Below are 71171 nucleotides of genomic sequence, written 5' to 3' on the forward strand. Positions count from 1 at the left end.
CAGTAAAATTGAATAGACATTATGAACAATCAAAAGATCGTAATACATAGAAACTTCTTCAAGAATGTCTTTTTTGTATGTATAATTATTTTGGTTGTGTTATATACTTGAACAGTATAAAAACTACTAAATTAATCCAATATTGAGCTAATCTTAAATCTAAAATCTAGTACCGTAAAAACGAGTTGTAACCGTGAGTTAATTCGGTTCACCACAGGTTTGAGTCAGGTTAAGTTTGAAAAAAATGTAATTTTTGTATGTAGACTAGTTTCCAACCTGATTTACTTAAAACCCGGTTCACCTGGGTTGAACCCATGGTGAGGCGGATTGGTTTACCAACCCACCTAATTTAATTTAATTATTTATTATTTTATGTTTCAATATTATTAGTTAACATTTTTTTATTATATTGTAGATGGGATAAAAAAGATTTTTCAAGAGAGAAAAATATTATAGATTTATCTATTCAAAACTCTAATATTATATATGGATATATGATACAAAAATTATCAATCTTAAAAACTGATTTGTTCACCTTTTGTGCTTGTTTTTAGATTACGCTTAGATTGTATGATATATTTTTTTATTTTAAAGTTTAGAGTGAAATTTATTTAGATTTGAATTAAAAAATTGTAATTTTTTTATTTTAAAAACAACTTATAATTAAGTGAGTCAATAAGTCAACCCGTTTATACTATATACATGTATTAGTTTAATTTATGTTAGGAAAATAAAATTAAGCAGAGGTGATGAAAGCCACAATTGGTCACAAAAAATGGTGTTTAATTACAGTGAACTAGTCAATACAAGTATTTCAAATAGCCTAAACTTTGATTTGTTTGATTCAAAATAAGTATTTGACCAATCTGATTGCCAACCTTCAACCTACAAAATAGATTCTGACACGAATTTTGTCAACCCTTTTCAATATTAATCAAATATTTTTTATAAATATTTGGAATATTCATCTCTTCCGGTAATTGTCTGGTCGAAAGTTTATAGGGAATTCTAAACTGGAAGATTCAATATCAGATCCTGGATAATAATATCTCCAAACTCTTTCTATGTATTTTTGAACAATGAAAAAAATAATTCTATCATTTTTCATTAATCCAACGAGTTAGATTTGTGGAACAATGAGTCGTGCCTATAAAACATATTTTATTTTAGAATAATGATGTTTTAACAACATCTTTTTTATAACATTTTAACACAATTTACGTGTCATTCTGTTATTAGTTCAGTTAGTGTTTATGATTATTATTATTGATAGTAGAGTAATTTTAAACCAATCACGTAAATGATATTAAAATATTGTTAAAAAAATATTGTCAAATATCATTCTCCTTAAATTATTACCGGCTTCATAATCTTACCATTAATTTATTCTTTTAAAGTATATTAGACGCCTAAAACGACTAATCTTCCTCCTAATGTTTTTCATTCCTATTTTTATGAATAATTGATTTTTTTTCTATTAAAAGCGGTTGAATATTTTTTTTCCTCTTGAATTATTGCAATATTACCAGACATGAACCAGATATTTACTGGTATAACATTATCATTTTTAATTTACCAGTGAAAATAGATATATTATGCACACGTGTATTTATCTTTTTCATAGCAAAAAATAATGAAATTATAGTTGTAAAAATAAATATAAATAATTTTTATTTATTTTGAAATGATTTTTATTTATTTAATATATGATTTTTATTTATTTAATTTTAAAAAGTACTTAATTTAAAAAATTAGTTAAATTTAAATAAAACGGTAACTTTTGAAAGGTAAAAATGAAAAAAAAAATTAACATAAAAAAATTCCCTTTATATATAAATAGAGATTCTATTACTTTCTAATTCATTTTTTTACTTCCTAACTCATATTTCTGGTTCAAACTTTTACTTATAATCAAATATTAATGGTTCATATTCCTAATACGAAATATTCATTTACTTCCTCAGAATTTATTCACTTTTGGATCCATTTCTTGGTTGTCTTGTCCATTATTTTGGATACTTTTTATTTACATAAGTATTTAAAAATTAAGGAATACAGTGTTACACTAAACAGTTAGAAAACATTTTAATATATTGTTTAGGACTGTCATGAGTAAAAAAAATCCAAAGTCAACAATGAAACAATATAGAGATGAAAATTGTGTATGTATTATCAAGTATGAATTTCTTACAATGGTAAAGAAGGCTACCACAGTAGCATACACAGAAAAGAAAGAAAAATCATTCAGCTTGAGGTTGTTATAAACCTCCTATATAATATTCCAAAAAGTCCTAAAAAAACCTCTCAGCTGCTTGAGGTTAGTAGGAATTGACCATTGTGTAACTACTTGAACGTTACCTTGATTCATGGACACTCCTCTACCTAAGACAATGTGACCCAGATAGTTTACCTCTTGCAATAAAAGTAAAATATTGAGAGCTTAACAAACAGTTGATGTTGTTGAAGAAGTACTTGTAAATGATCCAATTTAAATGTATAGATCAATAAGGGCTACAAGGATATAAAAAAAAAAACAAGGAAAATTTTCCTTCGAGCCCTTTAACATTTCATTCATTAAATTTTGGAATGTTGCAAAGACATTTGTAAGCTCAAAGACATAACAAGTTACTCATAATTAGTTATGGCAAAAATAATATAGGTTTAATACCCAATTTTGTCCCCACTTTGGTTCGAAAATCTCAAGTTAGTCCCTTTTTAGAAATGTAAGTGCAATGGATCCTTACTTGTAATTATTTGAGTCTAATGAGTCCCTTCCGTTAAATAGAAGGAAACAGAGTTAGTGGGCTGATGATGTGGCAATTGTCTTTGGTGAGGTGTCAAGACGCAATTGTTTGCGTGCTTACGTGGTGTTAGGGTTCCCCAATTTGAAATTGGGTTTTATTAAAAATTGGGGATAAAAGGATTTGGGGGTGATTTGTTGGAGACTAGGGCATGTCCGTGTGCGAGAAAGAAATTAGTCAATGATTTGTTGTCCAACCTTTCCTTGAGGTTTTTTGGGCAGTGAAGATGAATCTTTGTGTGCAGAGGATCCAATAAAGCTGGTGATACCACTGCAGACCCTGAAGAAGTTAATGTGGCAGGAGAAGACCTACCAGAAGGAGGAAGCTGAACCCCAGACTTGGATAGATGCTTCCTTGGATCCAGATTACTGGTAATTGATTTCTTGGGAATGATTCCACTCTTCACAGCTGCAGCTGACAAATTATTTTTGGTCGACTGTTCTGAAACTCCTTTGGTTAAAGAAACTTTAGACTGGGGCAGCTTAGTTTTAGCAAAAACTTCAGTCTGAGCAGAGTCGGGCTGCAGTGGCTGAAGCTTTGGTTGAAACGTGCCCTGCATGTCCTTTTCCTGTGTTCTTCGCATGTTACCAACCTGAACGACGGGTTGAAGGGTAGGTGAGCGATCTCTAATGTGCTGACCAGTTGAATGAGGGTGGTATACTGTTCCTGGTAGTGATGGAGACTGTCGTTGTGAAGGTGACTGCCCAGAAGGGGATTCGGTCTCCCCAGAATCAAATTGTTGCTCTACAATTTTGGACATTCCTACTATTGCCTTTGACGTAAGAGATTGGTTCCCCTTCTTGACAGGTAAAGAACTTGCGTTGGCTGGTAAGCCACTAATAGTGGACACAAATCCTTCTGAGTAACCTGGCTTCAGAGTCAACTTATCAATTGTGTGATGCTTCTGCAATTGCCATGATGAAGGTGGATCCCCAATTTTTAATAAAACCCAATTTCAAATTGGGGAACCCTAACACCACGTAAGCACGCAAACAATTGCGTCTTGACACCTCACCAAAGACAACTGCCACATCATCAGCCCACTAACTCCGTTTCCTTCTATTTAACGGAAGGGACTCATTAGACTCAAATAATTACAAGTAAGGATCCATTGCACTTACATTTCTAAAAAGGGACTAACTTGAGATTTCCAAACCAAAGTGGGGACAAAATTGGGTATTAAACCAATAATATATCCATGGATATTTAGGAATAAAATATGTAACAAATAGTTGGTATCTGGAAATATTTATTATCCTTGAATAACATGTACTTTAATATATGCTCATAAATATGTTGGGTGTAGATATTATATTACTCATACCTATAAGTATCTATTACCGGCAAAAAATAGAAATAAAAATTTAATTTATATTTTATTAAGTTAAATTTTATTAAAATTAAAATTAATTTATATTTTATTATGTTAAATTTAATTAAAATTAAAATTTAATTTATATTTAATTTAATTTATATTATATTTTATATTTTATATTTTTTTGAAATATTATTTAGATTTTATTTTAAAAATTTATAATATTTTTTTAAAATATCTACATATATCCATAGGTATCCGTGAGTTTTAAAATACCCGCAGATAATTTTTAAACAGGTGGAGAGTAATGGGACAAATAATGAAAGAGGTAACGAGTAGATTTTTTTATTGCAGGTCATGTAACGGGTAGGTATTATCCGTGTCTGACCATATCCATTGTCATCCCTACTCGTAACGATTTGATGTGTTCTAAAGGTGATTTTTTTACCTGTGTTCCAGATTCACCATTATTTAATGATTAATCTAACCTTATTAAGTTCAACTTGGAGAATAATTGAGCTTCAAATAATTTATTTATAAGTTCATAAACTATTGGACAATAAATATTATCCTTAATTATAATAGCATTAAGGACTTGATAATTTTTACAAAATCTTCATATCCTGTTTTTTTTACAAGAATGATTTGAGAAGAGAGGGCTTGTGTTGGAGATGATGATCCCCTCATCTAACATGTTTTGCTCCATTGTCTATTGCACCATCATTGTGTTGTTGTCAAGCCATTATCGCACTGCGTCGTGCATCGTTACGTGGCCTCCATTGTCATTAACTTTGACTTTTTCTCCTCTCTTCTTTCTCATTCTCCTTCTCTTTTCTTCTTCTTTTCTCCCATCACCACTTAATGGATAAAAAATATCACCAAATTTGAAGATAAACTTGTCACTCCTTCTGTCAACAGATTTATTGATGAAAAAACTTAATTGTTAATAAATACTATAATTTATCAACAAATTTTAAGACATATGACTACTGATAAATATTACGGACAAAATTTACATAAATTAGTCAAGATCCAAAATGTCAAGTGTAACACTACTTTACCAACATAATTTACCGACAAACAAACTCGTTTGCAATAAGAATTATAGATTAGCAACAAAATTTACCTATAGATACATTATTGAAAAAAATATTAGTCAGTAATACAAATTAAATTTACCAAAGAATGTTACAAACAAATTTACAATCGACATTTATTTTTGTCAAGAATTCAAATTTCTATGTTCATTTTTTTATGTGTTCAATGATGTTTTAGATTAACATTTGAGTTGTAACTTGTCAAATGGTATCAATAATTACGAAAACTATATTAACTTTTTAAAGTTTAGGAAACAAGTTATATCAAAATTTGAATTATGATTGTGCGGTCAATATTTAAGGATTAATTTCATATTTAAGCATTATAAAATATAATGCATTTACAATAATATAAGCATTAATTATATAATCTATATTAAAGACATTTGTTTATTTAGTGTTATTTTATATTAATACTGATTTATAAATTGAGGTTTGTCTCCACTTTACACTCACTTATATATTATAAACTGAGGTTTGTCTCCATTTTACACCCCGTTATATATTATAAATTTGTTTTATCTTTAATCGAGGTAAGACTTTCAACCCAGTTTCATCGTCACACTGAGCTAAAGATCACGTTGTTTTTACTTAAAAAAAAAAGTCAAGAATTAAAGATTGTGTTGTCGTGTTTGCTCATTCATCCACGACAGTTCCCGCCGTCCGACATGAAGCTGATTTTGTAGCGAGTTGTCTGAGCTGCGACACATTTCTCCCAAACACCAAAGCACTCTTCATTTCCAAGACTTCTCCGTCTTGTCTTCTCTCCAACGCTTCCTCTTCCATCTCACCTTCTATTCTAGTTGCAACACTATGCGGCAATTTCTCTACTTCTCATCCACCACACCCACTTCCAGCTGCAAGTGAGCCATTCTCCACAAATGAAGATCCTAGTGTTGCAATGCCAAACTCCTGTTCATCTTCACCACTATGTATCCCAACCTCTCATTATCCTCAACGTCTTTTCTCCTCACTAAGTCAACAACTGAATAAACTTAAATGTCATAGAATAAAAAGGGTCATTTATTTGTTTAGGTTCATGAATAGTTTGAAATTGAATTCCTTATGCACATACTGCCATCTAATTGAGTTATAAGACAGAGAAATGTGAGAATTAAATTTCGATTGTTGAGAGTCAATTAATTGAAAGTACTTACAAATATATCTGTACATATTTTCAATGAATACTCCGTAAAGTTATGTGAGAGGACTATACAAAATAATAAAGAATCAAAGAATAAATGTATCGTTTGAGATGAAATGTTATCCTAATCAGAAGACCTTGTTGGCGAATTCATCTATGACAATTCCTTCCATAGCAAAGGAAGCAGATTTTGAGGCAAGGCGTCTCAGCCCCGAAACGCTTCTTCCCAACTTCATTGCCACCTTCATTTCAAAAACTTCACCGTTTTCTCTTTTCTCAGTGTCTGTCTCTTCAAGAGTGTCCCTAATGGTCTCTTCCAAAAGCGTGAAGAACCCACCACAGTTTCTGTACATTTCGAACACCATGCCCACTTGGCCACCGTGCTCAAATGCATTAACTGCTGAAGCCAATGAGCCAGCCATGAGAGGCACTAATGCCGCCAATGAGCCATTCCCCACAAAAGAAGACCCCACTGCTGCAATCCCACTCAGTAAAGGCCCCGCAATTGCAAGACTCTTGCTCACCTTCAACGCTATGTTTCCGAGCCTCTCATAGTCCTCACTGTCTTTCTTCCTTATCACTTCGATCACTTCCCTCAACTCCTTTTCGAGGTCTTCACTCCATCCATTCTTAGACCTTTTCCTCTCCTGTGTTCTACTTTTTCTCTGGGACTGAGACGAAGGCCACCAGACCGCTGGTTCATATTTTTGGGGAAACTTGTCAAGCATGGCTCCCAACAAGGGAAGTGGGTAAGCTTTGTCGAGTGCCAACACCTTCTCTATTGAACTCTTCACATCTTTCTCTGTGGGATTTCCAATAGTGATTAGGGTTTGGATTTGGGTATGAAGCTCTTTAAACAACCTTGTAGCATTGCGTTCTCGGCGAGTTGTGAGGGCTGAATTTTGTTCATGATGAGTGACATCCCTGTGGCGGCAGAAAACAAGAGCGTGGATGATAATTTCAAGGCCAAAAGCGGTGCCCCGGTGTCACCAGTGGTGGCTGCAGCAACACCGGCCATGGCCGTGGCAGAGAGAGTGATCATGTTGACGGAGTTAAGAAGAAGAGTATTCCAGTTGTTTCTCTGTTCGCCAATGTTTTTGTGCATTTCAATTCTGTCAGAAACTTGCTCCAAAATTGCGTAGAGTTGAAGAGTGAGGTTATGAGATGATTTGTCGGTGGGAGAGAATAAATCTTGATATATGTGTGTGGTAACGACATTGTTCTCCAATGGAATTGTGTGTGTGGAGCCGTTAAGTTGATCAATGCGCAGGGTTTTTGATGGTAGCTTTGGGAGAGAACGAGAGAGTGGTGGAGGGTTAGGGATACGAATAGAAGCGTTGATTTTTGTTAGAGAAGAAGAGAGGAGAGGTGTGGTATGTAAAGAAGCCATGGGATGTGTGTGTTGATGAGATTGAGTTTGGAGATGTTGGAGATGAGAATGAGAGATAGGGTTGGCGTGTCTATATATATATATATATATATATATATATATATATATATATATATATATATAGTGAGAGAGAGAGAGAGAGAGAGAGAGACATATTCAAAGGAAGAAGTCACGTATAATGAAAACTTTGACTAATACTAAGAGACAAAAAGGCAGAAGATTAGACTTGGCCTTGGCCTTGGTGTGATGGCGGACTCTTTCAGCTTTCAGATTTTGGTGAGTTCTGAAATTTCAACCCTTTCATGTGAGACGCAGTAAAGCCACCAACAACGCCATCAATATCAGAATGTCAAATCCAACTGTTATATTCAACTAAAACATAAAGTCAGTTATTTGTTATTTAATGATTTTTAATAGTTAGTTTCTGGTGTATTTAATTAGATGTTTGTTGTCTTAATCAAGAGCTATAGAAAAAACACACTGACTTGAGTAACTCAATTATCTGTAAGGACATTTTGTTGCTAAATTAAATTATTCAAGAGATCATTTTATATTTTTCTTCTACCTCTTTTATGCTGGATTTCCTAACAATAATATTGGTATATATGGTGCGTAGATTCAAGTATATAGCTAATTAATTATAAAATAACTTTAATATCTTAATTTATATAAGAGAAATTTACATACAATAAAATTATCTATGGATTTTTGTTTTAAGAAACAAAATAGTAATAATGTTATTAAATTAGCAAGTTAATAATATATATTAAAAGTTACGAAATAAATTCTTAAACAGAGGCCAGTATAAAACGTTCAATTAAAAATAAACTTTCACCATAACCTAATATATTTATATACATGTTGATTTAAAGATAACATAAATTTTTAGTCTCTTCCATGTGATTCAAGAACTTGCATATCTAAATTTACTCATGTATATATTATGGCAATAAGTAAAATAATAAATTATCTCAAAACAAATTTTCATAATATAACAACTTTATTTAAATTAATCTCAATAATAAAATTCATAATTAAACTCAATCCATCTTTATTTTATCAAACATATATGTATACAAACACTATGCACCCATATAACAAAACTTATTTATTAAAAAAATATCTTCTAATAACTTTTGAAAGACACTTATTAAGGATTAACACATTTTTTACACTTTTTTTTCATATAAGCATTACACACTTTAACTATGTGGGTACAAGATGAGTATAAGACATTCAAAATTCGAGACCCATAGTAGATGTATAATAAACTTTCATTTAACTTCTCATTGATGTATGACTCAAATCATTATAATAAAGTGAGGAGAATGTCAAATTCTTTAACACATATTATTCCATATTAGTGACATGTAAGGATGAAAAAAGATCCGCACCCGCGGATAAAATCCGCGACGGATAATTGGTATCTGCAGATATTTACTATCCGTGGGTTGCGGGTAGCGGGTAGCGGGTTTTTTAATACCCGCTTATAAACGGGTCGAATGCGAGTATTATACTATCCGTATCCGCGGATATTCGTTACCCGCAAAAAATAAAAAATAAAAATTTAATTTATATTTTATTAAATTAAATTTAATTAAAATTAACATTAATTTATATTTTATAAAGTTAAATATAATTAAAATTAAATTTTAATTTATATTTAATTTAATATATATTATATTTTATATATTTTTTGTAATTTTATTAAGTTTTATTATAATATTTTATAAAAATATACTTTTTAAATATTTGCGAGTATCCACGGGTATCCACGGATATATGCGGGTTTTAAAATATCCGCGGGTATCTTTTAAGCAAATATCCGTGCGGATAGTGGGTGAATTTTTTTGTCGGATCGAGTTACAGGTAGACACTATCCGTGCCCGATCCGACCCGTTGTCATGACATGAATTTTACATATAAATACCATTCTCATTTATTTATATATATATATTTGTGTTATACATTTACACATGTAGCTTCCTTTTAATCATTTTTTAAATTTATTATTTTATTCTTCATTAATATACTTTTATAAAAAGTTCAACACTAAAAGATAAATTATCTTTATCCGGCAGACGTAATTACTAAATGGAAAAATTAAAATATTTAAGTCACACTTGAAAAAGTTATGAAAAAATATAAAATAGTTAAAATTTTCTTTTATGTTCATTAAAAAAACTAGTATACAAAAAAATAATGTATAAAAAATATATAAAACTAATATTTCACTATCAAATATGGTAATAAAAAACTATATTTTTTTTAAAGAATGGAACAAATGAAAAATAAGAGCAAAATTAATGAGTTTGGATTAATTTAAAAAAAAGAAAACAAAAAGAACATATGAAATGGGAGAGAGTGAGAGATGAACATAAACCATAAATAACTTAAAGAGAATATTTTATTAAGTTTTTTTATTCTTTATTGTATTTAAGTTTATATTTTACTATTTATTAATATTAACGTACTTTATAAAAAAATAAAAAATCTACCTAATTTAATTCTCATAAATTTTCGTTATACATACATAAAATTTCGAAAGGTTGGGAGGGTCACAAACACCCCCAAGAAGATTCAAAAAGATTCGTTGTTGTTCTTATTCCTCAATTATATACAGATAGACATGTTTTATTATTTGGAGTATGGTGACATATTTTTTGTGTGTAAAACCTTTTATTATAATACAGTTGTTTTTCTTTATTCTTGTTTTTGTGTCTTTTTTTTTCCTATGAATCCAACACAAGCAGAGGTTGTTCAAACAAAAAAAAGCAAAGACGTGTAAGCAGAGGAACTTACTCAAGTAATGTGTGAATGACGATAACATGCATGTGTGATGTAAAATATATGTATTATGATGATGATGGATTGACCACATAAACTTATCAAGAAAATACTGTATCATATGCTTAATGAGTAATCAAATTAGACAGATTAATGAGAAATTGAATAAGGTTTGTGCACTCAACTATTTAAAAGTATATATATAAATTATTCTAATAAAGGAAGACGAGGATTGTAACACTTCTTTTTAAATGTCATGTGTAACTAAAATACAATTATGAATAAATTATAATATAGTGAAATATTTAAAAACTTAAAATTAATTAAAATTTGTAAAAATAATAAACAATCTCAATACAGCTTGAAATATCGTATTAAAAATTTTCAACATAATTTATTAAAAAGAAATAAAGTTTGAAAATTCTAAAAATAGTTGGAAACCATCATCACACATGCAAGGGTGAGTCAACAACATCAACACCCAAAAACACATATAATTATATAATTAATATAATATTGTTATCTAATAATAACATCAATCCATTTTACAATACAAAACATATTGTTAATTCAAACTCTTATCTAGATAAACCATATCACCACCATCAATCACTATCGCTATATGTCGTCTTTCGTACTCCAACACATGACCAATTCTTTTAAAAAAAAAATGCGGTTTATTGAAAAATTAAATAAATCATTAAAAGATTTAAACTAATAGACAATGTTTTTTTAGACAAGTGTTGTCTATTGAAAAATTAAATAAATCATTAAAAAAATTGAATAAATAGATCATGCTTATTTAAAAAAAAAAATACTATCTATATTGATAGAGAATATTTTTTCAAATAAGTGCGGTGGATTGATGAACATTAGATAACACTTTTCTTTTAAACGTTATAGCCTTCCAATAGAGAATGCTAAAAAACGTTATCTGTTAAAAGATTTGATAATTTTGTAGTAGGAGATTTATCATTAAATTACATTATTGATGCTTCAATTACTTATTGTGACCTTTAATTTAAAATCAAAACATTTAATGAGTTTAAAATTGAAACTGGTGGTAATAAATTGAAGACTTTAATAGTGTCACCTTTAATTATTAATTAAATGTTTTGTTTCTACGTGAAATATTGAATAGGTTGAGTTTTAAACATGAATGGTTTTTGCAATGTATTGAAGTGTGTATAAATAGGGTCGGTATACTGCATGATCTCCTATAGAACTTTTATCTTAGATAAATCATAATTATTTATGAAATTTTATTTGTTACTTGCAGATTTTGACTGCAGGTAACTAATTTTTTTTTTAATATAAGTTGAAATTATATATCAATTAATTAAACAGCTTTTTCTTTTTTATACGCAATATAGACAACCTTCACGGATGTGTTTAATATAAATATAGAAACAGATGTGTTTTAAAACATAAAAGGAAATACCAGAGACAAAACGACCTTACAGATAATTGAGTTGCTCGAGTGTGTTTTTCCATAGCCCCTCATTAAGACAATAAACATGTAATTAAATACACCAGAAACTAATTATTGAAAATCATTAAATAACAAATAACTGACTATATGTTGTAGTTGAATATAACAGTTAGATTTGACATTATGATATTGATGGCGTTGTTGGTGGCTTTACTGCGTCTCACATGAAAGGGTTGAAATTTCAGAACTCACCAAAATCTGAAAGCTGAAAGAGTCCGCCATCACACCAAGGCCAAGGCCAAGTCTAATCTTCTGCCTTTTTGTCTCTTAGTATTAGTCAAAGTTTTCATTATACGTGACTTCTTCCTTTGAATATGTCTCTCTCTCTCTCTCTCTCTCTCACTATATATATATATATATATATATATATATATATATATATATATATATATAGACACGCCAACCCTATCTCTCATTCTCATCTCCAACATCTCCAAACTCAATCTCATCAACACACACATCCCATGGCTTCTTTACAGACCACACCTCTCCTCTCTTCTTCTCTAACAAAAATCAACGCTTCTATTCGTATCCCTAACCCTCCACCACTCTCTCGTTCTCTCCCAAAGCTACCATCAAAAACCCTGCGCATTGATCAACTTAACGGCTCCACACACACAATTCCATTGGAGAACAATGTCGTTACCACACACATATATCAAGATTTATTCTCTCCCACCGACAAATCATCTCATAACCTCACTCTTCAACTCTACGCAATTTTGGAGCAAGTTTCTGACAGAATTGAAATGCACAAAAACATCGGCGAACAGAGAAACAACTGGAATACTCTTCTTCTTAACTCCGTCAACATGATCACTCTCTCTGCCACGGCCATGGCCGGTGTTGCTGCAGCCACCACTGGTGACACCGGGGCACCGCTTTTGGCCTTGAAACTATCATCCACGCTCTTGTTTTCTGCCGCCACAGGAATGTCACTCATCATGAACAAAATTCAGCCCTCACAACTCGCCGAGGAGCAACGCAATGCTACAAGGTTGTTTAAAGAGCTTCATACCCAAATCCAAACCCTAATCACTATTGGAAATCCCACAGAGAAAGATGTGAAGAGTTCAATAGAGAAGGTGTTGGCACTCGACAAAGCTTACCCACTTCCCTTGTTGGGAGCCATGCTTGACAAGTTTCCCCAAAAATATGAACCAGCGGTCTGGTGGCCTTCGTCTCAGTCCCAGAGAAAAAGTAGAACACAGGAGAGGAAAAGGTCTAAGAATGGATGGAGTGAAGACCTCGAAAAGGAGTTGAGGGAAGTGATCGAAGTGATAAGGAAGAAAGACAGTGAGGACTATGAGAGGCTCGGAAACATAGCGTTGAAGGTGAGCAAGAGTCTTGCAATTGCGGGGCCTTTACTGAGTGGGATTGCAGCAGTGGGGTCTTCTTTTGTGGGGAATGGCTCATTGGCGGCATTAGTGCCTCTCATGGCTGGCTCATTGGCTTCAGCAGTTAATGCATTTGAGCACGGTGGCCAAGTGGGCATGGTGTTCGAAATGTACAGAAACTGTGGTGGGTTCTTCACGCTTTTGGAAGAGACCATTAGGGACACTCTTGAAGAGACAGACACTGAGAAAAGAGAAAACGGTGAAGTTTTTGAAATGAAGGTGGCAATGAAGTTGGGAAGAAGCGTTTCGGGGCTGAGACGCCTTGCATCAAAATCTGCTTCCTGTGCTATGGAAGGAATAGTCGTAGATGAATTCGCCAGCAAGCTCTTCTGATTAGGATAACATTTCATCTCAAACGATACATTTATTCTTTGATTCTTTATTGTATTGTATAGTCCTCTGACATAACTTTACGGAGTATTCGTTGAAAATATGTATAGATATATTTGTAAGTACTTTCAATTAATTGACACTCAGCGATCGAAATTTAATTCTCACATTTCTCTGTCTTATATAACTCAATTAGATGGCAGATATATTTGTCTGCATGTGCATAAGGAATTCAATTTCAAACTATAGATGGAACGCATATATATATATGGATACCACGTATACAAAACAATACATACATCAATCCCACACCAGATTTGAGATGAGATCTTCATCCATTTTCCTTATCATGGTAAAGTATTTTCAATTGACAATAGGTCTTATGTTATATTCCTGGAAAGACATGAATTGTAGGAACATGGAAAAGAAAATAATTACAATAATGAATTGTCAGTGTTGAAGGCATCTGTTCACCTTCCACCACAATTTCAAAAGACATTTGTGTTTGTTTGAAAAGAAAATTGAGGACCTTTTGGATAGTCATGGCCATTGTATTGAAAATTGAATAAGTAAAAGGTAATGCCTGAAATAAAAGGCAAGAGTATAATTATCAAGAAAATCATAACAGCTGCTTTAAATTTAGTGTATGACATAATTACCTAATTCTTTTATTTGGTTTTGTGTGTGATAAAATAATGGTTTTACTAGTCCCATGTTGATAACCCAAGTGGGCATGCGAGTGGGTGGAAGTGTTGAACAGACCAAGTCAATGAAATGAATTGGTGAGTCATCAATGTCCTTCTTCTCTTCATTTCATTTTACTCCTCCCGATCGTCTTTTTGATTAGCTATTATGAATAAATACTCCAATCCTAAATCCTAATAAATTAGCTATTTGTCTTGTAAATGAAGATAGGTTTAAGCCCCTAAACCCTAATAAATTAACATTAATACAAACATATTGTCTTCTAAAAACAATAAGATTAATTCTTATTAGTTTGATGTTGGGGGAGAAATGTGTCGCAGCTGAGAGAACTCGCCCCAAAATCAGCTTGGTGTCGAATCTGTGGTGGATCCTAACTTGAGTAGTCCATAATTTATTTTGTTTAGAGGGTGTTCCAGTGTATAAGGTTGACTTCCCTTGCTCTTTTATATGTATTTGGTTTTTCTATGCTTTGCCAAAATTTACAGAATGCAAAGTAAGAATCTCGGCCTTTTCTACGGCCACGTTACGTCAAGCTTTGTCTAAAATTCTTGATCAAGTGGTTCATAGTTATTTCTTCTCTGCTGCTCATGCATTTCTAGGATCCAACAAGCTCTTCAGCTAAGAAATGTTTGGATTTTTCACAACTTAACTGACAGACAACTCTTTTCCATTTCAGTCGAGTTGATTTGCTATCGCATTTACCAAAGTTATGTACTCGCACCATTGTTCTATCTTCTGTTGGCTCTTCGTATCCATTGTTAACTACATCTCTCACATCTTGGAATCCAAAAAAAGCTTTCATATATACACTTCAATTATCAAAGTTGATTTTCTTTCTCAACTAAGGTAAGGATACATTGTTTGCAAGACTAGTCATCTCTCACTCTTTCTTTCTTAAACATTTTCTTTTTCACTTGGACACTCAGACTCTTAGTTCTAATACTGATTTGTTAGGAAAATGATACTCACTTAGAATTATCTGAATTTGCTTATGTGTCTTGCATTGTGTGATGCTTAAAATTTATATACTTACATCTTAGTTTTTCATCTCCAAAGCCATAAACTCTACCATTAAGATACCATTATTACCTATTATTATCTAATAACCATTACTTTAAACCCATTTAATCCTACCACATTTAAGTTTATCCTAACAAGTTGTTGACTTAGCAAGGAGAAAAGACTTTAAGGATAATGAGAGGTTGGAACACGTAGTGGTGAAGATGAACAGGAGTTTGGCATTGCAACCCTGGGATCTTCATTGAATGGCTCACTTGCAGCTGCAAGTGGATGTGGTGGATGAGAAGTAGAGAAATTGCTGTATAATGTTGCAACTTGTGGAAGATAGATAGAAGGTGAGGTGGAAGAGGAAGAGTTGGAGAGAAGACAAAACGGAGAAGTCTTGGAAATGAAGAGTGCTTTGGTGTTTGGGAGAAATGTGTCGCAGCTCAGACAACTCGCCACAAAATCAGCTTCATGTCGGACGGAGGGAATTGTCGTGGATGAATGAGCAAGCACGACAACATAATCTTTAATTCTTGTCTCTCTCTTTTCTTTTTCTTTTTTTTTTAAGTAAAAACAACATAATCTTTAATTCTTTGGTTCAGATCATTGCTTGTTTTTGTCAGAAATTAGCCTGAGACATCTTTTCCTTTAACTTTTTTTTTTCTTCTGTAAGAAACTAATATCATTGTTATTATATTTAAATAAATAAGTTTATATATATAATATATAGATATGATATGGAAATAAAATGTTAAATAATTATATTATTATATTATAATATATATTAAAATATATTTATACGTAGATTCTTAAATATTAAATTATATAATAATAGTTAAATTGGTGTACGATTATGTGGTTGAAGAATTGTTTTAAGTAGTGTTTAGATATAATTGAAATGAATTTTTATGATTAGAAATTAAATGTTGATGAATTGTTATGATTAGAAATTAAATGTTGCTGAAATGTAATAGTTACTGTTTTAGTAGGTATGGTTGATCGTCTTTTAATTGATGATCTTTCACATCTTATCTTTATATTTTTGTTTGTTAATATAGATTACAGGTGTCAAAAGTAAATAAAATAATAAATATATAATTTATGTTTAACCTATCACTTTATCTTGAATTTCTTTATAGCTTTTTATAATGAGTTTGAATTAATCTTTTTTACCTTTTTTACATATGACCCCCTTTGGTCATTATGGCATCAATGCACGTCAGATCTGATATAAAGAATTTCACTTATTTAACTAAAGAATCGATCGACTAACAATTAATAGAACGAGCTATACTATATGGTTACCATAACTTGTTTATAATGAATAATATAATTGTTATAACAAAAAGTAAAAGAATGATAAAATGGATTATAAGTTTGAAGTTAAAATTTGGTTGTGAATATTATACTAGAGAAAGATCATGTTTGTTAGAAAAGTATATATATACACTATTCTAAATATATTAGAAAATAAAGAATTTTTTTTAAGAAAATATATGGAGGTACCGGACCTTGAACGAAAATTATAATGCGGCTTATAAGATGAGGTTTGCATTCACTTATATATATTCTTCATACCGAGATATATATATATCGAGCGTGAGATTAGACATTAATAGGTGGTTGACAGTGATTTGATAGCGGGTGAAACAATATATCCACACAAATCTCGTTAGGATAGACTCTAACCTAACTCTGATACCATGTCAAGAAATGGACTATAAACCTAACTCAACCCCACATAACTGACTTATAAGGTGAGGTTTGTACTCCTATGTATATTATAAATTGGTGTTATAGTATAAAGTATAAAGTACACCCTATTGCAAAAATTATAATTATAATTTTTAGTTAAAGCACGGACATATTTTGTCTATAGAGAATTCTTTTTTTCTTGCTTACTTTTCTTTGAATTGTATCAGATAACTTTGAATTTTATTGATATGTTTTTGTTTTCCTTTTACACACATTCTTTATTTTTAACCAAACAAAAGAGAGAGCAGTGCCTATAGTGAAACATCTCATTTTCAACCTTTCAACTAATAAAGGGGGCATTTTTGTTGAGTAGCGTCTCAATTCTGAGTACAGTGACGATCATCAAAGCAATGAAAACCAGCACGGAGAGCATGCATATAACCAGCATTAACCAAGGGGCCATGCCACTTTTCACATCTTCTGCATATTCCCCACAAGCTAGACCAAGGAAGGTTAAAGGGAATGAGTACAGCCACCATGTAACGTTCAACCTCTTCATCGATTTCTTGAACAGGGCTGGTCTGCAAGCCTGCATTCAAGAACAAAGTTTGACTCCTTGATTAGAATCAAACAGGTTAAAACGATAAAAACTGACAAGTTAAACTGGTAGAATATTGGAATCAGACAAGTACCTGAGACATAAAAAGGAATAAGGACAGAAAGAGGAGCATCTTTGATGGGGTGACAAAACCACCTAGGATGGATTTCCAGGCTAAACTTGCCATGCTTGGTGCAGCAAAAAACAAGAAGTAAGCTGGCCTTAGCACTTTGGGAAACTGGTTTCCATTTTTCTGACGCTGATATAGAGTTATGAATATAACCAAATAGAATACCGATCCAATCGAGAACATTACCGCTGCACTCTCTTTCCAACCGATTTCTGCAATAACTCGAGCAGACACCAAGTTCCCTATAACCGAAACCTGGCTGGTAGGGTTTGCCACAATCGACAGAAACCTCCTTTTAGTTGTGAACCATTGTCCATAAAGTTTAATATCAATGAACAATATCACACAGGAAAAAGCCAGGCAAAGAGCTCGGTAATAGCAATTTGTATGAAGAATCATGGGTGCTGATTGAAGCATGAGAAGCCAAGAAATCCAAGGAGCGTACATGCAGTTCACTCCAATATAGTGTGAGAACTCCTCTTTCACAACATCAAAGTGAAAGATGCACTTGAGGACGTAAAGTAAAGATAAAGTAGTGGCAACGAACAGTGCAACGCACCAAAGTAGTAGAAATGCAAAGGAAGGCATGAAATTGAATCCGTGCCAAAGAGAGTTTGAGTCCTTGTTGTGTTTACTCAAACTTTTCCACAGCAAAGCTTGTGCACCAAAAGAAAGGCATATGAAAAAGTAACCAACATGGATCTTGGTCAAGATTGGTAACCGTGAATGTGATGGCTTCGTGATCTCGCTTGGGAGGGCGCAGTTGTTTGTATTGTTCATGGAACCACCTTCGATTTCATCAACTGCTGCCTTCATGTTTCTATGTCACTGATTTTGGAATGTAACATGTCTCACTCACTTCCAGGTCCAGGGATTATATAGTGCAAGGATCACAAATAAACTCTCATCAATGCATGCTGTCTGAACATTTTATAAATTAATCAGTATGGATAAGTAGTGTTACCTTTCATTTCCTCATACTTTTTCTAATTATTAATGTATTTATCTTTTATTTAATCTTTTTTTCAAAATTTATATTTTTATAATATTTTTACCATTTGAGATTAAAGAAATGAAAAAATATATATATATATATATATCGTTTCAATATCATAATCTTGATAATATCTTGTTTTATAGATTTTAGGTAGAAGAAAAAGATTTTTTTTCTCAAAACCCACTTTACATCCATTAGTGCTAAGTTGAAGTGTTTCCAATTTTGGAGTGGTAAGATAATTAATATTTTAATGAGACAAAAACAAAACTCAGGAAGGTCATGATACGTATGCATTCAAATTAAGTAGGTCTTAAGTCATACTTTACCTAAAAATGTTCACTTGCTTTTAAAGGGTCTTACTTTTACAACAGCCGAAATCTTACTGTAGTTATTTTGTCAGAAAATAAAAAGTAATGTGGTCATGAATTTATAAAAGCTTTCATTTTGTAACTCGTTTTCAGCATAAAATGTCAACGGTAACATAAAATGGCTGAAGGAAAAACAAAAGAAGGAAGAGAGTAAATCTTAAGTTAGATTTTTCTTTTTCTTAATACATATAACTTTGATGGAAATACTGGGGCTAGTGGAGAAAGCTAGGTTCTTATCCTAACCATACAGCATATAACATTTCAAATTCCTAATCACATGTCACTACATTGTGCATATTATCACGCATTTTAGCCTTCTATATTTGCATAACCCTTTTCATTGTAACAATAGTGCTTCATAATATTAGTAGCCATTTTTTCATGTTCAAATCTACTAATAATTCCCAACACACTTTTAGGTGCATTACTTTAGTGGCAAAGAGTACGAAAGACATAAGAAATTAGACCAATTTGGTGTTTAAATACTATTTAATATGATTCATGAGGTAGTGTGTTAAAGAGGATCTTTACAGATTATAACGAATAGATAGCAAGATGGATAGTGGGAACCAACTAGCCATCTTGCAAGGGATAAATTATGTACCCAACCATTAGTGGGGATTTGACTAAAATTATAAAACAAATGTGCCTTTTTATCTGTTTCACTTTCAATAAGTTGTCAAAAAAATTATATACAAAATCTTTTGCTACTTTACCTCACCAGTGGATTCCAATAGTTGTCTTTCAAAAATGAATATGAGCCTTTCATGCTCCCAAGAGGGTACTTGAAAAGCTTAATTACAACGGAAAGAAATAATTAAAATTAAAATTCACTGGCTTAATTATAATAGATCTGTTTATTCCTGAGTAATTTAATAATAATTAAAGTTTAAAAGCAATAATTTTGCTTTAAATTTAATGAAAGAGGATGGACGGTAAAAGAAAGCAGACATATCAAAAGCATCCAAATGCATGTGCTTTGAAAAGGTTTGATTTGTTAGACTGAGCATGAACGTATATAGATAAAAAAAATACTTTTTTAACGTACACGAACTTGCCCGTTGAGTGATATTGAAGCACATGAATAATACATAACAATTAGTCCAGTTACATTAAAATTTTGTGCTGTATTTTGCTATGTATGTAACACAAGTAATTTGATATACTTACACACGCTACTTCGATTTTCAGGTATTTTCTTACCATTAACATATTATTAAATATGTATAATTTGCATACAAAATAGTATTTGTATTAAAAATTATAATTTATAATAACTCATAAACTTTTATTTATAATAATACTAATATATAATAGATGTAATCTATATTTATAATATTATTAAATGAGAACTTAAGCATAGAACACAATCATTATGCCTTATCTAAATTATTGTTAATGTTGTTGTTGATGATTATATGAATATATATGCATTGTCCCAGTGTAATGAATATATAAAATTAGTAAAAATTTATAATTAACTAAAAAAAACTAAGAAAGTTTTTGTTCATCAACTCACAATCAATTTGACATAATCTGAACCAACCTAACCTAGATTTAGTCAACTTGAACCCATCTCAATCAATTTGACATAGTTTTGACATGAGGTACTCATCTTAATCTAAGTTGGACACAACATAATCTAAATTAAACTCAATTTAACTTTGTCTAACCTAAATTTATCTCAGTTAGCTTAACATACTCTATCTAATTGTAGTCTAACTTAATCTATATCTGAGCAATTTTATTCATATGGTCTTGATTTGAATTTAGGTTAAGTAAATATTTTTTTAAGTATAAAGATTTCTTCGAGTAATTATTGTTTCTTTTTATTGCTAAATAATTATTTTCAAATGGAAATCAAAAGAAGCAAAGGAAGTAAAAGATAAAGACAATGATGGACGACTATGAATGCAGTGTCGATCACGTTAATGCAAGAGTCGGAGATGTGACACGAAGGCCATTAGCGGTGGGTGAAGATGGTGAAACTAGCGTCAGCGACAATTACCTACCTCAGTGCTGCCATGGCTGCTGACAAATTTTGCTTATATTCTCTTTATTTCCCTTGTTCTTGTCAGATAACCACCTTTAAAATCCTTATGTATCGCTACCTTTAAAATCAAATGTACAGCTAATTTTCCAAATCCTTATTTAATATCAAACCAAACAAAACCTGAAAATTAATTTTTATCTACGACGTAAAAAACCTAAAACTAGAAAATATAATGAAGAAGCTCAAGTCGACTGTAGAAATATTCCCACTAAAAACAGGATATTAGAGAAAGTTATAAGAAAAAATTAGCATAAAAAAAGTGGAATTTTAAACTTAAATTTCAAATTAGATATTCGTAAACTTAAAATATGATGAGATTTAGAGGTGAATTTTGATCTTGTATAGCATCTAATGATATCTTTAGTTGTTGGCTGTCAAAAGGTTTGACACGGTTTCTCAACAGGGTCCTCAAAAGATTATACGTCTTTATAATCTATACATTTGGAAAATCATCTTTTAAGTTAAGATGATTAATATCTAATAAGACATTAGTCATGATTAAATTTTACATGAATTGATCGTTTGCAATTAAAGTTCCGGTATTCTAAAGATACGTGGATTGAATTACATAGGTAATTTTAAAGCTGACCGGTCCGCCTTTTGTTTTATCTACATAACATTCTCATTTTATCAAAGTTTTAGAGAGAACTAACGAGGGATCATGAGAACTAAAATCTTTCCACTAAACAATGCATACTAATCACAGTACGGAGCCTGCTATGGGCTTCTGCCACAGATACATCTGTTAAGCTACATTATGAAACACCCGAAGTATTTAACATCGATATAAACACGTACAAGCCATAACTTTAGGTCCATTTGATTGCAATAAACAGAGCAAGGATAGCCATATTCTGATAATCACTTTACGCTGCATCAGCAAATCCCACTCTTTGATTACCAAAATCAAATACTGTATGATAAGGCCCCATGAAGACGTCCCCAAGTATCCTGCATTAACAAAGATCCCATTTTGTGAGAATCAAATCAAACGAATTACAATCCAAAAAGACAACAGAGAATAAAAAAAAAAAAGTAAATGTCATGAGGCTAGTTGAAGAAATTTTGCGTACCAGAGAGGGCCACGAGGAGGTGGAATATCTATAGCAGTAAAGCCACTAATGCACTGAGCCACAGGGCCTTCACCCACTTTGAGTATGTACTGAATAAACCAAATAGAAACTAAATGCGGACACGAGAATATTCTTGCAAAAAACTTATGCAACTCCCCCCACATAAAATTATGAGCGCTTTAGAGACCGATCTCCCATCCTTGTGTAAGTTTTATTCCTGTTAACCTTTTTATCTTTTTCCAAATCGTCCCCCCGATGACAGGAGGTTAGAAACAACTTCATATATCGACAAATCCAAGGGTACAACTTTTTTCTTTTTGCTCTGATGTAAATCTTATACTTGTCGATGTGACATTATTAGTCATTCAATCAACAATTTGAAAAAAGAACAAAAGATTTAGTCAATGAGTTTACGTGTGGGCGCCACATAATATCTTCCTTCTACAGGAAGATTATGGGAATAACATCAATGGAGATTCGAATTTAGGGATTAAATTACCGTAAAATTTTATTATAAAAGGGCTATAAATTAACGCTGTTAACAATTAATGGAACTCCCCTAACTTCCTACCTGATGTTGGTTTGTATTTAGTGGGAGACTAAAGTTGATGTCAAATCTTTGGAGCACCAGATTGATTTCACATATATATTGGTGGATCAAATTAGTGTTTACTCGTAATAAATGTCAATTCGTTCGAGGAAGAAATTGATGGCAAATGTACATCGAGGGACTAATTTAGGTGTGTACTTATTTCTTTGTACTAACTACTTTACTACCCATATGTTGGTATTAGATAACAGAAGAATAATCACATAATCCCATTCCGATAAACCGCTTGACTAGTAAATAATTAGTTAATCTTACCCTATGGAAAACAAGGCATCAATAGGATATGGGTTTTGTAGCCCATGGTTTCTTTACGTACAGTTATGAAATTGCAATTCAGCTGATGTAACCAGGTTTATCTTCAATTCTGTTATTGATTTTATTTTTCTATAAAATGGTGCCTTGTTCTCCTATTACTCTTAACTCCTACCGCTCTAAATTTATCTTGTTTTCATTAAAATAAAATTCGGTTAAGTGATCAATCATAACAAAAGCATTAAAGCAACAAATCAGGTTTTAGCCTGAGGAAATCTTACCTCCTCTGGGCGAAGGTCAAAAGTTCTTCCACCAATAGTAAAGGACACTACAGGTAATGAAGAGATATCCCCGCAGCCAACAGAAGATTCTCCCATCGGGCTTGGCATTTTATCGCAAAGCTGCAACATCATCATGAAACTATGAATCAAGAGGTGCGGAAAGATGCTTGAATAGCAAAATTAAGAGAACTGGCTCACCTGATTGACGTAGTTTAGTATCTGATCCTGTGTCTGATTTCGGCTGAGCTGGTTCTGCATCCAAACAACCGCCATCTCACACGCAGAACAAGCAGCATCATGAAGACCACCAGATGATTTTCTTGCATTCTCATCCACAACGCTCTCTATGCCCATACTGGAGTGAGGGGGGTGAACAAATAATAAAATGGAAATCATGTGTTAAAATATTAAAGTATTTAAATAAATTGCCAAAGACTCAAAGGAGAAAAAATATTTTCAGGACTTACTCAACACCACGAGTCCCATCAAAGGTGCACAATCCAATTTGAGAACAGATCTTCTTCGGCTGTGCCTAAAGTATGTAAAGCAAAAAACATAAGAAAACTTAATTTTAAAAGAATATAAGATCTTTCAAACAGCCATTCGTAACAAAGGGCAAGTTATTAAAAAAAATATGGCAAGAACAAATTACAAATGGTACTCACTTCAGCCAAAAGCAAATTCAATATCGTTTGTCCATAATCTGCAACAACGGTCTTGCATTCTTGGCTCATAACTCCAGCTGCTCCAATTGCATGGTTTATCATAGTTATTACAGCCTACAAGAACAAAAGCAATAAGTGTTCACAGAAAAAAGCTATTGCGAAGCCTTTGTTAGACCTTTTCGCGTATGACAACATAAACAGTGCAATGAGAATTGTGAATGTCTAAAATCTCCATAACTGTTGAAATAGATCATGAACCGACAGAGGAATATCTTATGAGAGAGTGCTGCATATAGTATAAGAATTTTAAATTGAAACTATACAAATGTTAATCAATCTATATCTAGCATTTGTCCATACCGTTGGACCAGCCAATAGCGAAGTCCCTGAGTCTGCAATGGCTGAACAACCACCAGCACAATATCCTGAATGACAATTACATCAGCTTAGTCAAAATAAATTGAAACTATAACCAATGCAAAGCATACACCATACGAAGAACACATTATCTACACGTACCAGTGGGTTTACCACCAATTAGTACATCTCCCATATCAAACTGAAAAAGAAAAGAAAATTAACATAGAGAAAGGTAAAGAAAACATTAAGTACAAAGAAAATAATAACCTGCCAATATCCTTTTCTGGTCACAGGCACATAAGTATGCTCTCCCTTATAGTGAGCAGGGTCAACACCTCCAAAAACAATCTCACCCCCTTCCTCTTCCTCTGGTTTGCGGTTTAACCAAAATGAAAATACTGGTTCCTTAATAAGACCTTGTTCAACCATGTTGTACCTGACAGATAATAAGATAAGATAAACACGGGGATTCACTAAACTTTGAAGAAAAGTAAAATGGGACCCACTAGGTCTGTGTTAAGCAGCCTTAACTTGCCTTTGCAAGAGGCTGATTCAATCAACTTCTAACAAAATAATGAATAAAATTGAAGTCATAACAAATACCACACTGGAACAGCCTTTCCAACAGATATCTCTTGAAATCCAAGTCCCAGTATACCATCAAACTTGGCTGCCAAAAATACAAGACCTGGCTCCCTAGTTGCTTCGATAAATTCCTGTTGGGAATCAAAAGGAATTCTGTTAATTACTAATCAATATATTATGAGAAGTCATCTTACACCCTCCTCGATTAAAATAAACATTGATGATCAGCAATACAGCCCTTACCTGGTTCTTTACAACTATGTCACCGACTCTAACATTGTCATAGCTAAAGAAACCAGAAATTGCTCCAGTACCATATTGAATAGCAGCAGCAGTTCCTATATAATAGCGGGAAAGACATTGTGTTATAGAGAAAGACATAATCCCAGCATCCTTTCTACATGAGCAAAACAAGAAGTGGGCCAAAACAGAGGAATATATAAACACTGGTAACAAACAGATATTTTCCACAAACCAAATTACAATGTCAGAACCTACAGACATCCGAACGTTCTACTACCATTAAGGCCCTAACCATATGTTAGATGGCAAAATTTCAAACTTCATCTCTATCGACTCGTAGAATATATGTTCGTTCCTATTGGCATAATACAGAGATTGAAAAAGTACACGGATTCAAACTAATCTGAAAAATGAAATAGTATTTGCCAGCTACTCAAATTTCAAATCTTCGGTTTTCAAATTTATACAACGAGGGAACTTCCACAAACAGTTTTAGTTAAACCACGGGCTAAAGTAACAACGTTAACTTTAAAGCGTTATTAGAAATGACGAGGAAGACAAACCATTTCTCCTGTAAGTACTTGATCTGCTAGACCTGTACTTAGCATGGAAGTAGCATGCAAGCTGCACCAAAATACAAAATGACATGAATAAATACTGAACGAGAGCAATTAAATCTGGTACATATTCATAAGTGACAAATTAAATATTAGAGTATAACGCAAAAAAATACCGAAAAGGTGCATCTGGATGATGGCACCCACAAATTAGAGCTGCCTGTGTCGAAAATGACAGTGAACTTCTGAGGAGATGTTCCAATGGCTATTTCACCAAAATACTGAGCATCCAAGTAATTCTTTAAGCCAACAATATCGGTTTCCTCAGTGCCACCAAAGTTGTTTTGAAGATGAAACTTTCTAATAGAAGCCGGGAGAGAATCATCGTTGGACCCAATTCGAGCAGCAAGCCTGTTGTTAGGGTCCAATTTAATCTTCTTGAGCCCAATCCTGCGCAGCCCATCATTGGTTGCACAAGACACGGCAGAAAACAACAGGATTGTCACAAACAAGCACAAGGAGATCACATTCATGTTGTTCCGCATATTCTCCTATTCAACCAAATTTGTAAGTTCAATAAGAATGGTTACCAAGAAAATACTCATAATTGAGGATGCTTAATATAATATAACTGACAACAACTAAAAACAAAAAAGAATAAATTAAAAAAAGACGAATTTTAAATTATTGTGTCAACTTTTGACCAATAAAAACATGAATATGGAATTATAAAATAAAAAAAAAACTAAAAAACTTGAGATATAGATGGACAAACACAAAAAGTTAAAAAAAAAGAGACTGAAATCCAGACAAGCGTAGATTCTTCGGATGAAACCTAAATAATAGTTTTCTTTTTCTCTGTTATCGGCCAAAAGAATGAAAGCATGGAAAATTGTTCCCCTGGTATAAACAGAATACCATAGATGATTATTATAATAATAAAGTACAGTTTACAGAGACAAACTGCACATGAAAACAGAATTAAACAATAAATAATGAGGTGAAACGAAACCGATGAAAGAGAACGTCACAGTAGCGTGTTTAAAACGAGGAGAAAGGACCAGATCATTGCAAAATGAGATGCAGATTAATTGAAAAAGACAGAGAAGAAGAGTGAGAATGGAAGAATGGGATGGGATTACCGACTCTATGGAGAAGAGATCGCAGAGCAAAAGAGAAGGCAATTGAGGGAAAGAGAATGAGTTATAAGCAGTTCAGTCGATAGTGTCTCTCACACACACACCTTCCTTGCCTTTCTTCTGACCTTACCACTCTTTATTCCTTTCTTTTCGCCTAATCAGAACGCAAAATCAAACTAGGCGGTGCAATCTTTCAATCCCCACCCTCCATTTCCACACGATCCTCACCCTAGATCTTAAGGGATAAATCACAGAAGAGTTGGTAACTGAATTTAATGCAGAGAAAGAACCATTTCTTTATATTTAATGCAGAAAAAGAACCATTTTTTTATATTTAATGCAGAAAAGGAACCATTTTTCTATATTTATTTATGCATGCGGAGATACGTGGTGGTTTGGATTTGGAATACGTGGCTTTTTTAGGACATCACACCATTTTTCGGAAGTTACATTTTCTCTTTACCTTTTTTTTGTCTTCATATGCTAATTTTAATATTTTAAATATATTAAAAAATTAATATATTAATGTTAGTGTTTTTTGAGGACATCACACCATTTTTCGGAAGTTACATTTTCTCTTTAGTTTTTTTTGTCCTCATATGCTAATTTTAATATTTTAAATATATTAAAAAGTTAACATATATTAATGTTAGTGTATTTTTAATATTAAATAAAAGACGGCATAACAATCAGTAGAGAATCCGTACTCCATTTATTTCCTGGATTTTCCTTCTCTTACTCATTCATTACTTCTATTAGGAATGTAAGGAGTTAGGTACCATATAGAAAGTGTTAATTGTTAACAAAAAAAAAAAGTTATCCTTTATTTATTTTATAATTAGTTTAATATTTATTTAAAAAATATTTTTGAGTATTTTAAAATTTATGGGATACATGTAAATATTTAAAAAATATATTTTATAAAATTTTAAAATAAAGTTATAAAATATAATATAAATAAAAATAAATTAAAATTTAATTTTAATAAATTTAAACTAATAAAATATAAATTAATTTAATAAAATATAAATTAAATTTTAATTATCTAATAATAGATATTTATGAGTATAATAAATAATATAATATTATAGATATTAAAATATCAATTATATATAGATAATAAATATTTACAAGTATCAACTATTCATCTAAAACTTTGTCAGAATAATTTTTGTCATTCCTAATAAATACCTTTTATATATATATATATATATATATATATATATATATATATATATATATATATATATATATATATATATATATATATATAAATAAATAAATGAAGATGGAAAATATTAAGTAAAAAACACTTATTTATTATTGAACAATAAAAAAATATAATTCATTGTCTTTAGGTTAGATATTCATTTAAAAAACATTTATTATAAGTATTCAAATATTTAAAAATAATTTTATAAATTTTTAAATAAAATTATAAAAAATATAATATAAATTAAATTTTAATTTTAATTAAATTTAATATAATAAAAAGTAATTCTAATTCTAATTAAAAAAATAAAATATAAATTTATTTTTAATTTTAATTTTTTTTATAAATAATAAATATGTGCATAAACAAATAGTGTGATATCCAAGTTCACCCATTCATAAACCTATCAAAATATCATTATCAATAAATAATAAATATCTACAAATACCACCTATCTAAACATATTTTATTCACATATATCTTAAATATGGATATTTTTATTATTCCTTTATTGAAAAGTTAGTTGTAATAGTTGGTCAAAGTTATTAACTAACTTAAAAGTATAAGCATTCAAATTCTAAGGTATTTAAGCTATAGATAATATGCAGGTAATCTTTAACTTGGTTTTAAAAAACAATCCGACTGCATATCTAATTTAGATGACTTCTTCAACTATTATTAAAATTAGCCTGTGACAGGTGCATACACCGACTTTTGTTTTGTTTTTCTTTTTTTTTGGAAAACTGATATAATTTTATTATATTTGTTTAAATAAATTTAAGAAATATATATAATTATTACAGTTATATAATATAGGTGTGTTATAAAAAAAATTAAATAATGTAAAAAATAATTAAATAATTATATTATTATATGATAATATAAATTAAAATATTTTTATATGTAAATCTTTTGTATATTAGTGGATGATTACGGATTTAAAAATTGTTTTATACGATGTTTAAATAAGTAAATAAGTGAAATGAATACTTGTTGTGATTAAAAGTTAAAAAATAATGTTTAAATTTTTGTATTGAATTTTAAAAAATAATTAAAAGTTTGATTAAAGAATTTTAATTATTATTTTTAAAGTATTATTATATCATAAATGTTTTAGAAATTTGTAATTAATTTTTATATTTGAATTTTTTTAATAAATTATTATGTGTATTCTTTATCTTTGTAATAATAATATAATATATTAATATTTTGGATGATTATTTATTATGTGTTTTAGAAATGCATTAAATATTCTAAATCATGATTATGTTATATGTTTTGTAATTATTATTATTATTATTATTATTATTATTAATTACGAGTGTTAATATTCGTTCAAATAATAATATTAAGGATAATACTAAAACCAGATCTAACATTAATACAAATATCAACAAATCTATTAATTATAATAATAATAATAATAATAATAATAATAATAATAATAATAATAATAATAATAGGCTTACGTTTAGAAAATAAATTGTAATTTATCTGATTAATCTTAGTTTTTTTACTATAAAAAAAATATTCACTTGAAGATAATTTTTTAAAAAATCATATTTTTAAAAAAATTGATATTTCATTTATATCTACTTAATTTTCTTTAGGTGAGTTAAGTCAAGGTCCACAAACGCTACATAGCATAACTCGAAGTGATGGAAATAACAATATTAATGATTCTCACTTTGTTAGGAAATGGTGTGTGCATACAGAAGTGAGTTTCTAAAGGCACTATCCCTCACAATAATAAAACTACGAATTTTTTTATTTATTTCATATATAAATTTATTATTTATGAATAAATATTAATTTTATTTTTTTAACATTAAAAAATTACAATGCTATATTTTAATTTCATTTTATTTTTATTTTAGTAATTATAATAATTGTATTAATATCAATTCAACATTATTCAACTACTATTAAACTACTGAATTTTGAGTCAGTACCTTAACCAATTTTATAACCGGTGATTTTAAAAACAAATTTCAAACAAAATAACATAAAATATTTATGGACAAAGTTCTGTAAATAACTAACTTTTGTAAAAAAAAAAATCTGCCTAACCATATTTAATAAATCTAAATTTGTTATATCCTAAAATGAAGAAAATAATATAAATTATAAACTAATGTAAGTATTGATTGCTTATATGGACAACATAAAAATGTTTTACATTATCATCTCATAACAAATTATTATGTATATACTAAATTTATTTACTCTTATAGTACTTTTTTTTAAAACAAGTATGGCATAGTAAATAAATATTTATACAAAAATGCATATAATTTATATAAATTATTAAGTATCATAAAATAAACATCTTAAAGAAAAAATACAGTAGTAGCTTCATATTATCAAATATCTTACTAAAAGCATACTACATTTTTAGTGAAAGGTAAAACTCAATTTGAGTTTCCTTACACATCTTCACAATGGTTATTATGTTGACCATAAAATTCCTAGTAAAAAAATTCATAGAGGTAATAAGTCATAGGTAGAGAGTATTACCAATTTTCACGCTAAAATTTTAAATACGAATCTAAGCTTTTACATTGAATAAAAACAAGAAAATAAAGTATCATATAAGTTAAAGATTTATTATAAGATGTTTTTAAGTTTTTTTTTGTAGAAAATAGTTTTAATTTTTAATATGATTGTTATCATATTTTATTGGTGTTCCTCTTTGGTAGACCCAACATACATCTCAATCACCTAAGACAAAATATGATAATTGTTTTTTATTGATCGGTGCAGTGGTATATGTAACACTAATCTGGGATATGATATGATGTTGATACTTATTTCAAAATCTCAGTTTTGTGACAACCTCAACTAGAGTGACATAGAAATGTTTGAATTTTAATTGCAGTTACGAGTTGAAAGGTAAACTGTCGTGTCTTCTAGGAATTCTCATATCCATTAACATGTACAGCTAGTGCTTTGAAAACAAAAAGATACCAAAAGTGAAAAAAAGCAAAAGGAGAAGAGGGTGTAAAGTAACAGTTGCAGATATTATTCTGTATTGGATGTAAATTTCTTGACCTGAGCACTTTTGGTTCAGAAAGAATCAAGTTGTTGGTGGTGCATAGTCTGTGATGGGTTCGCGTCTTACCTTCAAGCAAAAACCGATGTTATTACTAGTACTCATTCACTCATTGTTCACCCTGACAAGGTCGCAGTTCACCACATGCAGAACTTCTTGTGGTGACATTCCCATCGAATACCCTTTTGGCATTGACGACGGATGTGGAAGCCCTTATTACAGATACATTCTGGTGTGTTCTGAGTCGGGAAAGCTCGAAGTCAGAACCCCTTCTGGGAGATACGTGGTTCACAATGTTAGCTATGCTGATCCTCACATTCTGGTCACCGATCCATTCATGTGGAACTGTGAAGATGGTGAAAACTATCGCCCCACAAGGCCTTTCAGTTTGGACACCAGCACACGCTTCAAGCTTTCCCCTCAGAATGAGTACCTCTTCTTCAATTGCAGTGAAGATCACGTCATCGTTAAGCCAAAGCCAATCTTCTGCGAGCGCTTTCCTGAACGCTGTGATTCTTCCTGTGACAGTGGCAGCTACCTTTGCAGGCACATGCCGGGGTGCTCTTTCCTTATGAGTGGCAGTTCTTGCTGCTCTTACTCTCCAAGAGCAACTGAGTCCTTGAGGCTCATGCTCAAGTATTGTACTAGCTACACTAGTGTTTATTGGAGAAATGTTGGGGCTCCTCAACCTTATAATCAAATTCCTGATTATGGAATCAGAATTGATTTTGATATCCCTGTAACTACACGCTGCCTTCAGTGCCAGGATCCTTCCAAAGGAGGTGGAACTTGCGGATTTGACACTGAGACAGAGTTTCATGTGCCTGTGCAAAGACGGAAATTCCACTTCTCATTGTAAAGGTATGTCTAACAATGATCATTTATTGAAGTTTATTTTCTATCCACTCTCGGTGTAATCAGAAAACCTTGTAGAAATTATTTTTAAAAATCTCTGTAAAAAAGAATTAGTTTATCGTACGATTTTCATACTGCATAACCTGTTTGTTTACTTCAGCCACCATTAAGGAGGTTTGCATTTTGAAATTTGCTAAAAAAGTAGAATTGACTGGTTATTGTTTGACTTGGCAGATTTTGATACTGCACGTCACAGTAGAAGGGTCAATGTGATTGCAGGTGATTAAAATAAATAAAGTTAATGGAATAATATTCTGAATGATGTAGTTTTTGAAGTGAAAAATTCATGCTTGTGGATATGTTGGCTGCAGGGACTGCTACAGCTGTTTCGGCTGCAGGGGCATTTGGAGTTGGAGCTGGTATTTGGTACTTGAAGAAAGTGAGAGCTAAAGCACCAGTAACATGTGGAGTTCAAAGCAACGAGAATAGGCTTTTCTAAAGAGAACCAAATAACGTGAACTGCATAATCACGGAGTATCTCTTCCTTTTGTTACTTTTTTCCCCTTAGCTATTAAGGTTACTTATTTATACAACATTATATAGGCCTTTTTTGCTCCCCAGTTGGCATCATTATGTGATGTTGGGTTGTATTTTACATCAAGTTCATTGAAAGAAAACGATCGATCCGTTGCATGATCATTTTTCGCACCACTTCTAAGCCCAGATACGGATAGGACACGGACATGGATCCGGATATAAGGTTAAATTGAAAAAGTATAAGACACGGACATATTAGTTTCATACTGTCAACCAACATAAATCTAATCTATCTATCTAATGTACAAGAAAAGTGGTGATCATTCTTTTTTTTATAATGATAATAATAGAAATTTTTATAATCAACGAGATGCGTCATTTATGAGACGTGTCCAAGCTTCATAGCTTCTAACATCAACCTTTGAGATTATAGAAAATTTTCCTTATAGGCAGAGAGACAGATAGAAAGAGAAATTTAATGAGAATATTCTGTCATAATTTTTTTATTTGACACAGTTCAAAACCATACTAACATGCTCTTCCAACAGTACAATATGTGGGGCCTGCATTGAGAGTTATTGCAGGCACCATGTATGCTGGAGCAGCAGCAAAATATTGAGTTGGTGAGTAATTTGGAGCACAGCTTCCAACTCCAGAGGGTACAAAATAAGCATCATTGAAAAACAAGTCCTTGGAAGACCTCCATTTCCAACTTTTCCAGTTCTCCTTCACTTCCCTCTTGGTAACCTGTTTTGCATTTGGGTCATTCGGTGCTACATAAAAATTCCCTTCACTTAATATGGTTGGGTTAGCACTACCGCCTATAGCATACATTTTCCACTCATCATATTTGTTGTTCACCACATGGGCATAACCAAACCTTACCCTGCATTTTCATCCACGCCAATACAGTATTTATTTTCATAGAATATGCAAATTCAATCCATACAAAAATCACCCTTACCTTGGCATCCTCTCAGTTAGGCCACTGGCAAACTGGTTGAAGGCTATTGTCACTTTCATTATTTTATCCTTTGTGAATTGGTCACTGTGTCCTAGCAACATAACCTGCAGGTACGTTTATGAATAAAAGGCAGCCACATAACGTAATCTTGTAGCCACACAATATATATATACAGCAGGATTCTTGTATCGTTGTACTTTTCCCTAAAATGCATGGTATTTATTTAGTAATTATATTGCATGCACATGAACAAGAATCTGGTATATCAGAAAGGGAAAGGATATGATATAAGGCATCAGACAAAAAAGGAAGAAGTGGCTGTGTTTGTTCAACTTACTTTGTCGTGCTGAGTAAAGTAATTGTTAGAGATGGTAATGGCGGTTGAGGCACGAATAACATCGATTAGGCCATCGGTGGAACGAGCCAAAAAACAATGATCAATCCAAACATTGGTGGAATCGATTATGCTGATGGCATCTCCATCGGAGCCTAAACGATGGCCAACATGGTCAGGAGTGTTCAGGCCAGGCTTGGCTGGTTCGCAATCATGGATGCTAATGCCATGTATGATAACATGGCTAACATTCGATATTGTAATGCAAGGCCCATCAGCAATCTCCACTTTTGCTCCTCTTCCATCAATGGTTTTGTTGCTACTCATAATAAGCTCATTTTTTAGTGTAATGACCATGTCTTTGTCGAAAATGATCCAGAGTGGGTCATTTTGGATTGCACCATAACGGAGTGTGCCTGGTTTTGGGTTTGCAGGGTCATCGGAGGGATCGGAGACATGGTATATTGCACCATACTTGCCTCCTGTGGCCTCTTTGCCAAAGCCAATTGCACAATCAGCCAAGGCTTGGCGATTTGAGCTCCAATTTGGTCTGGCCCTCCAGCAAGAGTCTATCACATTGAGCAATGGTTTCTTAGGAATGTACTTTGAGAGAGGTTGGGGAGTGTTGTTGTAGTAGTTGTTCCCTGTTGAATGAGCAGAAACAAAGGTTGAAGCAAGGTGTACCATGAAGCATGAAAGTAGGAGGAGTGTGGTTGACGTGGCCATGCTTGTCAATGCAACAATTTCACAAAGGGAATGGTATGAAATGAGGTTATTTAATAGGTGGGAAGAAGGTTATGCACACAATCTATGAGTTTGCCTTAGAAATGCATTTTTTGGGTTTAGATAACAAAATTATGGCTTCACAAGCTTGCCTTGGTTTACTTGCTAATTATAATCTTGTTATAATCCATTTGTCATTTCTTGTATGAATAGCATTACAATGTAATGCTTCAACGGACACGGAAGTTCAATGCTTCACAACAATGCTACTCACAAAGATAATCTATTTATCAAATAATTTAGAAACCTCGTTAGGATCTCTTTACCATACTCAGAAGATAAATATATTAAGATGGTTAAAATTTCAAATGTGAATCTCCCTCGTACATTAGATAGAAATGAAAAAGTAAAACATCGTACAAGTTTAAACATGCATTGATTTATTGTTTTAAAGTTTTGGATAAAGAGTAATATCGATCTTTTATGTAATTAGACTCAAATTTTATTAGTATTATATCTCACAATCTCCTTGATGTACCCTACAAAGAATTGATGTATATCATCTTATTAATGTTTCAATTCTTAGATAACTTTGTATAACTTTAATTAAAAAACTTAAATCTTCTTATTCTAATACAATTTTCATTATAATAATTTGCATGGGATAATAATTTTAAACTATATTATTTTACATCATCAAATCACATCTTCTTTAATTTCTCTTTCCTTAATATTTCTAAAACTTTGTTTGGACATTTTTTTTAATAGATCTATTTAAGATTTAAAAAAAAACTTCAAAAATAACAATTCTTAAATGAATAGATATTACAGAATATATTTAAGTATTCAAATTTCATAAACAACAAATTACAAAATAAAACAAGCTTTTGTAGTAACAAAATTATATATGAAGTTGTGATCTCTGCTTTATTGTGGTCGATTCCAATCATATCTTACGCATAGCTGCACATTCCATAGATACACGAGCTCTCAGCATTGCACTTGTTGCCACATTTCCCACAATGCTTCTGGTTACTCTTAGGATTCACGCACTTACCTTGGCAGCATATCTTTCCATAACTGCATTTCTTTCCACACTTTCCGCAGTTGGAGCCATCTGTGGACAAGTTCACACATTTTTTCATGCAGCAATCTGATCCTGCGCTACCTTTAATGTCACACACATTTGGGTATTTGTCGCACGTCACCACCACCCTCTCAGAAAGGAATCTGTTTTTCACATTTTTTGCTTCTTTTCCTGACACAGAAATGGCCAAAGCCATTATTAGCATGGCCACGACGAAGTGCTTCATTTTTGTGTGTTAACAAAACAAGTTATATATATGCTCTGATAGATATATAAAGATGGTAGAAGTATTTATAGACAAGTATGCATGTTCATGAAGTTGGTATTACTATTATATTTTGCATTTCCCTATACGTATTGATTGGTTAATGCGGTGGTCCAAATTTGTTAGGCTTGTTTGGCAACAATTTCAAACTTCTTCCATACAAATAAGTTGAAATCGGATGTACTTGAAACCCTAGTTTTTGCAGAAAGACAAAGGTTAACCTCAGTTTAGTCTCTAATTATTCTCCATCGTCTTAATCAAAAACAGTATTATTGTATAATTCTACGTACGTAAACCAATAAACCGCTAGAGTGCCACCATTCAGGTCCAAAATTTTGACAATTTGTAGAAGATGGCGGAAGTTGAATCTCAGAGTTGGCCATTGGGCAATAAAATAAAGATGAACAAAATTTAGAATGAACATTCAAAATATAATCCACTTCACTGAAAAACTAGTTTGAACTAAAATTAGTTTTAAAAAATTATTAAAATGTTCATTCAAAATTGAAACCATTGGCAGAATAATAATCATCCTTTGTTGAAACTAAAAATTAATGTTTGCATGATATTTAATAATAATAATTTTAAGAAAATAGCATCGACTTTTCGGGAAATAATTTTATGAGGCTTACGGTGCAATCCCGCGTTTGGCTTTCGTAAGTGATTTTCTAAACCAAACTTTGAAGTAGATAGTATCATTAGCTTCTATAGTCAAATTTTTTAGCTGCCAATGTCTATGGTTAATCAATGTTAATCAAATACAGTGCAAGTTTCCTTTAATGTTAGTCAAAGACGTAAACCAGATTATGAATATTGAAGCACACAATTGCAACATGCTACTGTTATGTACAAACCGTTTCACTCAAGAAAGATTGTTAATACATTATTCACTACATGCGTAAGAGACGAGTGTAAGCATAATTCAATCCCACAAAATCGTTTTATAAGATGAGGTTTAAACTCACTTATAAACTATAAATTGGTTTTATCTTTAGTCGATGTGAAACTTCCAACAACAAGGAATAACATGCGATTGTGTTAATGAAGCAAACCTACTCCCTTTTTACATTAATATCTATAAGTTTTAGTTAGAAATTTCATTAAACAACTAAGGAAGCTTTGTACTAAATTAGATCTTGAGGATGATTACTTGGCTTCTGTTTCTTATTGTCATCAAAACATTTGGTATATAAAACACAAAATTATTCCCAGCGTGATCGCTTTCAAGTTCATATATATACCTACAAGTTTATGTGCGCAATCTATAATACTTACGGTTAACATCATTAACGAATTTACGTGGGAATAGTTGTAGTTTTTGTCCTGTTCAAAATTAATGTTAGATTTTACAAAAAAAAGAAAGAAAGAAAAACAAATCAATTGTTAATAAGTAATTAAACTCTTTAATTAACAGAACAATCTCCAATATTCTATAGGACAGTGTGGAAATATATATAGATTAACAATTGGAAACAATGTAGATAAAAATGATATATGATTCTTCAATTATGTAAGTTTTATTCTATAGAGTATTAAGAATTTCTTAATTAATTAAATAGTTTGTTGCTCATTAATAATTGATGTGTTTTGAATACATAATATAATAACAATATATAGTCTTAATTAATCAAATCACTTTAATAAATTAATTAATAAAATATAATAAACGTGAAACGTTTAATTATATATATAACCCAAATTCTTAACAATTAACTTATGCAATTTTAAGATTTGCTTCATGGATTATTGGGCTTTACCATGGAAGAATTTTTACTAAATGTGTTGGTACACTACAAAAATAATTAATTTTAGGAGAGGTTATTTTCCGGCGGTTCTCAATACCTCAAATAATTTCCGGCGGTTTATGACTAAATCGCAGGTAGCGTTTTTTATTATTTTTTTAAACTTTTCACCCAACTCATATCCCCTCCCCCGCTCCTTCAGTCGTTTATCTAATCTAAAAATGTCTAAACCCTAACCTCCCTCCCCCGCGCCTTCGTCAAAATTTCTCCCAAATCCTTCCCCGCACCACAATCTTCTCATGCTTGTTTCGTGTTCGTCTTCTCCTACTTGGCTTCGTGTTCATCTTCTCCTGCTTGGTTGAGCGTCAAGGTGGAGGCGTCGAGGCGTCGAGGCATTTGTGGGTTGAGCGAGGTCGAGGTGCTCTGGCGCGCTCCCGCACTGACCAATCTTAGGTCGAGGTCGAGGTAAGACTGTGTTCGATCTTGGCTCCGATTTTTGCTCTCTCGTTCGTTGTTCGATCTACTGATCCTTGTTTATCTGATTAGTGATAAATATGCAGAGATTTGAGAGGATAATGCGTGGGACGCAGGGCGCACTTATCGTTGCTTCGATCCTCCAAATTGTTGTTGGATTCAGTGGACTTTGGCGCAATGTAGTGAGGTTGGTTCCTGTCTAGATCCTTGAATTCTTTTTCCTTCCATCTTGTAGTCACATACATTGAACTTTTTGAGATTATCCATGCAATTTATACTTTCAGATGTTTAAAGATGTTTCTATTTTTCTTGTTTGGACCACAACTAGCTCTAATTCTTTTAGAAATGTACTAATCCCTCCTTCTTTTGATAACTCCCAGTTAGTGATCATGATTAATTCCAATTACACTGATAGATAGGATTTTTACCATTCTGCAAGTTATTTTTCTACAAATAATTTTGGTGAGTAATTTGTTTTGCTTTTATAGGTTCTTAAGCCCTCTCTCTGCAGTTCCCCTGGTTGCTTTGTCAGGCTTTGGAATTTATGAGTTGGGCTTTCCTGTGGTACTGATATTTGCAGCAAGAACTATTTCTTATTTCTTTCCTTCATCTATGAATTATATAATTGGTATGATTTACACTTTCTTGATTATTTCTTCTTGAATTGTAGCTTGCAAAATGTGTGGAGATTGGGCTGCCAGATATATGTAATCTTACTAGTATTTTCACAGGTGATCTATAATTGTCATGATGTTAAATTACCTTGCATCATTTGGAACATATTTAAAAATAACCCTGAGTACTTAACAGACCAAAGATGAAATTATGTTACTTCTTGCTCTACTTTATTTTCTTTAATTTAAATGCTATATTCTAAAGTAGTGGTGTTCCTTTGTCCAGTACATTCCTCATGTGATGAAAGGACAAAATCATTCATTCTTATGAATCAATGTGCGCATTCATTCATATATATATATATATATATATATATATATATATATATATATATATATATATATATATATATATATATATATATATATATATATATATATATATATATAACTATAATATGAAAATTGTACATTATCTATCTATCAGAATTTATTCTTATTTTCATCCTCAAGCTTTTTAACCTTTAAAAGGAATTTTTCTTTTTCACATATGTTATTGGCTTTGACTGATTCATTTGGATGACTATAAGGCCTTCCACATTTGACAATTGTTTCTTGGTTCTTTTGAAGATTAATTTGATGTTTTATATTGTTGAAATTTGCTCGCAAAGGTTTGGACCATTTCATCCCAGAGCCTGTTGGAACTAAGAGCAACCTCGCTGACAATGAGATTTTTTTTTTCCTAAATCAATGATGGAATTTTGGGGTTCTCCAAGGCAAGACCTAATAGTGGACAGACTTTCAGAGTTTGAGAAGGTAGATTCTCGAGTTATATCTTGTGTGTGTATATATTATTTTTTTCACGTGCTTGTGCATTTTGTTCAAATTTTAGTAAGTTATGTCCATATATTAATAGTTGTTTATATGTTCTCTTTAATATTGTTTCAAAGATGCAAATCTGGACAATTGTTATTTTTTACCTTTCGTACAGTTAAGATTCACAATTTGAATCATATGATTTGATATATATCAAAGATATAGTAGATATTGCTTTGACTCTAATAATATCAAAGCTCAATTGCCTGTGAAGAAAACTTTGAAAGTAAAAGCTCTGTTGCCAGGAGAATTGAATGATGTTTCTTTCTGTGTCTGTAGTCTAAAATATAGATCCTAATAAAGCTCATACTTTTGTTACTCTTATCTAGGTGACTATATATATGGGGGAAGGATGGTTTTATGATTTCAAGCACACACTTTGATCGATTCTCATCCCCTGACTTCTATGCAAGAGTTTATATTCAGATGTCACAGCCAGAGTTTTCAAAATAAATTGCAGGTGAGAACTGATCATATGACTCGTGCCTTGTCCAAGACTTATAGATCACCGGTGGTGGATACGATACAATCTTTGCCACATCATCAGCAGGTAACTTGAAAAATGAATGTGCTATGAATTGTACAGCTAAGGCTATAATGATAAAATGGAACTGAAAATACAATATAGTAGTTGAAACTAGACTATATTCCATTCCATTACTAGTTGAAACTAAGTATAGCAGCAAATGAAAATTAATGCATGATAGCCTATTCTAGGATGCAAAGCTGAATCAGAGATTAAAGTCTAAAACTATAATGCATATGTAAATGCAATATTAACTTCTGTGAATGCAAATTTGAGTAACATGAAAATCTAGCTACTATGCCGAAGAATAAGAACCTACTATATGCAGTATGAGTTGAACTAAAAGATAGTTATGACAACCTAAACTTTATAAAGAGGATGAACAAAATTCACTACTTTTCTGATTGTGGAAAAAAGGACTTTCAATTAAGCCAAAGATGCAAGTGTTCATAATGATTGTAAGTGTGTATAGCAGCAACTAGAAGAAGCACCAAAGCTATAAAAAGGAACAGTTTTAAACAAAAATCTGCAGGTAGGTTAGTTTAGCCCGTGACATAGTGCGTGAGATAGCTACCTACCAAGTGGGAAGCAAATTACTTTTTATAATATGTTGTCGACCCAATACATATGCAAAGTTGCGGTGCCATAATTAACCTGAAACAAGGAGGAGAATTATGCACCATAAGTAGAAATCATTCTTGCTGATATATATATGTATATATATATATATATATATATATATGTATATATATATATATGTATATATATGTATATATATATATATATATATGTATATGTATATATATATGTATATATATATATATATGTATATATATATATAGTTGCCATCATTTCTCCTTTTTGAACTTGGTACTACTATATTCTTATTTTTATATATCAAGAATATTCTTTAACTTGATTACTAGATTAAGAAGTAAAGATTATGCATTAGACATGATCAAACTCTTAATTAGATGCTTAAAATATCCACCTAACTATCTTTCTAGAATTTGTTGGTCCTTCTGAATGCTTGATACACAACATGTCAGACAATATATGCATTAACGTACATGGTGAGTGGGAAGATTCAGTAAAAACTTCCTTTCTTATGAACACTTGTATCTTTCCTTGCAGAAGCAAGAATCTGCTAACAAATTGTCCAGTGATGTGGAAAGCATCCCAAAGGTTTATTTAAGTAAGTACGTTTCGCAAAATAATTGAGTTCTTCTTGATTAAATAAATTGCTCTAAAGCTCAAGTATATTTTAGAAAAACTATGAGAGTTATATATATATATATATATATATATATATATATATATATATATATATATATATATATATATATATATGACTTTTGTTTGCAACATGTATTTTTTTTCTATTTATATGAATAGCAAGATTAAATAGGACTTTGTTGTCTGATAATGGGATTACTTCTCTATCATTTTTTATTCTTTGCTATAAATTTCTAGTCTATTATGTAACAATTAATCAACATAAAAGAGCAAGACACAAAGGTTAACTTTTTTCATTTCACCTTGGAAAGTGTTGACATTTTTTGGATTAATATTGAAAGTGTTATGACAAGCTTTCTAAGTTGGCTATGTAGTTTATATTATATCACATTTTAACATTTTTCGACCATCAATAATTCTTAAATTTGTCTAATAATTTTTTTAATATATTATCAACTAATTATTATTTTATATTGTAAGTATATGAAAAAGAAAACCTATCAAATGATGAAGACAATGAAGAAATACCAAATAATGAAAGACAATGAAAAAGTACCAAATGACGAAGACAATGAAGAACTACAAAACTATTATTATTATTCATAACATGTTTATTTTAATTTTTAGGAAACAATAATTGTATTTCTAATGTTTACAGTTTATATAATAATATTTTGGTTTATATTTAATGTTTACATTTAATTTTGGTTTATATATGATAATTAAATCATTTGAATAATAATAAAAAAAAATTATTTACATTTCTGATGGTATTGGAAATTTCAACTATGTAAACTCAGCAATTACCGGCGGTTTTGGGAAACCCTCACAAGTACTAGCGGTTTCGGCAAAATCCCCGCTAATACTGGCGGTTTTGAAAAACCCCGTTAATACCGGCGGTTTTGGAAAAATCCCGCTATTACCGGCGGTTTTGGAAAATCACCTCTATTACCGATGGTTTCGGAAAACCCCCGTTATTATCGGCGGTTTTGGAAAACTCCCGCTAATACTGGCGGTTTCTCAAAAAACCGTTGGTAATTATTTAGCGACGCAGCTTTTTCTAGAGGTTTTTCTAACCCCGAGTAACACATTTTCCAGGGGTTAAAACCGCTGGAAAAAAAAAATAACCCCCAGAAAAATTGTATATTTTTGTAGTGGTGGTGGTAGTGATTAGAGAGTTCAGATGCTAACATTTTAGGGAAGTTTGACAACTTGACGTGGAGTGATGCTAGATTGGTCAAGACACATAATTTATTATATATTTTAACTCATCAAGACTTTTACGTTGTTTAAGTTAAATTAATAAAAAAAAGCTTATTTGTTACCTTTTTTATAAAAAAAAAATACTCAATTGAAACTATTTAAAATTTAATGATCGAAATAAGATTTTCAAATGAAGATTAACTCAAGAATTTAAACCTATACAGTAATAAATAATAAATATTTTATAAAAAATTATAAATTTTAAGAATCAATTTAAATCCCACAAAATATATATTGTTATTCTTAATTAAAGTTCCATGTATTAGAGGTGAATGAACAATTTAACTAAAGATAAAAATATATACTTTATGAAATTTTGTTAAGAATTAAGAGAGTCTTATAAGAGATAAAATTATATTTAACATATATTTGTGAAACCTGCTCATAAAAATTAAAGATAAAAATAAATTTTATATTAAATAAAACAAAAATATTAAATTATATATAAAGAAGAAGTTTATAAATTAATCATATTTAAATTTTTATTGAAAATTAAGGTAATATTTTTTTAATGTAAAATTAAATTTGACTCTCTGAAAATTAAGATCAATCTAACATATTAAATACATTTTATGACACGTCTGTGAAAGCTTTGCTGGAATGAAAGGGGCACGTTAACCTATCAAAGAATTGTCTATTTTGGAAATTAAATTCTTTGACATATTAGCATTTTTTAAAAAAAAAAAAGAAAAATTGGTAGAAATTACTGGTTGTGGTGGGGGCAAGCTTTATAACTGCATTTTGGTGGACCGTGTTATGCTACAAGTGGGTTGATAATGTAAAACTATTTATATACAAATATATGAAAAATACTCAAATAATGAAATGAAAAAAATAAGAAATAAAATCATAACTACTTTCATCACTTTTCAAAACTTCGAGCCACTTTTTGCATGCACCTCTTCTCTCAAATTTTCTGAAGATCTTTTCTCCTCCTCTCTACAATTCTCCTCCTTCTCTCTACAAATTCTCACTTTCTCCTCCTTCTGATCATCAATCAGATAGTGTTGAGTAATCAGAGTGTTAAAATCTTCCATCTTCACCGATCAAATTCAAGTTTGGAGTCGGTAAGTTCATTCTCTTCCTAAGAAAACTGTTTTCGGACACCTACAAGTCAAATTTCTGGTTGCATGTGTTTATCTGTTTCATCTTCACAAATTATGATCATGTTTTGGTCTGTTGGTTGATTATTCTTTCTTGATCGGTGGGTTATAGGTATTTTAGAAAGTTTTTGGTTTTGGGGAACGAATTCTGCTGTTGGCTAAGTTGCTATTCGGTTAAAAAGGTAAGGGAAGCTAGTAATTTAATTATGTTTTTCTGTGTTTGGAATTTCTGTTTGAACGTTTGAATGTATGAATAATTGTATGTTTGATTGAATTGTATTCAAATTTTGTGTTTGACCGAGACCTGTGAACTGAGTTGGAGTTTTCTGCATTAGAAAGTTCGGTCTTTTATGGTTCTGGAAAAGAGAGTATATGAAATTGTGAGTTGGGGGTCAGTGTGAAATAGGTTCAGTAGGATAGGTTTAAAATAACTTATGAATCAAGTTTGGAGGTTTAGAAGTTAAGAAAAATATTTTGTTTTGGTCTAGGGAGTGTTATTCAGAATTCTGCAGAAGTTAATCGTTCGGTCGTATTCTGTACTCAGTCATTAACTGGGTTTGGTCTCTTTAGTCTTACCCATTCATGATCGTTCGGCCTTAGGTGTGTGGATGGTTTCTTGTTAAGCGCTCTTTCTTGGTAGTGTTCGGTCTCGTACTAGCGCTCGTTCTTGGTAGTGTTCGGTCTCGTACTAGTGCTCGTTCTTGGTAGTGTTCGGTCTCGTACTAGCGATCGTTCTTGTTAGTGTTCAGTCTTGTACTAGCGCTCGTTCTTGGTAGTGCTGGTCTTGTACTAGCGCTCGTTCTTGTTAGTGTTCGGTTTTGTACTAGTGCTCATTCTTGGTAGTGCTCGGTCGTGTACTAGCAGTTATGCTAGTGTTAGCGCTCGGTCTTGTACTAGTAGTTATGCTAGTGTTAGCGTTCGGTCATATCCTTTGGGGTGGTGAGAAACTATTCGGTCTCCAATGTTCACAGGATTTTTAGTCTTATGGGTGTCTATATAATTGTGCATGATATGCTATGATAATTGATAAGGATTTTTGTTTTCAAGTAATGTGAAAGAGAATTCCAAGGAAGAATGGCTCGTGAATGGTATTAAATGATAAAGTATGAATGTGGGTATCGTGCTAAGCTGGTGTTTATCCTGATATTCTATGATTACTCATTCTCAAGTAGAGAGGAGTAACTCATGTGTGAGAATGGCATGAGGTCCTTTAACCTCAAGGTATCGAGGTAATTTTCACTGGACTAACCTTGTGGGGTAGCTTGATAGGGGTCTTGCTATTTCACCACCACAAGTGCAGAAACACCTGTAGCTACACATTCATACAATACAGATGGTCAAGTAAGAGTGTTCGATCTATACATGAATTGTGGTGTTCATTTTGTATACAATTGCTTGTATTCGGTGTTGGCATGAGGTAGTGTTCGGTCTCGCATGGTTTGAACTTGTATGAAATGTATAAATGTGTTTATAATTAAATTACATTAGCTTACTCTACTTTTCTCGCATGGTTTGAACTTGTATGAACTTGTATGAAATGTATATAATTGTGCATGATATGCTATGATAATTGATAAGGATTTTTGTTTTCAAGTAATGTGAAAGAGAATTCCAAGGAAGAATGGCTCGTGAATGGTATTAAATGATAAAGTATGAATGTGGGTATCGTGCTAAGCTGGTGTTTATCCTGATATTCTATGATTACTCATTCTCAAGTAGAGAGGAGTAACTCATGTGTGAGAATGACATGAGGTCCTTTAACCTCAAGGTATCGAGGTAATTTTCACTGGACTAACCTTGTGGGGTAGCTTGATAGGGGTCTTGCTATTTCACCACCACAAGTGCAAAAACACCTGTAGCTACACATTCATACAATACAGATGGTCAAGTAAGAGTGTTCGATCTATACATGAATTGTGGTGTTCATTTTGTATACAATTGCTTGTATTCGGTGTTGGCATGAGGTAGTGTTCGGTCTCGCATGGTTTGAACTTGTATGAAATGTATAAATGTGTTTATAATTAAATTACATTAGCTTACTCTACTTTTCTCGCATGGTTTGAACTTGTATGAACTTGTATGAAATGTATATAATTGTGCATGATATGCTATGATAATTGATAAGGATTTTTGTTTTCAAGTAATGTGAAAGAGAATTCCAAGGAAGAATGGCTCGTGAATGGTATTAAATGATAAAGTATGAATGTGGGTATCGTGCTAAGCTGGTGTTTATCCTGATATTCTATGATTACTCATTCTCAAGTAGAGAGGAGTAACTCATGTGTGAGAATGACATGAGGTCCTTTAACCTCAAGGTATCGAGGTAATTTTCACTGGACTAACCTTGTGGGGTAGCTTGATAGGGGTCTTGCTATTTCACCACCACAAGTGCAAAAACACCTGTAGCTACACATTCATACAATACAGATGGTCAAGTAAGAGTGTTCGATCTATACATGAATTGTGGTGTTCATTTTGTATACAATTGCTTGTATTCGGTGTTGGCATGAGGTAGTGTTCGGTCTCGCATGGTTTGAACTTGTATGAAATGTATAAATGTGTTTATAATTAAATTACATTAGCTTACTCTACTTTTCCTGTCTTGTCTTATGTTTTCCGTTCGATCGTATTTCTTTTGCAATGATCATCCTGTGGATGTGAGCAGAAGGCGATGAGTGTTCGGTGGAACAAGCGTTAGAAGGCGAGGATCCTGCTGCTTAGGTTAAGACCGTTCGGTCATCAGTTGTATATAGTTTTTGGTGAATCGTTCGGTCACAAATCTATAATTGTAATAGTCGTTCGGTTATTTACTTTGTTTTGCAATAGTATAAGAACTTTCTAAAGTTTTAAATTTTTATAGTTATTTTTAGATAACTATAATGTTAAATAATTTACTAACTCTTAGAGAACTGATCTATCATATTATTATATGTGATTAATTTATGATATAGTATTATACTATATTTTGAGATGTTACAATGGTGGATTAACCGATTTTATGCTGCATATTAATTGAGAGAAACGAAATCAATTCCAATATAAAAAGGTTAATATATTTTGTTTTTCTCTTTGGATTAATAATATATATATATATATATATATATATATTAATTTTAAGAAAAAATAATAATTTTACATTTTAATTTATTAAAATATATTTTTAGTTTTATCACATTCATCAAATCTTACCCAAAATTAATCTTCAAATCTACTCCATTTCACTTTAAAATTCTTCAAAAGAAGACAGACTTTATTTTTAAATTTTCCAAATCTGTCTAATCATTCTTTCACAAAACTATTTTTAGAAGTGAACACAAACAAAATAATAGAGAAAGTGGATAAAAATTTCATCCACTTCAGACGCCATCTGGTGGTGAAAATCCTATCCACCGATGTTTATCAATTATCATCTTACTAGTTTCAATTAATATTTGATCAATAGATTTTATGATAAATATAAACATACAGTAGAATTTTAAAAAACAAGGAATTTAGCTACCAAAAACAAGCGATGAGCGCCTTCAAATTTACGTTCCATCAAGATATCGACATTAATAACTGTGCCCGCAAGATATGTATGTTTGCTTGCATTATATATATATATATATATATATATATATATATATATATATATATGAAATTTGCTAACGCGTATATGTTTGTTTTTCAGTTAATACATTTTAATAATATATATTAAATTTTAATAAACAAAAATACTCTTATATATAGGACTGGACATGATTAACTTAACTGTACTAAACTATATATTATCTATACTATATAATATTATAAAAACTGAACTATTTTTATTAAAAACTGAATTGTACTGTTTTGCACTTCAATTTAAAAAAACTGAACTTTCCTATTAATAGTTCAGTTAACTCAGTTAACTGTTTTAAAACTGTAAGAAAACATAACTTGATTAAAACAAACTATTGCTCCATCCAAATATAATGAAAACATACTATTTATTTTTTTATCAAATAACTTATTGAAAAGTGACTTTAAATAGACAATTATCCTAAATTAAATTTCTAAACGAACAATTTTAAGTGTTAGTTTGAAAAAAATACTTTAAGAATTTAAATAAACTTTTCAAACTTGTTCCGAAATAGTTTTAAGACAAAAAAAGACACATTTAATATTATTTACAAATTGGTATGAATTATTTTTTTCTCATAAAACATATAACTTAGTTATTTATATTAATTTATATTTTTATATTCTACTTTTCATAATTATATATCATATTCGTTTATTATTATTTTTATTTATACTAAAAATTATGATACTATTGAAATTTATAAATGGATAGATTTTGACTAAGGTTTTTTCTATCAATTTTTTTAATGTAATCTATGCAATTAAATTTTATTTAAGTTAAGAATTTAAATAAACATTTCAAATTTATTCTGAAATAGTTTTAAGATAAAAAAAAAGACACATTTAATAATATTTACAAATTGATATGAATTATTTTTTTCTCATAAAACATGTAACTTAGTTATTTGTATTAATTTATATTTGTATATTCTACTTTCTCATAATTATATATCATACTCGTTTATTATTATTTTTATTTTTACTGAAAATAAAAATAAGTTGAACGTCTTCCAGTCGAGTTACATCTCTTGATAGCATCCAGAACATAAGCTGAACATAGTTTCTGATTCTTTAGTTTTATAAAATTCTTAGTGTTGTGATTCTTTAGTTTTATAAAATTCTTAGTGTTGTAATTCTTTAGTTTTATAAAATTCTTATTTATAGTTAGTGTAAGGGCCTATAAATTTATAAAAGGGCCTTATGTAGGACAGCCAGACCCATTAGACTAAGGCCAACTTGACCTTAGGAGGGGCTCTTCAGAACCCATTTTCTTCCCCTGAACTTCATTTCTCCTTCTCTCTAAAACTCTCATGCCCTAAACTCTCTCTGCCTTCTCTCTAGATTTCCAGCTCAAAGAACCGTAGGAATTTGATTTTTGTGTTGCCCAAGCATCCACAACGTAGAGAGCTCCATTTCTACCGAACGTTTTCTTCATTCCGACTGGTAAGTCGTTTTCCCTTCTCCTCCATTGTTTTTGGAACCTAGGGCATGCCACTTTACTGGTTGCATGCAGCTGGTAGCTTGTCCTTTTGTTTTCTCTGTCCATCCCAGCTCTAAGAGCGATTTCCATCACATTTTTGGTGGTTGTAGGGCACTGTTTAGGTCCTTGCTGTGAGGTACTGTTATAGCGTTCTAGTGGGTTGTGCTGCTCAACTTCAAGGTAAGGGGAGCTGGAACTTGCTTTCTGTTTTGTAGATTAGGGTCTGCATGAGATAAATTGCTATTTGATGTGGGGAAATAACGTATGTATGGATTATTATGTATGGGTGTTGTTTGTACTGGAATCAGAAATGTTGTATGTGAACTTGATTGCTCAAATGTCTGTCTAATAGTGAATCTGTGGAATTGTACATATGAATTGGTAGGGATAAGGTTTGAGACTGATATTGAATGGTTAAATGAAGTGAAGTATGCTAAATAGGTGATTAGAACAACACTTAAGTGAATTAGGGCGTTTAGGGTCTTGTTAGAGGAACTGAGGTGGTCAAATTGAGAATTAGGTATTACAGATCATTTTGGTCAGTTTAGGTGGCTTAGGCAAGTCAATTGGGACCTAATTGGACCCCTAAAATGGTCAAAATCAGATTCAAGGTGGTAGAATTATATTTGGGCCCCTAGGTTGAGAGATTTTCAGTTTTCAAGTATAAATCAATGCATAAACACTCTAAAATGATGTTAGGAAGGGTTAAAATCAGTTAGACATGTTTAATTCAATATATACTTCGAGTTGGAGGTGTTAGAAGTTCACCAAAATGGTTAGAATGAGTTTGGAGTGGTTGAGTTGTGCAAATCTGCAGATTTTTCAAATTCGCAGAGCGAAGCCTTTCGCTCAGCGAGTCGCCCTGGCGAGGTGCTCTCTGTCAGAGCATTCGCATAGCGACTCTGTGCGCGATGCGAATTATAATAGAGGGTTGCTCTCTGTTTGGTAAGTCGCGTAGCGAATGTAGTCGCTTTGCGACTGTTGCTAGCTGGGAAAATTAGCCAAATTAATTCGAAGAGCGAATTTGGGGCAATATGCGAGGGTTTAGGGTGTGATAATATGTATTAAAATTTTTAGTTTAGCATAGCGCACAAACTTGGTGCGCTATGCGAATTTTAGATGTCCCTTTGTCAGGAAAATTCGCCCAGCGCATCAAGGGTGGTGCTCTATGCTAATTTTAGCTGAAAAACACTCCCTCCATTAGGAAAATTCGCTCAACGCACCAAGGGTGGTGCGCTGTGCGAATTTTTGCTGTCTTGCCTTGAACCTTGGTGCGATGTGCGACCTGGTGCAGTGAGTTTCACATTTTTCCTCATCTGTTTGAGCTGTTTGATGTTGTTTGACTGCCAGGATGTATGTATGTCTATATAACTGATTTGGGTGGCTTGATTTTGCTACATGATTGAAGGTATGTTGTATTGTATGTGAATTATAGTTTGGAAGTATGTATGAAACAAAGTTGTTATTTGCGTAAGTGTAACAACATGGTTGATGGACGTAATTCCATGGATCTCAAAGGGAGGTCACATGGTGGTGCCCTATGTTATGGACGTAATTCCATGGACCTCAAAGGGAGGTTACATGGTGGTGTCCTATGTCATTGGACGTAATTCCATGATCTTCAAGGAGAAGATACATGGTGGTGCCCTGTTGGTGTGTAGAATGATTGCATGGTAGCTCAGTCTTGGGGGTTTTCCTGACGCTCCAATGGTCTTTCATTCTCAAGTAGAGAGGATTGATCCATGTGGTGAGGAGTAGCAGGAGGTCCTAGTCTTGGAGGCTTCCAGTATGCTCCAGGGCGCGGAACGGACTAACCTCGTGAGTGTGGTAGGGTGAAACCCATTGGCAACGGCTTTGCAAAGCAGTAGAGGCCACCACGAGTGCATAACTCGCCATAGCTCGGTAATCATTCTGGTCCGGACGAGTCGGTCTATAAAGCAACGAGTCGGTTTATAATGCAACAAGTCTTGTAATGTCATTTACCATGTTTATAACATGATTTTTGTATATCTAGCTCACCCTTCTTCTTGTGTTTGTCTGTTGTTTGTGTCGTGTTTCTGTTGCAATGATCATCCACTTGGATGTGAGCAGAGGTGGACGAGGTACCCCTGGAGCAGGCCTTGGATGGTGATGATGTTGCAGCTTAGTTTGTTTAGGATTTCTTAGTTAAGTTATACTATCTTGAAATACTCTTATGGGTGTTTAAAGTTTTAAATTATAGTCATTTTTGGGATGACTGTAATTATTAAGACTTTAGCTGCAAGTTTGACTCCTAACTGTTCTCCTATATCAGAATTGTGGACTACCATAATATATATTTGTTATATTTTTGGGATGTTATAGTTAGTGCAGTTCTTGGTTAAAATGAGTATAATTCAATTTAAAATTAGTATAGTTAGTAGTTCAATTCAATTTATATTGTAATTTAGTACAATTTAATATAGTTCAGTACAGTTTGATAAAACAAAAAACAGTTCAGTTCAATTTGTCTGAACTATTTTTTAATGCAGTTCAGTTTAGACAAACTAATTTTTAGTTCAATACAGTTTTTAGTAGTGCAGTACAGTTCAACCGTAAGTATTTCTAATTTTTTCCAGACCAATTACTAATTCCTTCATATGTCATTATGCTTGTAAAAATTAGATAAAATTAGATAAAACAAAAATTATAAAATGAAAACTCATTATAAAATCATTTTTTGTAAGAAATTGTTTAATCGCGAGTGTTTCTGATTTTTTTCAGTTGGAGCTATGAGAGAGAAAATGTTAGAATGAAAGAGATGAAAGAAAACGGGTTAAAAGGAATGAGAGAGGTAAGTAAAGGTTTAGGGGGTTTCGTTTTTTTTTTTTTATAATGAAAATTATTAAAATACTCTTAACTTTAAAACTTAAAATCCATGATATATAAGAGTATTTTTGTCTACTAAAATCCGGTACACATTACTAAAATGTACCAACTAAAAAACAGACGTACTTATATATATATATATATATATATATATATATATATATATATATATATATATATATATATATATATATATATATATATATATCACCTTCGGTAAAGAGGAAACTGAAAAAACATGTAAAGTAAAAAATTTAAGAATTTATTCACCGTTCTAACCTCGTAAAATGGCAGAGTGAAAAACAAATTAATTGATTTTGCATCCATAGCATGCAACTATCAAAGCAAGTTGGAAACCCACGCTGCCCCTCTTCTATTAAGTTATGCACCTGTTAAAATAGTGTACAAATCATAAACAGTCATACCAGGTAAATACTGGGCTAGCTCACACTTTCCATCCAACAGAGCCATAACTCTCCGGCCATTGCCAAGTCGACCAGGCACAGCATAAACTATTTACCGTTGCTTCCAGTACAAACGGACACGAGCGGAAGCAACTACTGTACACCAACCTTACTGTTTTCACGGTCCAAAACAACATTCAAAATCTTTCCAGGAACGTAAATTCTTTTTTTGACAGATTGACCATCCAAATACTTTGATAGCTTTTCATCCCTAGATGCTAAGACAAAAGCTTCCTCCTCTGAACATGTTTCCTCAACCTCGATGGTCCCTCTTGTCTTGCCATTAATCTGTACTGGAAGGACTACGGTGGAATCCTTCAGGTAAGTCGGATTTGCCTGAAATAACAACATATTCCAAACATGATCATTATCTAATGACTATTGTACAATCTGCCACTCATTCCACATGATTAAACTTAACTTGCATAAAATTGTTTTTTGTTCCATTAGTATCAAAGCCATGGATCCTCACGACAACAGTCCAGGTGCCCTTGAAAAATTGAGGAAACTCACACTACTGCCCCTTTTTACCACAAATGCAAGTAGGAAAAAGATTTCCCACCTTAGTGTAAATTTCTAATTATTTACCTCAAGTATAAACTCCAAGGTAACAAGGAGTAAACTGTGTCCTCTCCCTTGTTGCAACTAGAAAATCGTAGCACAACCACCAAATGACAAGTCCTGGGAAAAGGATCTTCTCATTGAAATACAATGTCTTGCAATCCTATCTCTTAATAGGTTTTCCCTTCAGAATACACATTAAATAACAGCCCCTTACTCAAATTGAAAATATTTTGCAGGGATGCAGTGGTATAGCTTGATTCCCAATTAACTAACTACCGAGTTCTAAGCAGGGATGAATGAATCCACATTGCATGAAATGTCTTCTTCGGGTTACTTTAAAAATTAAGCTAAGGAACAATATTACTAGTGTGTAAAATATCTATTTTAGGCTATTAAAGAAAAATTAAAAGTAATGACCACAACTTGACATACCGTGCAAGTATAGGAATGATTTGTTATTGATCCAAATCCATACCTTAGGGAAAGGCACGTAGGCTAATGATTTTCTGTGCCCTAGTCGAGACCATAGCTCCTCCGCCATGTGTGGTGCATACGGTGAAAGCAGCAAAACAAATGCCTCAATGACCGACCTTGGATGTTTATCCCACTGTAAACATATGCCGATCGTAACAATCAGTGCGAGAGTCACCACTTATTCATAAGAAAAGAAAATGTGAAACGGAGTAACAAAGCAAAAGGATATTGAAATGTGTGCAAAGAATACACTTAATAAACAGATGTCCTTTACTGTACCATAAAAGGAATTGCCATTCAGAAGCTTGAATTCATTTTGCTTATTATTGTACTTTATCATAATTTACAAAACAAATGAATTCCTATATAAAAAGACTCTAGTCTAGCTGTTGTTTTACATGAATTTTGAAAAAGCTAGAATTACGATCCTTTGGTTGTGGATACAACGGGAGAAGACTAGTTATCTCTATAAATAAACCAAGAGAAACTTATAAAAGGGCGCTAAAGAGGTTAAGGTTTGAAAGTTTCTTTCAACATGCAGAAAAGAGTTCGCATAAATAATATATATTTAGTCTTCTATCAAACAAGTCCTACGCCCCAAATGCTCAAGGTGACATTTGGTTCGCTACAATCATGTTCAAAGGAATTGAATTGTAATGTAAATGAGTTGCAACTATCTACGACAGTAACCACTGAGAGGAATAAATCATTCCTTCAAAATGCTCAATACAGTTTAGAAGGAGAGACCATTTCAAATTTTACCTAACTTCCCTACCATAAAAGAACAAAAATAAAATAAAGAATAAAATTTGGAGTGAGAAGATATTAAAAGAATGAAAGCAGGCAACAGAAAAATACCTTATATGCCGCATTAAGGAACTCCATCATTGCAGAAATTCCAGTGTTGAATCGTGTGCCCTCAATTTCCTCTGTTACCTGAATACTGAAATTAAATTCTTAGCTCAATTGTGTCAAATATGCAAATTAAATAAAATCAGAACAAGGAAACAACAAAGCTCTAATTAAAAATTGAGATGTTGACCTTGGCAATGCATTTGTGAAGACAGCGAAGTTGTTCTAGAGTAGGCTCCTCGTCAACTGATACAGTTCCATCCTTAAATGTTCCATCAGACAAAGGTGAACCAACAATGAGCCTCCAAGTTCTTCCCAAGAACCGATGTACACCTTCAATGCCACTAGTACTCCATGTTTTCGAGTCTCTGGGAGCATGTAAAGAAAATAAAGGAGTAAATTGATCTGAGGTTAAAGTCCATATCAGATCCACAACCCCATAGTCTCACCCTTTCCTCAACCCACCCCAAAGAAATGAAAAGATAAAAGGGAAAAACTACAGACATTGTCGACTAGCAATAAGGTTTGCAGTTCAAACCTACCTCAATGGTCCCATGAACATTTCATATAATCGAAGAGAATCTGCACCATACTCAGAAACAACATCATCTGGATTAACAACATTTCCCCTACTTTTACTCATTTTGTGAGCTCGAGCATGTAACCGTATGTTAGGATTTTCTTTCAGGACAAAGGAATCCCCAGATTTCATGACCTACACTCAAGGAAAAAGAAAACAAATGCTTGTCAGGAGAAAAAACGTAAATCCAACACCTTATCTCTGGTAATAACAAATGCAATGAGAAGTGGAAAGTGGAACTTCATTGATAAACCTTTTCTGCAGGAATTATTTCTAGCTTACGTTCATTCAACAAGTCAGTTGAATCAGCAGACATTAGGTTTCCATCTTGATCTCTACAAGCCATATATTGAACCTGCCACTCAAGCAATTAGAAACTTGCAATAGTTATTCTTTTCTACTCAATTTTCAGGCAGAGAGAATTGAAATTACCTCCCCAAGAATAATCCCCTGGTTTATAACACACTGAAAGGGCTCCTTGGTGGACACAACACCAATGTCAAAGAGAACCTGAGATATAAAACTCAAATTACATATGCAAAATATTGCAGCAACGCTGACAGTACACTAAAGGGTATTTGAAGTCTTGTTTCATTTGAATCCCAAATTGGTCAATTTCCCGGTACTTTTGCCAAATGTCATCAATTTTTTATCTAACTTCTAGAGGGATTATCGGATTTCCATTTATAAATACACCAATTACAACAAAAACTTTCTTTCCCCCATGTACTGTATAAACAAATATTAAAAAATTGTCAAACTGTGGTCTTACAGGATTTTACGTACACTAGTAATATATAACACTGTGCATACCCTGTCATTTTACAATAATGTAAAATGCAAACTTCAGTTTTAAGACTCATCGAACACCATTTGTACTAGTAATCATAGACTCGTAGATGTTTAATAGTAATACAATGGAGAAAGATTGACAAGAACATAGCTGTAACACATTAGAGTGAAGCAAATCACAAATCAACATGCCCTACTGTGACTGATAACATACAGACCTTGTGCCAGAATCTAGCATACAGTAAATGGAGAACTGCATGCTCAGCACCCCCAACATATACATCAACAGGGCCCCAATACCTGCAGAAGAAGAACAAGTTTAAAGCTGGGAAATTAAATTATCAAGAAATGGTGAAAGCAAAATATAAGAAACAAGCAGAGAATGGATAATGAATGAAAAATAAAGACAACATTAACTGAAGCCATACCTTTCTTTAGCCTTACCAACCAATTCCTTGGAATTATGTGGGTCCATAAACCTCAAATAGTACCTGGAAGGATGAAGAAAATATGATACGCATGTGGATATAATTTTAATTTTCATCAGTACATCTGATGCATAAAAATCCTGAACCAAGACAAGTAAACTTGGCGGCCAAAACACTGTTTAGTGCTTGCTTACTAACATATTTAATACCACTAAAAATGCCTTACCAGCATGAACCAGCCCACTGTGGCATGGTATTTGTTTCCCGAGTAGCTGGTCTTCCTGATAAGCTATCAGCAGTCTTCACCTAAAACAGTGATACAACAATCAAAGGAAGAAAAAAGAATATATTAGAGTATAGTTTATTCTTGATTTAAACAACTCTCTAAACAGTTGACAGTCTCTTAGTTTGTTAGACTTAGACAGCTTAAGCACAGGAGTCAGCTATAAGCAGCTGAACTCTTCTATTAGAAGTGACTTTCAGAAATACATTCTCAAATCTCATTCTATATTTCCTCTTAGAATTCTCTATTATGATATTTAGATCTAGGTTTGAACCCTAGAGCTTTCTTCTCGAACATTTTTTTTCGCTGTAATTGCATTTTGCACACAGATTGGCTAATTCTCTTGGTAACTTTGTTTTTCAATTTCTCTTGTGATCCTTCTTTGAGCATTAAAAGATGTGTCAAGAGTGTGTTACTAACAATCCTAATCTAAGTAATATAAATTATGTACTTAGTTATGCAACAAAATGATTAAGTAAAGACCCTTCTGTTTCCTTTTAAATCTACCACAAAATTCGTGTGGCTTACACATTAAGAAATATAAAAAAAAATCAGGCAATATTTTCCTGCTCAATTCTATTTCTTTCACATATAAGACAAGTTCATATACGAAGTGATATATTTAGACATTGAAAATGACTAATAGTGGGACCATAAGTATCTATTTATGTGACAATAAATCAGTGCTGTTAGATAGAGATGGTGGTGCCATGGCAAATAACGGTGGGCAATTTTTCAATAAAACCATATCATGGTGATGGCGTGGGAGTTCTAAAGGGTGTTTACCATATTTTCTAGGAATCTGGAAAGGGTACAATGCCTGTATGCCACCAATGAAGTATATGTACATTATTGGGGCTAAGTAACAACAAATCCAACCTAGACCACAAAATTAAGACACTGCTTATTGATAGCAATTTAAGAAGAAAAGCATTTATTGTTGTAAACTTACCCAAGATACTGCCTTAGACAGAGGAGGCTCGCCTGTTCCAGTGGGAGAAAAATCATCCAATTCAGGTAGAATAAGTGGCAGTTCAGTCTCATACAGTGGGACAGTCTCACCACTATCATCCATGAAGATAACAGGGATAGGTTCACCCCAGTAACGTTGCCTAGCAAAAAGCCAGTCCCTTAACTTGTAGTTCACCTTAAGGATGAAAAATGTATTTTATTTTAAATAATACAAACCACAAAGAAAGAATTTCAGTAAAAGTACAAAGATTAGTGTAATTTTATTCATTTAAGATATGCACCTTTCTCTTTCCCTTCCCACTTTTTTCAGCCCATTCAATGACTGTCAGAGCAGCTTCTTTGCTGGACAAGCCATTGATGTCAAGCCCAACTAGTGTATTCGATGAATTTACAATAATGCCTTCACCGTTAAAAGCCTTTCCAAAATCAACACTTTTACCATCTGGCGTTACAACCCAGCAAATTGGAACATCATATTTCTGAGCAAAATCATAATCACGAGAATCATGAGCAGGCACAGCCATGATAGCTCCTGTTCCATAACTGCACCAATAGCAACAATTATAATCTGGTCTTAAACATTTTAAAAATTCATCTATCATCCCACACCCTCGATCTTATGCCCACAGCATGTTTAGCAATAAATAAAAACAATTTGCATTCAAAGTGATACTTGTGCACACCCACCCCCCTAAAACATAGTCCGCGACCCATATTGGAATGGCTTCCCCATTTGCTGGATTTTTTGCATAACAGCCAGTGAAGACCCCAGTCTTTTCTTTCTGAAGTTCAGTCCTCTCAAGGTCACTCTTCCTTGTGGCAAGGTCTACATAATCCTCAACCTGTGAATAAAAAACACACTAAGAATAATCATCTCATCACCCATGATTAAAATCCTTCCAATGAAACAGGCAATAAAACAGAACAACTTACATGTTTGCTCTGGGCAATGGAAACCAATGACGGCAGCAAGGGATGCTCTGGTGCCACAACTAAGTAGCTGAACATAAACAAAGCAAACAGGAAAAAGATATAGAATTTCTTTCAGGATCAGTTTGTCTGATTCATAAAATTTATTGAATATAACAGAAAATTGAATAGATAAATACGTTGCACCAAAGATCGTTTCAGGCCTTGTAGTATACACAATAATTTTTATGTCTCTATCCTTTCCATCACTGTCAAGAATGCAAAATTCCATCTCAGCCCCTTCTGATCTCCCTATCCAATTTCTCTGCATTTCTTTTACACTTTCGGGCCAGTCAAGGTCATCTAAATCCTCTAGAAGACGATCAGCATATGCAGTAATCTTGAGCATCCATTGCCTCATTGGCTGCTTGGTAATAAACAATGACACTGTAAAGATTATGAAACCATTCAAAAATATAAGAGGAAAACCACCCAAAGTGTTAAGTTCTGAAAGAAATAAACATGCAAACGACTATACCTTTCTTATTACAGGATGACCACCACGTTCACTGACACCATCAATTACCTCCTCGTTGGCCAACACAGTGCCAAGTGCGGGACACCAATTAACCGGAACTTCAGCCTGATTGTTTTATAGAAATTACCGGAAGATCTTCAATACTCATAACTTAAATAAACTAAGCCAAAACTTTTAAGTAGTTATCATATACTAAACCTGATATGCCAATCCTCTCTTTAAAAGTTGCAGAAATATCCATTGAGTCCATTTGTAATAGTCAGGTTCTATGGTAGAGATTTCACGATCCCAGTCATACGAAAATCCTAATGATTTTAACTGCAAAGATGTAAGAAGACCTAACATGAAGGGGAAACGTGCAATTTTAGGACTAGAGATGAGGACTATGAGAACGAAATCATGGAAACACTTCTCTTTTCACATTCCAAATTACAGGAAGCTTTTATTCTTAAATCAAGTGGAGGCCATTCAAATTACTTCCCAAAGATTTAAATCATTAATCAAATGAGTTACATATTGTATGATCTGAATATGATTCAAACAAAGGTGTTGAGGTTGTTTTGAAACTGAAACTTATCTAGCAAACTAATGCCACAATTGTTCAGATCCTTTTCAATACAGCTTTTCAATGAATTACTCACTCTTGCAACTTAAAATAGTCAATTTAAAACAAAGAACTTCAAACGAATAAAAATTAGGCGCTAAGTCCCAAAGAACACTCTTTCCGGAGCAGCAAATTATGTAACAAAAGAATTCCCAAATAATTTAATTTTTATCCACTATCAGTTAAAATTTTCACTGACAACCCATTACAAATCATCACAGGCATGTTTTTAAAAGAGGATGCTAAAAAGATTAACAATCTTATCAGGCATGGCAATAAATAATTGGATGAAAGTGTAAAAAGTGATTAAATTATCTTAAATCATTCAATAATTTAACGAGAATCACTGGCCTTGGTTACAGTTAAAGCATCTTATCAGCAGTTTACCTGAGTGCGAAAGCGATTGATATTCCTCACCGTAGTGAGCTTGGGGTGAGTTCCTGTCTGAAGCACACGCCAGCACATTAGTAAAGAAACATACACAAGTCAAAGTGTAGAAGTGAGAACCAAGAAACAGACCTCAATAGCATATTGTTCTGCTGGCAATCCAAAAGCGTCCCAACCCATCGGATGCAACACATTATACCCCTGCATCCGTTTGAATCTAGCAAGAATGTCTGTGGCGGTATATCCAAGAGGATGACCAACATGAAGTCCAGCTCCACTGCAAAAAATAGTAATTACGAATATTCAAATCGCAATTCAAAAGAATCAGAAACTTCAAGCGCGAAGCAACTAAGATTGAAAACCTAGGGTAAGGAAACATGTCAAGAACGTAGTATTTAGGCTTCGTAGTGTCGATATCGTCATCGGGGGTTCGGAAAGTGCGATTGTGCTCCCAGAAACGCTGCCACTTGGGCTCAATTTCGTGGAAAGGGTAGGCCCGGTTTACCGGTTGCTTCTGATGCTCCGTTCCGCCATCGGCGACGGAGTTTGAGATGCTGGCGCGGCCACGATTGCGAAACCTGAGAGAAGAAGAACCTCTTCTGATGGAAGTAACGGGGAATCTTGGAGAGTGAGAGGTGGTGGTTCTGGATGGGAAGGGAAACGACACCGTATGAGAGTGTGGCGAAAGAAAGAGGAAATAAGGTTGAAGCTGATGAGTGTGGAGCATTTGGAAGAGTAGAATGAACTGGGATGGAAGAGAAAGATTGGTGGAGAGAATTGGGATAACGTCCAGAGTGAAGATGGCGCTCAAAACTCAACAGTAACTCTATTTCTTGTACTTTTCCCATTGGGCTCGTAGCTATACCGCGGACGTTATATCTCTTTTTTCTTCTTTCTGCACACCCAAAATCAATAAATTATAAATAAATTATCTGTACACTCTTTTTTTTTTTGTGTTGAATTCGGAAATAAATTACACAATATCAAACACAAAGTAAACAAAAATATATTTTGGATTGGGTGTTTCCAAATTTAGAAATACATTCCAAAATAATTAGTCTAAAATACATTTTCTTTTATATTTTACAAAGTAAACAAAAATACATTCCAAAATAATCCATCTAAAATACATTTTCTTTTACATTTTGGATTAGATATACTCGAAAATTATTTTCAGAAAATTTATTCTTATTAAAAACATATTCCAGAATATTCTACATTGTATGGTTTGAAGAGGTTCAATATATATCAAAATCAAATTTGCTTTTAACACGCATAGGATGTATTTTCAATACTTGAGGTTTAATTTAATTTATTTTTTCTTTCAATCCATCATATCTAAAAGTTTATCTAATCTCACGTGGGTGATTGAGTTAGCCTTAAATTCATTATGATATATAATATTAAAGTTACAAGAGTCTATTGAAAATTTAGATCTATGATATCACTCATTATGGAATCTCCTCAATTTTTACACTTATAGGGAATTTACTGAGAATCTCACGTCAACTAAAGAAAACTAACTTGTACTAAAATATCATAAAAAAAAGCTAAAATAAATTTTTAAAAATGGTCATAAAATATGTCATTCATTAAATTTTTAAATGTTGCAGGAATGTTACTCAATCCAAATGGTAGGACTACCCATTCATAGTGACCACTATGAATTCGAAAGGTTGTCTTGTGGATATCTATTTTAACTACGCAAATTCAATTTAGAGAAATATGTTACACCAAGCAATTCATCCAATAAATCTTCAATTAGAGGAATAAGACATTTGTTTTTAATGGTTAAAGCATTTAACTTATGAAAATCAGTACAAGATCTCCATTGAGCCATCCTTTTTTTTTTCTACTAATACCATAGGTGAAGCATAATAACTCTCACTTTCTCGAATAAACCCCATAGCCAGTAACGCTTCGGCCAAGTGTTCAATTTCCTCTTGTTTCAAACAAATTAGTTTATCAAAAACGGGTTAAATTAGGAGGGCCCGTCAAAAAAAAAATAGACCATAAATTATAATTCGAATATGGCGGGCCGACAGATTCTCGGACTAACCCGTCATTTTTTTCAATTTTTATTTTATTTTTTTAAAATTTCGTTTTTAAAATTTATTTGTATTTATATTTATAAATAAATATTTAAAGAATATGTAGTCATATAAATATTCATTAAACTTTTAATTAATTAATTAATATTTTTAACTGAATAAATTAAAAATAATTATTACATGTTAAATTATTAGATATTAATTTGAGAGTGTTAAGAAATCAAATTATAATAATATTGTATATTTTCATTTTTTAAAAATGTAATATAAAAAATTTAATTATTTTAATTTTAAATTTTAAATTAAAAAATAATAAAAACAAAATGGATCCGTGGATCAGGATCAGACTAGCTTGGTTTTGATTTATTAATTTGACAAGCTAGGTGGGACGGACCAAAAGACCAACGAATTGAAAATTCCATTCCAACCCATCCGATTTTGATGGACAGACAGGTTAGCTGCGGACCACCACCTACTTTAACACCCTACATGAACCACTGCATTCCTAGAAGAATAACTCCAAAAGAAGTGTTAGGTAATACCAAAAACTCAGCGTGAAAGACATGGTTATTAAACTGCCACACCAGCTGAGAGCAATTGCGACGAGAGGCCACCATAACAGGAAAATCTGATAGTAGAAGTGCCACTAAATAGTTGTAGAAACCATCTGTCAGTCGTTTATTTTTAACAACCTTATTATTTAGTTGTTGGTCAAAACCAGCCTTATTATCGGAATAAATGTACAAGCTCACAAAAAGGCCCAACTATAATCACAAAGGTTGCTAGATAAATGACAGTCTACTTGAATTTTCTTCGCCAATGAATGCGATAACTTTCATTAGTCCTTTTTTATTCTTCTGGTCATTATTATCTGTTTACAAAACTGAGAATTGTCATCTAAATGTAAGACAAAAGTTCCTGCATTATTACCAAAACAGGAAACACTCAATTCTCATCTAACATGTAACTCTGACAAAAAAAGAAGTTCCTACATTATTACCAAAATGGGAAACACTGAATTGGGAGTGGCTTTAGCTCTCCAATAAAGAATTCTAACTTCACAATTTTCTATCTAGACTATAACTCTGCAATGAACATTCGGACTTAAGAATTTCTATCTGGACACTTAATATACACAAGAGTATCAGCAACCAAGGAAAAATGAAGTACGAAAGCGGCCTTCAGCCAGTCATGAAAACTTTAGTAAAGCTTTTAGGTCTGTGACAGCTTCATCAATGGCATAAACTATCATCTTCTTTATCTGTTCAAAATCAACATATAAACCTGCTACTTATTTTGACGCAGACATCATAAAAGAGGCAGAATGAAATACAATGTAGAAGCAAATTACCTCAAGCTTATCTTCTCTAGCCTTGTGGTTCTTGGGAAGCTGGCGAAACTCATTAGTTAAACGCAGACACTCATGGATGTTTTCCGGAGACACAAAGTCTACCGCAACTTTTGTGCATGACTGTCAAAGGTTTGACATAGGACGATTAGAGCAACAGAAACAACTAAGTTATTTCAGAAAATTAGTCGAACATGTGTCTAGATATTTTACCTTGAGATTCCTGACTTGATGTGGGCATCCAGCAGGAATAAAGACAGCCTCCCCAAGTTTTTGCTCAAAAGTCCACGGTTCTACACCTAAAAGTCAAGATTCCCATAAGTAACCGATTACAGGAATTGAGAAAATATTGTATGCAATTTCTTTGTACTAACCGAACTCCTCCTTCAGCTTCTTCTTGTGCTCCCATGTCAAATAGAAACATTGGTCATGAATTGGATGTTCAACCTATTTGAGCATCAGGCATAAGAGATTAAGGTTTGACCATCAGGCATAAAAGAATAAGGATAAGCGGAAATGTAAAGTGTTACAATTTTTATACCTGTTCAACTGGAGAACAATAAGTATGTCTAAATTCTTTTGAGTGTTTCCTGAGATATGATTCTAACTTCTTAGAATCTTCTCTTCGAAAGATATCCCATAGAGCACTGCCTGTTTCCGTTGATTCATTCTCTATAGCAGAAGCGACCTCTTCATGTACATCCTTTGTAAATATCCTTCCATTAATTTCAATAGGACGCTTCTCTATGTCATTGGATTCTAAAACTACCTTGTTTTCTATCCGTACTTTGTTGTCTTTGAAAGTTCGGCAGTTCAGGCTGTTGGTAACCCTTTCTTCAGCACACTGCTCTCTCTCATCTTGTACCTTGTGTGCTTCTTTCAACTTTGAAATAATTAAGTGCTGCTCATCAGTTAACATCACCTCTGCTGTATGCGTTAAAATATTGACCTATGACAATTACCAAACAAGAAATTAGACCAAGAAATAAGCCAATATGCTTCCATTTGAAACCAGTGACATAATAAATAGGGGACAGTATTATAATCTCAACTTCTACAAACAAACAATGAGAATTCTTATTGAAACTGAGTTTCCAATCCAATGTGCAAACCAAAATGTGAGTTCTCATAAAGAAAGAAGAGTATGCATGTATAAGTGTGTGTGTGTGTGTGTCTGTGAAGAAAATTCAGATGAAAGAAATTTGACCGACCACTGCTTAAGCAACAAACAAATCACAGACTATGGAAGCTTGATGCATACCGCATCTGACATATCACAGTGAAGCTTTGTTACAGAGTCTCCTCTACCAAGCTCTTCTTTGATCCCATAGGCAATATAAGTTTTCGGACCCATGTCAGGTTTTATGACATGGGCTGGCAACTTCGCAGCAAGATTGAGAATTCCGCCCCGAGGATCACTGTACTCTTGGAATGGCAATGAGCGAATAAACTCATCACAGTGGCGGGGCAAAAGATCTTCAAATTTATCAGAGGGGGGCCAGTCTTTTAGCTTCAGCATCTCTGGCCAGAGATTTCTGTATGTTCTTCCCTCGATATAACCTTTGAAAAATGTGCGAGTATCGATTTCTACCTGCAGAAATTTAGAAGGGTGAATACAAATATAATATAGTATGTTGCACGAGATACAAGCTAAAAATATTACACTTGGAATTTAGAAGATGGAAAACTAAGATGGCAATTGAAGCTCTGCAATATGAGGAAACTAGACCTGAACTGACCTCACAATTAGCCAGGCAATCAATGGCTTTCACTTCTGACATTTTTGAACTGACCTCTGAAGCCCTATTTTCACACAATGCTCGCCACATTACCATCGGCTTCCAACTCAGACCGGTCCCCAGTTTAACGGCATCACGAACTATAATTGGTTCGCCATTAGCCCAATGCTTTTGGAAAAGCAACAACTCTCCCTTTTGAATGCTACTTGACTCTGAACAGTACATATTATTGCCATTTATGTCTTCTTTCATAGCTTCCTTTCTCAAAGAGGTGTAGCTTGATGCTGCTTTTTCTAGCTTACGAGTTGTGTTTTCATCTTCCCAAATTTTCAGCGTCCTGCGAGCTTTGATTTCCAATTCAGATATCCAGCCACTTGGTAGGACACGTCTCAGCTCCAATGCAGCACTGCCACAACCCCCCAACTCCTTTGGTGCACATCGGATGATTCCATCACTCTTGGCATTCCACACATTAGATAGCTTGGTTTGACATTCTGATGTCCTGAAATCATTAGACACAGGTAGAGGGTCTCCACCATGCATATAATCATAGCCCCTATTCACATATGAGAACTTCTGCTCCACCCGGGGTGTAATTCTTCCATCACGTATTTCTTGGCAACAACTGAGGCAGAGTTCATAGGAACATCTGGGGCAGCTTCTATGAAGATCAATAATTGAAGTAGCACAATGATCACTGTTCCATGAAAAAAGTAAATAAAACATGAGATATTATAAAACTTTTAAAGAATCAAACTAGTATCTTGAGAAAGAGGGCACCTACCAATAGACACGTTCATCGTTGCCACAAAGACTTCGAGGTATCTCCTTCTCAAAAGAAGGTTTTCCTGACAAAAGAGTTTAGCGTTGGTGATTTTTTTCAATGTGATAACGCAAAACTTAAAAGGTGGAGATTAAAACCTAGTATTTTAGCTTCAATCTGCTCCTCTTGACTTTGTTCATGACAAATTTGTTTCAAAAATGGTAGGAGTAAGTTGATCATATAATGCAGATACTGAGCTTTTTCATAATCAGTTATGTCCCTGTTAGATGTCTGAAAGTAGATACAAAAAGAAATTGAAAAATTACCAGTGCAGATACAACTATAACATACGAACATTTTTTCATCATAGAAATTAATTTAGGGTAGATATCAGAGCAAATCAGACCTTAATCATTCCTCTTGCGCGCAAGCAAACATTGCAATTGCAGTTTTTCTGGCAAAACGGGCAACTTGCAGCAATTTCTTCTATTGTCATATCAGAGTACCTGTGTGTAAAAGTCACAGACAGCACTATTTAGTTATGATAAATCCTAAACTACACAAACAAGCACATAATCCTTCAGAATAATTGATTAATTAAATGGCATACCATTTATCCAAACACTGCATACAGTACATTTTCGGGCATTTAGTACAAGGCACAAAAAGTGTTCTCTCCTTTTTCATGCATTGATGACAGATTCGGGGCTTTTGTTCAACATCCTGTTCAAGACAATCGGTTAGCATTATTGAAATATGATGTATTACACAATCTCTTTAAGGTGGTGAGAAAGATGGACACCTTCACATTATTCATTCTTCTCAATCTGCTCCTGGTCTTTGATCTTAAGATAACAAGCATTTCTTCATCTTCTAAATCATCACTCGAGAAATCATCTTTATATTTCCTTTTCTTGTTTGAGACAGTAAGCTTTTGTTTCTCATCTCTTCTATTGCATGGTAGTTTTCTTGTCCTCGGTAAACAGGAATCTTCTTTGGCATCTAACTTTGGTTTTATATTATCAAACATATAGTTTTCTCGAACCTTTCTCTTCTTTTTAGTCACCCTTACTGCACAATTCTTCTTTAAACACATCTCACCTTCTTTCCCTTTCAGTTCGGATTTCTTATCACCATTCTCAGACATTTCTTCAGCTTTTCTCTTCGATTTTCTGTAAACTTTCGAGCATCTGGACAATGCCAGCTTATCCTCAGCTTGCGAAGTTTTTGAGCGTTCTCTTCTTGGGACAACAACATCCATTGTTACTGCAAAATGAAAATTGAAAATACAATCAAATAATTACAAAAATTTAATAGATTATCGTTCATCTGAGCACTAGCATTCCAATCTTTCATAGAGTCTGAACAACAAGTATCGTCAGAATAGAACACCAATTCCTATTCCTATATCTACACATACAGCCAGCACAAATTACAAGCACCTTCATACACAGAGCAAAGGAAGCTGTGAATCAAAGAAACCACAATATAAATTCGATGACCATAACGAATCAGCAAGGTAGCAGTTTCTTCTGATACGTTGGACTCTATAAAGAAAACAAGACAAACGGACTAACAATGTAACAAATTCTTTCTTAATAAATATATCCCGTTATGAATTCCAGAAAAGAATTGAATACATGTTTTCAGAAGGGAAAATACCTCTCCAGACAACATTTAAGTCAAACCCAATGTAGTTGACCTGAGTCAACCCGACAACATCGATTGCTCCCAAAGCATCATCAAACAAACCAGAGTTCCAATTGCATTCAAGAAATGGAGACCAAAACGAAATCAAGATTAACAACCAAAACACTCTGAGTGTACGAGGAATGACGCAGAAAAAAATAAAAACATAAACACACACACAGATTTTCAAAATCCATACATACACCACATACAAATTCAATCGAATGAAACAAACCTGATAACGAATCTAATTAGGTGAAAAATCGATAGAAGCATAACACTCTGCTGCAATCAGAATTGAGAAAGCGAACCAATGCGGCACGATATCTGAAACCAAAATCTGCGAGAAAAACAAAATGAATAGATAGATTCTGATGATGATGACAATATGATGTCGTGAAAAAAACGTGAGACTCAGAGCTTTAGTTAAAATTGAAAGTAGTCAGCAATGAAACACACCTGTATCAGAAACTAGAGACAAAAATTTAGTTATTTTTCTATATATATTGGGTTGTGCAATTTAGGATTGTCAATGACGGTCCTAGCTACCAATGATATTTAAGCACGTGGATCTGAAACCTTTCAGATCCTTCGTCCTTTCCCTGAATAAGATACGCATGCATTCGGAGAAAGGAAAGTGGTTTAACCAATTAGATGCGAAGATAACTTTGGGATTCTATAATATATATTATATAAAATATATTCTATAATATATATTATATAAAATATATTTTGATCTCAAATGATTTACAATTGATGGATGGGATGGGATGGGATGTGAAAAGCCGCCTTACTGCTTCTGTAACTGTTATTTTAGATTTTTTTTAACATGTTATTAGTGAAAAACCCCACGTGTTTTTATTCTATGATAAAAAATAAAATAAAATTATAATTATAAAAATAAATGTAAATAATTTTTACAACAAAAAATATTTTTTTACTTGTTTTAGAGGTATATTTTAAAAGTATTTAAATTTTAAAATAAATCAAATTAAAATTAAATTAAATTTTAAAAAATAGAACTTAAAATATGACATTAGTGAAATAATTATTTTAATTTTAAAAAGTTATTTATTAAGAATAAAATTGAAAAACAAAATATTTATACTAAAAAAGGTGAATCTTTCTATATAATGATATAAATAAATATCAACCGTTGACTAGTATTATTTATAGCATATAACTATAAATCAAATATATTTGATTTGATAAGTGACATTTTGAGTGATACAAATACATATTATATTATATATATATATATATATATATATATATATATATATATATATATATATATATATATATAAATATGTTGACTAGTATTATTTATAGCATATAACTATAAATAAAGTATATTTGATTTGATAAGTGACATTTTGACTGACACAAATACATGTTATTTACTTCTATTATTTTCAAATACTATATTAATTTTTATTTTAATGTAAACAAGTTTATTATATTTTATTTTGATAATATTTTTTTCTATATTTATTGAGTCAATATTTCTTATGATAGAGGATTTTTTTTATAAGTATAGTTTTATTTAAAATTAAAAAAAAAATCTATTGACACAGCGTAATAAGACTCGTTTCAAAAGAGTATAAGAGTACATTAAAATATTGAAACACACAATAATGAAAAACATAAGTTAAAAAAAAAACTTTTCTTCATGTAAAAGTAAGAGTTTATCGAGGATGGATTAGTGACTTTTTATCAGGAAAATTAACGTAATTTTAGTTAATTTTTTAATGATTAACTTTAATTTTTTTTAAAGATATCTAAAAAAGCAGTTAGAATTTGATTAAAACTAATTCAAGTTACGAAAAAAGTCAAACGTTTCCGAGTTTTCTAAAATAAAAAACATGATTGATTGTACATTATAACTTGATTATATTAAGACACAATTGATTATGTTTTTAATTCCTTATTAATATTTATATTTTTATATGTCATAATAAAATAAATAATTAATATAACATTATTAACTTAAAAATTAAAATTAGATTACCATATATTTTTTTGTTATTAAAAACACACTACATTACTATCATCAAATCTAATAATATATTTATTTAATATTTATATAAATCTTTTAATCTTTTTTGTCAGTTGTTTTTTAGAAATAAGAATCAGCAAAATTCACGATTTCCATAAATCAAGGTTCCCAATAAACAAACCCACTTCCAAATTTTCCACTCGCGAAATATAATGCTAGTCAACGTTAATATTTTTACAAAATCCACTCAATGTTAATTGTGAGATCCTGGTAAACTAGAAACGTAATTAGGTGTCAAATCAGTATTAATTAAGCTGATGAATCACCTAGTTGCTTCCATAAATGAGCCGCGCCACACGTCCCAGGCATTAATTGCGCACTGAACGCTGCCTGCATGAACGCCATTTGTCACGATGGAAGTTTTGGAAGTCTGAGTGGAGGTGCAGGTGTCCGAGAGTGAGACGCTCGTTCGTCTGGAATTGGAAGGAACAAAAATGATTTTTCGAAAACCTTTCCGCTCACCTGTATCACTCGTCTTCTTCCTCAGAACCAAACCTTCCATTTTCTCTGATCTCTCTCTAGAACCAGTTGTTCTTCTCTCTTCTGTAACTCATCTTCTTCTTCTCCGATTCACTTTCCAGAACCATAGGAACGTTCGTCCGGCTGTGATCTTTCATTTGGACCGAACAGAACTTGGATCGGAACTGGTAAGTTTTCTTTTCTAAGTGTCGTCCTCTCTGGTTTCATGCGAACCCTAGTTTGGTTGCATGCATGAGTTCTCGGTCTGAAGTACATTGATTTTTGGTGTCTTAGTTTTACGTGAGAACTGTTGAGCGAAACCGGGGTGTAAGACGTGGTTAGAGGAAACCCTAAAATCTTGCTGTTGGAAGTACACTGCTATCCAGGTAAGGGAAGCTTACATATATTTAAATTTATACGTGTATGAGTGTATGAAAGCATGATGTGGGTTGTCTGTATGAAATTTCTGTATACGTGTTTTTTCTGGATCTGCATGAACGAACCCTGTTGTGCTGTTATGGATGTTTGCTGATATGATTTCTGGGTTGTTGAACTGCATGCTGGTTGAAACATATGAGTGATGGATGAATACTATAATGTATGAATTGTTAATATGTTGATTATTGAATATGAATTAATCTGGAAGTGAAAGTATAAAGTTCATCAATTTGAGATTCATTTGAAGTATAAAGTATAGGTTAAATTGTTGAAATCTGGAATTTGTTAAGGTTGAGAAATCTGCACTGAAATCATGCCTTTGATAAATGACGCTCGTCACTGTACGGTCTTAAACCGTTCGGTTTCCTCTTAAAATAACTTAGAATGGGATTCCTTCATTTGGAAAGAATTCTGCTCGTGAACGAGCGTCCCTATTTAAATCTTTGAGAGCGTTCGACCTTATGTCGAAGCGTTCGTCTGTGAAGAGCGTTCGACCTCATGTCGAGCGTTCGTCTGTGAAGAGCGTTCGACCTCATGTCGAGCGTTCGTCTGTGAAGAGCGTTCGACCTCATGTCGAGCGTTCGTCCGTTAATAGCGTTCGACCTCATGTCGAGCGTTCGTCCTTGAGAGCGTTCGGCCTTATGTCGAGCGTTCGTCTTTAATATCGTTCGGCCTTATATCGAACGATCGTTCTAAATCGCGCAAGGTCTCCTATCAAGCGCTCGTACAACTGAATAAGTATTTGATTTTAAACAGCGGTCGTTCTGAATTTGAAATAGCGTTCGTCCTGATCTCAAATAGCGTTCGTCTATACAGTTAATTAACGTTCGTCTTTTAGAGAAGTGTAATTGAGAATGAAAATGTGATGTTGAGGAAATTATAAAATGGGCGAATCATATATGAGGTGAAGTTATG

General features: G+C 32.5%; 7 protein-coding genes, 1 long non-coding RNA gene and 2 pseudogenes across 13 annotated transcripts; 3 read left to right on the top strand and 7 right to left on the bottom strand.

Annotated features, from left to right (window-relative positions):
- Nucleotides 1-6386: 6386 nt before the first annotated feature.
- On the bottom strand, nt 6387-7783 carry LOC128194981 (probable F-box protein At4g22030; annotated as a pseudogene).
- Nucleotides 7784-12451: 4668 nt separating this feature from the next.
- Nucleotides 12452-13914, top strand: LOC128194983 (probable F-box protein At4g22030). The gene has a single exon (XM_052871660.1). It carries the CDS (start codon nt 12491-12493, stop codon nt 13754-13756), a length of 1266 nt encoding a protein of 421 aa, XP_052727620.1. The 5' UTR covers nt 12452-12490; the 3' UTR covers nt 13757-13914.
- Nucleotides 13915-17371: 3457 nt separating this feature from the next.
- LOC108337393 (S-type anion channel SLAH1) lies at nt 17372-18798 on the bottom strand. The gene is made up of 2 exons (XM_017573915.2): nt 17851-18798; nt 17372-17747 (listed from the first exon to the last, which is right to left on the bottom strand). The coding sequence occupies exons 1-2, from the start codon at nt 18700-18702 to the stop codon at nt 17499-17501; spliced, it is 1101 nt and encodes a 366-aa protein (XP_017429404.1). The 5' UTR covers nt 18703-18798; the 3' UTR covers nt 17372-17498.
- Nucleotides 18799-21963: 3165 nt separating this feature from the next.
- Nucleotides 21964-27325, bottom strand: LOC108347131 (aspartic proteinase). 2 transcript variants are annotated; one of them, XM_052871661.1, is made up of 14 exons: nt 27073-27325; nt 26107-26481; nt 25937-25997; nt 25374-25468; nt 25149-25261; nt 24813-24981; nt 24705-24744; nt 24546-24610; nt 24186-24299; nt 23988-24052; nt 23719-23875; nt 23521-23640; nt 22378-22466; nt 21964-22255 (listed from the first exon to the last, which is right to left on the bottom strand). In XM_052871661.1, exons 2-14 carry the CDS (start codon nt 26473-26475, stop codon nt 22171-22173), a joined length of 1542 nt encoding a protein of 513 aa, XP_052727621.1. In that variant the 5' UTR covers nt 26476-26481; nt 27073-27325; the 3' UTR covers nt 21964-22170. The 2 variants fall into 2 exon arrangements, with proteins under 2 accessions (XP_052727621.1, XP_052727622.1); XM_052871662.1 differs by having other exon boundaries at nt 27077-27310.
- A 3954-nt stretch (nt 27326-31279) lies between these two features.
- LOC108339835 (LEAF RUST 10 DISEASE-RESISTANCE LOCUS RECEPTOR-LIKE PROTEIN KINASE-like 2.7) lies at nt 31280-32888 on the top strand (annotated as a pseudogene).
- Nucleotides 32889-33242: 354 nt separating this feature from the next.
- LOC108340219 (putative pectate lyase 2) lies at nt 33243-34752 on the bottom strand. Its single transcript, XM_017577437.2, has 3 exons — nt 34028-34752; nt 33691-33794; nt 33243-33612 (listed from the first exon to the last, which is right to left on the bottom strand). Exons 1-3 carry the CDS (start codon nt 34748-34750, stop codon nt 33255-33257), a joined length of 1185 nt encoding a protein of 394 aa, XP_017432926.1. The 5' UTR covers nt 34751-34752; the 3' UTR covers nt 33243-33254.
- A 948-nt stretch (nt 34753-35700) lies between these two features.
- LOC108330125 (stigma-specific STIG1-like protein 1) lies at nt 35701-36060 on the bottom strand. Its single transcript, XM_017564638.1, has one exon. The coding sequence runs from the start codon at nt 36058-36060 to the stop codon at nt 35701-35703; it is 360 nt and encodes a 119-aa protein (XP_017420127.1).
- A 2924-nt stretch (nt 36061-38984) lies between these two features.
- Nucleotides 38985-40246, top strand: LOC128194984 (uncharacterized). Its single transcript, XR_008246475.1, has 3 exons — nt 38985-39046; nt 39601-39745; nt 40135-40246. It is a non-coding gene; the product is annotated as an uncharacterized LOC128194984 (long non-coding RNA).
- An 11858-nt stretch (nt 40247-52104) lies between these two features.
- LOC108320743 (leucine--tRNA ligase, chloroplastic/mitochondrial) lies at nt 52105-60528 on the bottom strand. Of its 2 annotated transcripts, XM_017552264.2 has the most exons (20): nt 60073-60525; nt 59843-59987; nt 59711-59767; nt 58918-59037; nt 58720-58824; nt 58382-58605; nt 58206-58272; nt 57960-58114; nt 57554-57815; nt 57253-57447; nt 56244-56323; nt 56018-56080; nt 55808-55889; nt 55230-55307; nt 55051-55152; nt 54760-54932; nt 54408-54585; nt 54224-54301; nt 53367-53498; nt 52105-52663 (listed from the first exon to the last, which is right to left on the bottom strand). In XM_017552264.2, exons 1-20 carry the CDS (start codon nt 60435-60437, stop codon nt 52421-52423), a joined length of 2904 nt encoding a protein of 967 aa, XP_017407753.2. In that variant the 5' UTR covers nt 60438-60525; the 3' UTR covers nt 52105-52420. The 2 variants fall into 2 exon arrangements, 1 of the variants encoding a protein (XP_017407753.2); XR_001831410.2 differs by lacking the exon at nt 52105-52663 and having other exon boundaries at nt 54224-54308; nt 60073-60528.
- Nucleotides 60529-62594: 2066 nt separating this feature from the next.
- On the bottom strand, nt 62595-67882 carry LOC108332976 (lysine-specific demethylase JMJ26-like). Of its 4 annotated transcripts, none has more exons than XM_052871667.1 (14): nt 67760-67882; nt 67536-67640; nt 66414-66877; nt 66222-66334; nt 66018-66117; nt 65770-65902; nt 65633-65696; nt 64849-65545; nt 64371-64700; nt 63651-64058; nt 63484-63556; nt 63323-63408; nt 63113-63232; nt 62595-63022 (listed from the first exon to the last, which is right to left on the bottom strand). In XM_052871667.1, the coding sequence occupies exons 3-14, from the start codon at nt 66870-66872 to the stop codon at nt 62951-62953; spliced, it is 2655 nt and encodes an 884-aa protein (XP_052727627.1). In that variant the 5' UTR covers nt 66873-66877; nt 67536-67640; nt 67760-67882; the 3' UTR covers nt 62595-62950. The 4 variants fall into 4 exon arrangements, with proteins under 4 accessions (XP_052727627.1, XP_052727624.1, XP_052727626.1 ...); XM_052871664.1 differs by having other exon boundaries at nt 67274-67640; nt 67760-67881; XM_052871666.1 differs by lacking the exon at nt 67760-67882 and having other exon boundaries at nt 67536-67683.
- Nucleotides 67883-71171: the final 3289 nt, after the last annotated feature.

Source organism: Vigna angularis, chromosome 1, assembly GCF_016808095.1.
Source record: "Vigna angularis cultivar LongXiaoDou No.4 chromosome 1, ASM1680809v1, whole genome shotgun sequence".
NCBI lineage: Eukaryota > Viridiplantae > Streptophyta > Magnoliopsida > Fabales > Fabaceae > Vigna > Vigna angularis.

Coding starts and splice junctions, on each gene's coding strand:
- LOC128194983 (XM_052871660.1), top strand. CDS start 12,491: ATGGCTTCTTTACAGACCACACCTCTCCTCTCTTCTTCTCTAACAAAA.
- LOC108340219 (XM_017577437.2), bottom strand. CDS start 34,750: ATGGCCACGTCAACCACACTCCTCCTACTTTCATGCTTCATGGTACAC. Junction 33,795..34,027: donor ACTTTACTCAGCACGACAAA/GTAAGTTGAACA, acceptor ACGTACCTGCAG/GTTATGTTGCTAGGACACAG. Junction 33,613..33,690: donor CTAACTGAGAGGATGCCAAG/GTAAGGGTGATT, acceptor ATGAAAATGCAG/GGTAAGGTTTGGTTATGCCC.
- LOC108337393 (XM_017573915.2), bottom strand. CDS start 18,702: ATGAAGGCAGCAGTTGATGAAATCGAAGGTGGTTCCATGAACAATACA. Junction 17,748..17,850: donor TATTCCTTTTTATGTCTCAG/GTACTTGTCTGA, acceptor TCTTGAATGCAG/GCTTGCAGACCAGCCCTGTT.
- LOC108330125 (XM_017564638.1), bottom strand. CDS start 36,060: ATGAAGCACTTCGTCGTGGCCATGCTAATAATGGCTTTGGCCATTTCT.
- LOC108320743 (XM_017552264.2), bottom strand. CDS start 60,437: ATGCTCCACACTCATCAGCTTCAACCTTATTTCCTCTTTCTTTCGCCA. Junction 57,816..57,959: donor GCGGACTATGTTTTAGGGGG/GTGGGTGTGCAC, acceptor CTATTGGTGCAG/TTATGGAACAGGAGCTATCA. Junction 52,664..53,366: donor CCTACGTGCCTTTCCCTAAG/GTATGGATTTGG, acceptor TTGTTATTTCAG/GCAAATCCGACTTACCTGAA.
- LOC108347131 (XM_052871661.1), bottom strand. CDS start 26,475: ATGCGGAACAACATGAATGTGATCTCCTTGTGCTTGTTTGTGACAATC. Junction 23,641..23,718: donor TACTAAACTACGTCAATCAG/GTGAGCCAGTTC, acceptor ATGATGTTGCAG/CTTTGCGATAAAATGCCAAG. Junction 22,256..22,377: donor CCTCCTCGTGGCCCTCTCTG/GTACGCAAAATT, acceptor TTGTTAATGCAG/GATACTTGGGGACGTCTTCA.
- LOC108332976 (XM_052871667.1), bottom strand. CDS start 66,872: ATGGATGTTGTTGTCCCAAGAAGAGAACGCTCAAAAACTTCGCAAGCT. Junction 65,697..65,769: donor GATTGAAGCTAAAATACTAG/GTTTTAATCTCC, acceptor CTCTTTTGTCAG/GAAAACCTTCTTTTGAGAAG. Junction 63,233..63,322: donor ATCAAGTCAGGAATCTCAAG/GTAAAATATCTA, acceptor AACCTTTGACAG/TCATGCACAAAAGTTGCGGT.